Raw genomic sequence first — 72,089 nt, forward strand, 5'->3', positions numbered from 1 at the left:
CTGAAAGGAGACAGAAAGCAGAAACTATCTGGTCTAATAACACAGTAATAACAATCTGCTCCATTTGAACTATTGAACTGGGCTATTATTCGGCCAGTCTCCACTGTCTGCACAGCGCGTTATCATCCCAGAACATATCGTTTTTTTCTGCCGGAATCACTGAATCACTGGACCTTGAACAGCGGATTCATCGCTACCAGCTAGCTGCAACCAAATGGACGTTGTGGTTGGCTAATCAGCCTGAGCTAGCTTTGAGCCAGGCCCATCTCCCGGCTAACTACCTCTCTGTCAACCGGACGGGACCTCCTAGTGTTGACACGGAGCCCCGCCGATCCAACACGACTGGTCTGCCGACGAAATCGTCTGATGTGGTTACAACAGGCTTCCCGTTATGACGTCGACCACGAAGATCCATCTGCTAGCCCCGGCCCGCTAGCACACGCTAGCCGTGGCCTCTTGCTCGCTAATGCTATAGCAGCCCCCAAACTACCTCCGAACTATCTTATTGCTGTTCACCGGACCTTATGATAACTCAGCTATACAGCTGATGTCTGCTGGACTGTTCCTTTTTACGGTACCGCATCCTGTTTATGTTTAGCCTCAGCCCAAACTGTGTTGCCATTACCAGCTGTTGTCTTAGCTCTCTGGAATTACACCTGTGATTGCCTTTTGCCTCTCTCCCATGTCAATATGCCTTGCTTATTGCTGTTTTGGTTATTTCTTATTGTACTATTTCACTGTAGATCCCCCAGCCCAGCTAAACCTGCCTTAGATAGCTCCTTTGTCCCACCCCCCCATACACGCGGAGACCGACTCAATCGGTGCCTCCAGTGATGCTATCTCTTTCATTGTTACCCAACGCTTAGGTTTACCTCCACTGTACTCATATCCTTCCATATCTTTGTCTGTACATAATGCCCTGAATCTATTCTAAAACGCCCGGAAATATGCCCCCTTTATTCTCTGTACCCAACGCACTAGAAGACCAGTTCTTATAGCCTTTAGCCGTATCCTTATTCTAGTCCTCCTCTGTTCCTCTGGTGATGTAGAGGCTAACCCAGGCCCTGCAGCCCCCAGTATCACTCCTACTCCCCAGGAGCTATCATTTGTTGACTTCTGTAACCGTAAAAGCCTTGGTTTTCTGCATGTTAACATCAGAAGCCTCCTTCCTAAGTTTGAGTTATTCACTGAGTTAGCACACTCCGCCAACCCTCTAGCAGTGTCTGAATCCTGGCTTAGGAAGGCCACCAAAAATTCGGACATTTCCATCCCCAACTACAACATTTTCCGTCTAGATAGAACTGCCAAAGGGGGTGGAGTTGCAATCTACTGTAGAGGTAGCCTGCAGAGCTCTATCATACTATCCAGGTCTGTGCCCAAACAGTTTGAGCTTCTACTTCTAAAAATCCACCTTTCCAGAAATAAGTCTCTCACTGTTGCCGCTTGCTACAGACCCCCCTCAGCCCCCAGCTGTGCCCTGGACACCATATGTGAATTGATTGCCCCCCATTTATCCTCAGAGTTCGTACTGCTTGGTGACCTAAATTGGGATATGCTTAACACCCCGGCCATCCTACAATCCAAACTAGATGCCCTCAATCTCACACAAATTATCAACGAACCTACCAGGTACAACCCTAAATCCGTAAACATGAGCACCCTCATAGATATAATCCTGACTAACTTACCCTCTAAATACACCTCCGCTGTCTTCAACCAGGATCTCAGCGATCACTACCTTATTGCCTGCATCCGTAATGGGTCCGCGGTCAAACGACCACCCCTCATCACTATCAAACGCTCCCTAAAACACTTTAGCGAGCAGGCCTTCCTAATTGACCTGGCCCAGGTATCCTGGATGGAAATCGATCTCATTCCGTCAGTAGAGGATGCCTGGTTGTTCTTTAAAAGTAATTTCCTCTCAATCTTAAATAAGCATGCCCCTTTCAAAAAATACAGAACTAGGAACAGATATAGCCCGTGGTTCTCCTCAGACTTGACTGCCCTTGACCAGCACAAAAACATCCTGTGGCGTACTGCATTAGCATGGAATAGCCCCCGCGATATGCAACTTTTCAGGGAAGTTAGGAACCAATATACACAAGCAGTTAGGAAAGCAAAGGCTAGCTTTTTCAAACAGAAATTTGCATCCTGTAGCACTAACTCCAAAATGTTTTGGGACACTATAAAGTCCATGGAGAATAAGAGCACCTCCTCCCAGCTGCCCACTGCACTGAGGCTAGGAAACACTATCACCACCGATAAATCTACAATAATTGAGAATTTCAACAATTATTTTGCTACGACTGGCCATGCTTTCCACCTGGCTACAACTACCCCGGCCTCCAGCTCTGCACCGTCCGCTGCAACTTGCCCCCCCCCCCCCCTTCACACAAATTCAGACAGATGATGTTCTGAAAGAGCTGCAAAATCTGGACCCCTACAAATCATCTGGGCTAGACAATCTGGACCCTTTCTTTCTCAAATTAGCCGCCGAAATTGTCGCAACCCCTATTACTAGCCTGTTCAACCTCTCTTTCGAAACGTCTGAGATCCCCAGAGATTGGAAAGCTGCCGCGGTCATCCCCCTCTTCAAAGGGGGTGACACTCTAGATCCAAACTGTTACAGACCTATATCCATCCTGCCCTGCCTTTCCAACGTTTTTGAAAGCCAAGTTAACAAACAGATCACCGACCATTTCGAATCCCACCGTACCTTCTCCGCTATGCAATCCGGTTTCCGAGCTGGTCATGGGTGCACCTCAGCCATGCTCAAGGTCCTAAACGATATTATAACCGCGATCGATAATAGACAGTACTGTGCAGCCGTCTTCATCGACCTGGCCAAGGCTTTCGACTCTGTCAATCACCGCATTCTTATTGGCAGACTAAATAGCCTGGTTCACCAACTACTTCTCAGATAGAGTTCAATGTGTCAAATCTGAGGGCCTGTTGTCTGGACCTATGGCAGTCTCTATGGGGGTGCCACAGGGTTCAATTCTTGGGCCGACTCTTTTCTCTGTGTATATCAATGATGTCGCTCTTGCTGCTGGTGACTCTCAGATCCACCTCTACGCAGACGACACCATTTTGTATACATCTGGCCCTTCATTGGACACTGTGTTAACAAACCTCCAAACGAGCTTCAATGCACTCCTTCAGTAGCCTCCAACTGCTCTTAAACACTAGTAAAACTAAATGCATGCTCTTCAATCGAACGCTGCTGGCACCCGCCCACCCGACTAGAATCACTACTCTCGACGGGTCTGACCTAGAGTATGTGGACAACTACAAATACCTAGGTGTCTGGTTAGACTGTAAACTCTCTTTCCAGACTCACATTAAGCATCTCCAAAGTTAAATCTAGAATCGGCTTCCTATTTCGCAACAAAGCCTCCTTCACTCATGCTGCCAAACATGCCCTCGCAAAACGGACTATCCTACCGATCCTTGACTTCGGCGATGTCATTTACAAAATAGCCTCCAACACTCTACTCAGCAAATTGGATGTAGTCTATCACAGTGCCATCCATTTTGTCACCAAAGCCCCATATACTACCCACCACTGTGACCTGTACGCTCTTGTTGGCTGGTCCTCACTACATATTCGTCGCCAAACCCACTGGCTCCAGGCCATCTATAAATCACTGCTAGGCAAATCCCCGCCTTATCTTAGCTCATTGGTCACCATAGCAACACCCATCCGTAGTATGCGCTCCAGCAGGTATATCTCACTGGTCATCCCCAAAGCCAACACCTCCTTTGGCCGCCATTCCTTCCAGTTCTCTGCTGCCAATGACTGGAACGAATTGCAAAAATCTCTGAAGCTGGAGACTCTTATCTCCCTCACTAACTTTAAGCATCAGTTGTCAGAGCACCTTACCGATCACTGCACCTGTACAAAGCCCATCTGAAATTAGCCCACCCAACTACCTCATCCCCATATTGTTATTTATTTTGCTCATTTGCACCCCAGTATCTCTATTTGCACATCATCTCTTGCACATCTATCATTCCAGTGTTAATACTAATTGTATTTATTTTGCACTATGGCCTATTTATTGCCTTACCTCCATAACTTGCAACAGTTGCACAGTGTATATATATTTTCTGTTGTATTTTTGACTTTATGTTTTGTTTTATATAATATAATATATAATATAATATAATAATAATATAATAATATAATATGCCATTTAGCAGACGCTTTTATCCAAAGCGACTTACAGTCATGCGTGCATAATTTTTATTTTTTTTGTGTATGGGTGGTCCCGGGGATGGAAACCACTACCTTAGCGTTACAAGCGCCGTGCTCTACCAGCTGAGCTACAGAGGACAGTTTTACCCCATATGTAACTCTGTGTTGTTGTTTTTCATTGCACTGCTTTGCTTTATCTTGGTCAGGTCGCAGTTGTAAATGAGAACTTGTTCTCAACTGGCTTATCTGGTTAAATAAAGGTGACATATAAAAAACAAACAAAACAAAAACAAAATTGTAGATGTCTATAATCAATATATTAGTCCCCTTTCAGCACCTATATCAGAAACCATGTCAGTGATTACATGGATATCATGTTTCTACATCACATTTATTAATAAACTCTGACTGTCCAGGAAGACTATTTACATATAGGACACTTTGCATTGTCAGCACATGCTTCGGTGGTCTGGGAGTGTTCACATCCCTGTGAGTTTAACACTTCATGACTGAGAGCTGTCCTTCATGACAACAGAACTTCAACAATTAATTTTGTCATGAGCTTTGTGTGGATATTGATGTTCTTAATTCAAGGTAAGATTTTCTAATATCAAGCTCTTCAATTTTATTTTTTATCTAAATATTATATTGAAATATTGCCTCTTCCTTGAGAGAATGAGATTAGTTAAAATTCAGACAAAACAAACAGAGTTTAAAAAAAGTCTTAAATGTCTCTGTTTCAGAATCCAGAGGACAGGTCACTGTGACTCAGAATCCTACAATGAAAACTGTTCTCCCAGGACAGACAGTTATTATAAACTGTAAAACCAGTGTGACTGTATCAAATGCTTATTCTGTATTCTGGTTCACCTGTGTGGCCTTGTTCCAACAGAAACCTGGAGGAGCTCCTAAACTCCTAAAATACTGGGTTAAAACCCTTCAGTCTGGGACTCCATCTAGATTCAGTGGCAGTGGATCTAGGAGTGACTTCACTCTGACCATCAGTGGAGTCCAGGTTGAAGATGCAGGAGATTACTACTGTCAGAGTGACAACAGTGGTCCAGTGTTCACACAGTGATACAGAGCTTTACAAAAACCTCCCTCAGTCAGACTACACAGTGACTGTACTGCTACAGCTGGGACCTACTGCAGGTGCTGAGGGGGAAGCGATAGTGACATGGAACACTGATCAGCAAGGAAATCTTGAATAAGGATAGAAAGCATAATTCATATCACATGTTCTCCATCATCATCATCATCATCATCATGGTTGTGACTCGTTATATTTGTCATGACCTTAAAGATCATCTAAAAGTTATTTGTGGGTTTTGAAAACACAATACCTGTCCATATGCAAAGTAAGAAGTAAAACACAAGGTGTTATGACCTCAACATTACTTCAACGTTACTTCCCGTTACAATCACTTCAGCCCCCCAGACCAAGTCCCCAAATGGACCTCACAACCAAATGTGTGATTTAAATGGATTTGATCTTATAGTATTATATTAACTATTTTCATGAGCAGGTTACTGACTGATAGATCTGTGAATGAGACATGATGCTGGGTTCAAACATGAGAGACATGTACACTACATACATGTAAAGTATAATATCCATTTTATCTGTCATTAATTACATGGTGGCATATCTGTTAATGTCTCCCTCCCTGAATCCACCATAGAGGTTAAAACCAGTCCACTCCCTCACATCTGGCTGAGTCCATGTCACGACTTCCTCCGAAGCTGCCTCTTCTCCTTGTTCGGGCAGGATTCGGCATTCGTCGTCATCGGCCTTCTAGCCACTGCCGCTCCTCATCTCATCATTCCATTCATTTTGTCTTGTTTATTACACACACCTGGTTCATGTCCCCTCATCAGTACCTGTATAAGTGTTCCCTCTGCCCCCTTGTCTTTGTGTGTGATTGTTTATTGTAGAGGATATTATAGCTTGGTGGAGCTAGATTATATTGTGTATCGCCGGGATATTCAACCTTGTGCCTTGTTTTCCCCAGTGCGCCGTTTTACCGCACTGGTTTGTATTACGCATTGCTGCGTACCACTGTTTATCGAATAAACCATATATTCCGTGATTTACTCTCCTGCGCCTGACCCGTCCTAAATCAACCGCTACAGAATCACAAACCCAAACATGGAGTCAGCAAGAGAAGGGAACATGCCTGGAGTCGTGGCGCGGGTCCGGGAGCATTCTACTATGCGTGCCAGCTTAGGAGAAGCGATGGATCGAGTTCTCCAGGTCGTCCAATGCCGGGATTCACCTATCCTGACCGAGGGAGTATGACGGGACAGCTGCCCGCTGCCAGGGATTCCTCCTGCATCTGGACCTCTACTTCTCTACCATCAGCCCGGCTCCATCGGAGCAGGAGAAGGTGTCCGCCCTCATCTCCTGCCTCTCGGGGAAAGCCCTGGATTGGGCCAATGTGGTCTGGAATGAAGGAGGAGATGCGATGGACCACTACGGGGAGTTCGCGCGCCTCTTCCCGGGCAGTCTTCGATCACCTGCCCGAAGGAGGAGAGGCGGGCGAGTGGCTGGTCCAACTGAGGCAGGGGACGAGGACCGCGCAAGACTTTGCCCTGGAGTTTCGAACTCTAGCGGCTGGGTCCGGGTGGAACGAGCGGTCCCTCATCGACCGCTTTTGATGCAACCTGCGAGAGGACGTCCGAAGGGAGCTAGCCTGCCGGGATGACACGTTGACTTTCAATCAGCTGGTGGACATGGCCATCCGGTTGGACAACTTGCTGGCTTCAGGAGGACGTCCTGGAGGGGGCCTGCCCGTTTCACCCCACTTCAACCCGGATGACGTTCCGATGGAGCTGGGTGGGGCAGCGATCCGGGAGAGCGGAGGACGACAGCTCCAGTGTCACTCTTGTGGCACGAGAGGACATTCGACTGCACGCTGTCGTCAGCGTTCTTTTGGGTCTGGAGGCGGCAGGCAGGGCACTCTCGCGTCACCCCATGTAGCGAAAACCTACACTCGTTCAGAGCCCTCTGCTGCACACTTTACCATACACGTCCACTTCCCTGATTACACGGTAGTTCCCCAGCGTAAGGCGCTGGTCGATTCAGGTGCAGCTGGGAACTTTATGGACAGGTCGTTAGCTCATAGTCTAGGTATTACATTGGTTCCCCTATCCATTCCACTGCCCATCAAAGCACTTGACAGTCGACCATTAGGGTCAGGGTTCGCTAGGGAAGTTACAGCACCAGTCACGATGGTTACGCAAGAGACCCATAGAGAGCAAGTCACTTTTTTTTATTATTGAGTCTCCCGATTTCCCTGTTGTGTTGGGTCTTCCCTGGTTAGCACTACACAACCCCACCTTTTCATGGCCGCAGAGGGTTCTCACGGGTGGTCGCGAGAGTGTCAGGGTAGGTGTCTAGCTGTTTCCATTGGTGCAACAACGATGGAAAGTCCAGACACTACCTCCACCGTGGGCATTACCCCCGAATACCTCGATTTGGCACACGCGTTTTCCAAAACGCAGGCGACCAAATTACCACCTCATCGGGTGGGGGATTGCGGGATAAACCTCTGGGTAGACGGTGTGCCTCCCAGGAGTCATGTATATCCCCTGTCACAGGCTGAAATGGAGGCAATGGAGACATACCTCTCCGAGTCCCTGCGCCAGGGGTTCATACGTCCCTCCACTTTGCCCGCCTCCTCGAGTTTCTTTTTTGTGAAGAAGAAAGACAGAGGTCTGCGCCCTTGCATTGATTACCGAGCACTTAACAAGGGGACAATTCATTATAGTTACCGCTACCCCTCATTCCATCTGTAATCGGGTCAATGCATGGGGTGCGCTTCTTCACAAAATTAGATCTCCGGAGTGCGTACAACCTGGTGCGTGTCCGAGAAGGGGACGAGTGGAAGACAGCATTCAGCACAACCACGGGGCATTACGAATACCTGCTGATGCCGTACGGTTTGATGAATGCTCCATCAGTCTTCCAGTGTTTCGGGACATGCTTGGTGTGGTGGTCTACATCGATGACATGGCCAACCAGGGCTTCCTGAGGATAGCCGAACAGTGCCAGTCTAGAGTGAAGCGGCTAAAGGCCAACTTCCTCCAGTTCTGCGAGAGCAAACAGTAAGTCATGGGGGATAAGATATGGATATGAAATTGATAACCACTATTTATAATTGCAAATTGATTATGAAGATGCCATACTGATGGAACAGTTTTGTATTTATGGTCAGAGGTTTGCCATGCTCATGTTAGTAAAGCAAAGCTCATAAACTAACCAGATATGAGGAATAAGAAATGTTCTATTTTCCCAGGAGTGGAGGAGAAAATGTGGAGTGCGAATTCTACGATCAGTTTGTGCAAATATTCGGGAACAAGCATCTATCCTGTGACTCTCTGGCTGAGGAATCGAATGGCGCCACAGACATGGGAGAGGTCCCAGGTGGCCAAGTCCACGGAACAGGTAACTGAAACAATCTCCTAATCTCTGTACAGTAAATGCTGTTTTTACATTATACTATCAACGTTGGGCCTTTGTTTACGTGTTGTTGTTTTTTGGCTGTCCATCACCATGAGAACTAGATCTCCCCTGGAGCATTGAGGAGACTGAAGCCCTCCTCGACATATGGGTCAGTGACAGAATCCAAGAGGACCTGAGGGGAAACACTGAACTGGAACACATTTATACAGAGATTTCCCAAATGATGGCTGACCAGGGCTTCATGAAAACAGCAGAGCAGTGCCAGACAAGGGCGATGCAACTGAACCTGAGTATTATTCCAATCTGACGATGAGGAAGCATTAGGGATCATCTGAAGACAGTTTTGTAGCGCCACAGGACAGCTATAATGACTCAACAATGACTTCTGGAAAAGAGGTGTATGAACAGTTGCAATGACCTGTGTCTCTCCTGTCTCCTGCGTTGTTTTCAGAGAGGTTCTGTATTCTATCAAAGAGGCGCTGTTGCTTTGTTGGATATTGTTGAAGAGACTCAACATCCATCCCACTCTTTCTGTTGGAAATCAGACACATTTATTTAACCTTTGTATAGGTGCTTAAATCTAAGTCTAATGGACTATCTGAACATTTTTTAATCATGTATTTCACTGTAAGTGCACATGTGTTGTGACAAAGGGACCTATTCAATGAATTGGCTTGAGTGAATCCTCTAACAAGAATTGGTAAAAACCACATGACATTCTGAACATCTTGATTTTGCATTATGATTTGCCAAACAAAAGGCTTGCTATTATGTACATATCTGTGTATTTTATGTACATTTGTGTTTTAGCAAACTCACTGTGTATTTTCAAGTGAACTAATTTAGATAAAATTAATTTGAGTGGAGTTTGATTGCCTGACTGTTTGGGTACTTAAGTGTCAATACTGAATCATCTCTGTTACTGTCTATCTAGGTTCACCGAAACACTGAGGTTTCTGTTGTTATCATCTCTAAACACTGGGGAGAGCATGAAACCAAATCCTATTTTTATCCTCAACAGATTGTCTGGAGCAGAGCCCCACTGTAGGTAGCCACTAGAATTCTGGAAGCACAGGCACCTACTTTTTGTTTAGTCATACGTTATTTTTAGATAACACGGTGAGATAGCCGTTGCATCAAATCCTTTTCTCAGCATTGATGGTGTTGGTTGTTCCTCGGAAGACCATTTGCATAGAGAGGATACTTTGCATTGGCAGTGCATGCTTCAGTGGTCTGGGAGTGTTTATAGCCATGTGAGTTTAACACTTCATGACTAAGAGCTGTCCTTCATGACAACAGAACCCACAACAACCATGACTTTTATCACCATCTTCATCTGGACACTTGCTTTCTGCTTTCAAGGTTACCATCTTCAGAATTTGTTGTTGAACAATGATTTAATCTACACAAAAGTATAATGTATATTAATGTAAATATTTTATTCAGAACAATTGCTTAATATATGTGATATTCATTTCATATAAATGTTTTATTCTATGTTTCAGAATCCAGAGGACAGATCAATGTGACTCAGACTCCTGCAGTGAAAACTGTTCTCCCAGAACAGACAGTCTCTCTGAACTGTAAAACGTGCAGTAATGTGTATCAAGCAGGTTACTCTGATGCCCGTCTTGCCTGGTATCAACAGAAACCTGGAGGAACTCATGAACTCCTTATTTACCATACTAAAACACTCCATCTAGATGCAGTGGTAGTGGAACTCATAGTGACTTCACTCTGACCATCAGTGGAGTCCAGGCTGAAGATGCAGGAGATTACTACTGTCAGAGTTTCCACTATCCCAACAGTGTCTGGGTGTTCACAGATACATAAACCTCCCTCAGTCAGACTGTACTGCTACAGCTCGGACCTACTGCAGGTGCTGAGGGGGATGACACTGACATGGAACACTGATCAGTAGAGGAAGTCAACTTTGAAAATGGTTAGAAAGTGTCATCATCATCATCATCATGGTTGTAACTTGTTATATTGTCATGAACTGAAAGTGTATATAAAAATGTATTAGAAGTTTTGGAACACATTACCTGTCCATATGCAGAGTAAGATCTACTGAAGTAAAAATAAAAGTAATGTTAATTCAGCATAGACAGGGCTGGGTGGTTCTGCTTGTCCCAGAATAGAGCAGCACTGTCACCAGATATTCACTCTGTTCCCAGGGGGTTGGAGGTAGAGAAGACCAGGGGAAATATAATGGAGAAGTGTAGACCACACATTGTTGAAAACCATTGCAAAAATATCTAATTTAATAAAATCATATTAGGAATTAAACATAATAAATATACATGTCATGGAAAGTAACTGTTTAGTAGTGTGAGTTCTGAGAGCAGATCTTAGAGGTTTATTATCAAATATCACTAATTATTATAACTGGTATTGGTGCTACAGTATAACAGGATCATTCAGTTGTAGAAATGATTGCAGAGTATTTGTTGGATCAGATGCCCTTTAATTCTGTTTGAAAACATGAGAGTAGCTATATGCTACAATGCTGAAATTATAAAAGAAGCTGATTGATCTAAATTAGTATGAAGTGTTCTGCCTATTCATGTGATAGTGATCACTGGAATGATGATTAAATCAATTATTGGATTATTTTCTAATCAAAGCAAGCTTTATTTGAACTCAGAGGCAAGAAGACATGTACAACATAATCTCAAAATACTTCATTTAGCACACAGCACTACTGATATTATTCACTATTATACTGTAACATTCAGCTCTAAAACACTAATGTTTCCAGAACTAGCATCATGTGGGGATTCTCTAGAACCCTACAATTGCTTCTCCGGTCTCTAGACACTATATTGACTTTTCCTGAAGGCGGCTGAATCACTGGTGTCGTCGTCGTGCAGGTGTACACCTCTCCATCTTCCCAGCGTGCCTTGCTCAGGGTCAGGGTGCTACTGCGGCTGAAGTGGCCGCCCTTCTCTTCTTCTGTGGTGGTCAGGACCCCATCCTTGACCTCCGCCCCGTCCACCTCCCAGCTCACCATCGCCCCCTGGGGGGAGTACACTCTCAGCAGGCATGCCAGTTTGGCCGAGCCCCCGGAGAGTTACTCAGAGGACAGGAGGGAGCAGAGACACTGTGTGCCTGACAGAGGGAAGAGCTGGAGAAGAGGAGAGATGATAGAGGAGAGTCAGCTACTACTACTATTGTATAACAGAATATATTAGGAGAGGAGAGGAGAGGAGAGGAGAGGAGAGGAGAGGAGAGGAGAGAATACACACAGGATAAACAACTAGCTACAGTACTGAGAACAACCGACAACAACAAAACACTTAATCTATAAAGATAAAGGCAAAAATAAACTCTGAAAACATTTCTAGACAAAACAATTCATCAGATAAATGTATGTTACATTCATGCTCTACAGTTTAGCACACCAAGAGCAACAAAACACTAGGAGGGGGTTTCCTGGACACAGATGAAGCATTGTCCTAGACTAAAAGCTCTTTCAATGAAGATTATCCAATTGAGTTTGCTTTTCAGTCCAGGACTAAGCTTAATGTGTCTGGCAAACTGCCCCTAAGTCTACAAAGACATGCAGTAAACAGATACACTACATTACCTCATCAGGTATATGCTTAAACATTTACATTACATTTACATTTACATTTCTTAAACATTACAAAGCACAACTGATCATGACCTGGGGTTGTATATCCACAGCCTATTAAGGCTGAACGCATGTCATGTATGCAGTTGATCTATCGGATCTGATTGAACAATAACCAGGAATAATAAAATCAAGATGTGCTCTAAGCCACATCAGGTTTAATCTCTAAATCAATTATATATTTCTTAAACGCCTGATCGTTAGTACAACACCTCGTTCCTGCCACGCCCTGCTATCTTCCAGCACCTTCACAGTCTTTAATTGATTCCAGCTGAGGCTCATTTACCAATCAAGGCCATGATTGGCTGGACAATCAGCTCTCAACCTTTTTAAAGGTCAGCTGCTCACACATCTCTTCAACGAGGGGAGAGATGGTGGAAGAAGAAGTAGTGTCGTTTGAAGCTGAAAGCGCGTTGAGTACAGTTAGTGAGAAAGATGAGTGGACAATAGTGAAGTCCAAGAATGGAACAGAAAGGGCTAAAATTGTTGTGGAAAATGAGTCTGATGAATCGTTCCTGTCACGTTCGTTTAAGGACGGGTCAGACCAAGGCGCAGCGTGAAAGGCATATATGTTTATTTCACCGATAAACACACGAACAAACCAACGAAACGTGAAGTCCTAAGGCTAAACACAATACAAGCCTCTAACACAGAACAAGATCCCACAACTAATGATTGTAAACAGGCTGCCTAAGTATGATCCTCAATCAGAGACAACGAGCGACAGCTGTCTCTGATTGGGAATCACACCCGGCCAAACATAGAAATACAACACCTAGACTGAGAACATAGAAAATACAACATAGAACTCCACACCCTGACTCAACATACTAGAGTTTCATACGTCAGGGTGTGACAGTTCCTTGTTGGAGTACATTTTTTGGATAAAGATGTTTATTTGGGAAACCCTTTTGAAGTCAGAGGATGGTGAAGAAGGCATTGGGAAATGTGGATGCAGTCAAAGTAACCAGGAGTGGTATGGTGTTGATATCATAGTAACCAGGAGTGGTATGGTGTTGATATCATAGTAACCAGGAGTGGTATGGTGTTGATATCATAGTAACCAGGAGTGGTATGGTGTTGATATGGTGTGTATCTAAAGAGCAAAAGGAATGTGCATTGTGGCTCGCGAAAATATCGACGCATGAAGTGAACAGCTTTGGTTTTCGGAGCAGGAAACCAGTAAAAGGTGTTATTTCTGGCGTCCCGTTGGACATTGATAATCAATATCTTAGGCTAAAAATTCCAGGAGTAGTTAATGCATGTCACTTGACCCGTATGGAGAATGGGAAAAAGGAGCAAAGTTTATCTGTATTATTGATGTTTGATGAGTATTTACCACCCTATGTAAAGTTGGGATATAAGATACGCTGTAAGAGCATTCGTGCCAATCCCGAAGCAATGCAAAAAGTGTAAAAAGTTTGGCCATGTGTCAAGTGTTTGCAGATGGAAGGAATATGTTATTGAAGAGTCTGTGAATGTAAAATGTTTCAACTGTGGCGGGGATCATAATTCCGAATACCCTGAGTGTTCTGTTAGGGTGAAAGAGGTTGAGGTGTCAAGGATCAGGGCTGTACAGCAAATCTCCTATGTGGAGGCGGTGAAGAGCATTGAAGTTCTTCAGAAGATATGGTGGTGGATGCAACACAACCAGTTGCAAATGTTATACTTCAATCAAGTAATCTGGAAACACTTATTGTGAAAAAGGTGTATTTTGTAGCATTTATAGCCACAGTTATTAATTGTACTGCACAAGTGTCTAAGAAGCTGGACATCATTATATCTGCAGCCGAGTGGTTATCCCACTGGCTATGTGGTTATCCCACTGGCTATAAGGTGAATGCACCAATTTGTAAGTCGCTCTGGATAAGAGCGTCTGCTAAATGACGTAAATGTAAATGTAAATGAGAAGACTTAACAGCAGAAGCACTGCAAGGACTACTGTCGCCAGGAAATGTCCCGCCATCACAGGATCCTTCTGAGCCTGTGTAGGGACCTGATTAATTTAGTTTAATTAACATTTCGTTACTAAAAGTTTGTATGGATTTTTTAAAATATATGTATTTATTTATTTTTTACCCCACATTTTTTTCCTTTTTGGATCCTTATTATCCACATGTACAGTAGGTGGCGGAATACACATAATTGTTGCGAACACTATTATACCAAAGAAGAAGATCTCTTCAACTACAGTTTCTCTGTGGGACCATGAAAGTCTGTTTGGTTAGAGAGAACACTTTGCATTGCCAGCACATGTTTCAGAGGTCTGGGAGTGTTTATATCCCTGTGAGTTGAACACTTCATGACTGAGAGCTGTCCTTCATGACAACAGAACCCACAACAACCATGACTTTTATCACCATCCTCATCTGGACACTTGCCCTCTGCTTTCAGGAAAAAGATTTTGAGCTCAGACATTACACACATATCTGTAACCATAGAATTAGGAATTAGAATGTGATGTCAGTAACTATCAATGCCTATATTTAGTAATACCCATATTTTATGTCATCTATTAAATGGTGGTTTATTCATTGTAAGAAAGTCCCCCTCCCTGAATCCACTATAGAGGTTAAAGTAAAACCAGTCCACTCCCTCACATCTGGCCCAGTCCAGGGTATTTCAGGCAGTGAAACTGTTCAACTGCTAGACTGGTATCTGTGGGAGTGAAACTGAAATTTACATAGACAAGGCTGGGTGGTTCTGCTTGTCCCAGAATAGAGCAGCACTGTCACCAGATGTTCACTCTGTCCCCAGGGGGTTGGAGGTAGAGAAGACTGTCACTACACTATATAACAGCGTTTCCCAAACTCGGTCCTCGGGACCCCAAATGTTGCACGTTTTGGTTTTTGCTCTAGCACTACACACCTGATTCAAATAATCAACTAATCATCAAGTTATGATAATTTGAATCAGCTGTGTAGTGTTAGGACAAAAAACTAAATGTACACCCCTTGAGGACTGAGTATGGGAAACGCTGCTATATCTTGAAGTAGTGCCACTTGTAATATTTGTAAAAATACAATTTTTTTTTAGCTTCAAATCAAAGCCTATAACACACGTGAGAGTCCAAGATATCGGTTGACTGTTTGATAGTTCTTATTTTATTACTATAAAGTCTGTCAAGTCAAACACATCTGACACAGACTCAGTATCCTGATGAATGAAGACAGTCAACTACTACCATGGCAGAACCTCTTCTATTATATCATAATATATTGTGATAGTATTAAATACTGGTCCATTATGATGTTAGAGTGAGTTTTAGACTTGACAGTTTTTAAAGACAGCATTAATCAGCCTTACTGAATACATATTTTTCCAGAATATTACAAATATACAGTATCTAAGATACTGTTTATTAATAGAAACAACAAAAATATGCATTTCAAAAAGAAATATTTATTTTAATCCATTATCACACAATCGAAGCATCAAAACAAACATGATAGTGAATAAAAGCAGATCACATCAAATCTAAAACTAACACAATCTCAATCTACAGAATGGATTGACACATGAATTCAAGCCAAGCCCCCTGTTAGTCTACACCAGGGTGATCTCTAAATCAGAGAATTACTGATTTTAGAACAAAGCTAGTCAAAGCAGAGGAACCAGCATCCTCTCTCCACAGGGGTGTGTGACTGAGGGGTCCTACCCAGAACAGTCAGCCCTCCTCAGGGTCTTTGTGACTGGAGTCTGGGATTTCTGCTGGAATTCACAGGTCACCTCTCCTGCCTTCGTCCACTCCTGGGCAGTGAGAGTCAGGGTGCTGCTCCAGCTGTACAGGCCGTCCTTCTCCAGGAACCCGGGACTGGCCTCCTGCTTCTTGCTGGTCCCGTCCACTTTCCAGCTCATGGTCCAGTCTGAGGGGAAGCCCTTGTTGGCTAGACACATCAGCGTGGCTATTGACTTACTGGACAGCTCCTCACTAGAGGCTGGCTGGACGGGTTTGGGAACTGTTACCTTGAAGAAACACAACACATCAACTACATCAAAACAAAGTACTTTGGAAATGACTTCTAAAACTTAGATTAGATTGCTAAAAGACGTGAAGAAAACACAAACATTAGTATGATAGGAAAGCAGATTACAAGTATAAAGTATACAAGCAGAAAGCATACAAGTATGACGTGTGTAACTTTAGCATTACTTTGTCATACTTAAAAAAAAATTAGGATAGTTTCTCATCAGAATACTCATATTTGTAGTATTTTGCAGAATCCAAGAGGTTGGATACAAATAACAGAGACCCTTTCTGGCTATCATGAACACAATGCACTGATGACTACAATAACAAATATTATAGTTATCATACCAGAATAAGAGTTATATAGTCTGCAATCACACAAATAAAACGTACAAAAAAATGCCCGCAATTTAACATTTTGATTAAATAAACTGTTAAAGAAGGCTCTTTCAAAATCAATATATAACAATATTTTTGGAAAGTAAAGTATCTCAAATCTAAATGTTTTAATAGATATTAAAGAGTTTAAGAATAAAATGGAATCAGACAAACATCAAGAAACTTACTTCCAACATCTAGTCTGGTGCCGCTACCAAAAGTGTACCACAGTGATACAACCCCTATAACTGCTGGTACAAAAACCTCCTGACCATTGGGCAAGCTGAATAATAAAATGTTTTAGACTGTGGTATAAACCATGAGCACATATGAATACTGGCCAAATATAATGTTATATTCTTCATTTGAAATAGTTTTTTGATTAAATGAAAAACATTATAGTTTTATTATAAAATAGAAAGGTAAAAAACAAACCCAAACATTTTAGAGAAATGTTCAGTAACTGATTTGAGAAGCTTTCATAAGAGTCCAAGCATGAGTGAAGTGACAGTTAGGGCTGTATTCAATCTGTATCGCTGAAGCCTTTAAATTTCAATTGGGCTTTAGCGCTGAACTTCAGCAATACGGATTGAATAGAGCCCTTCATCTGAAATAAAAGGTGTATCGTTGAAGTGTTACAGATTGCCGGATAGAAATGTCAAGATAATTTTTGATTGAGCTGACATATTACATTTACTTCACTTAGCAGATGCTCTTATCCAGAGGGACTTACAGGAGCAATAAGGGCCTTACTAAAGGGCACATCGACAGATTTTTGACCTAGTCGGCTCAGGGATTCGAACTAGCGACCTCTTAACCGCTAGGCTACCTGCCACCCCATATGCATCGTTTACTGTGAATGCAGTCTCCGCTAACACAGGAACATTGCCTTTAAATTCCAATCACGCTGTAACGCTGAACTTCAGCAATACGGATTGAATAGACCCCTTCATCTTGATGCTTGTCATTTGCTTTCAAGTTAAAGTTGCTGTTGAATTCTAAAGCATATTATGTTCTAGAAAACTGATCTTAAATGGAATCTGATCTTGACAATGTGTTATTCATTTCTCAGTATCCCGAGGGCAGATCACTGTGACTCAGATCCTGCAGTGAAAGCTGTCCTTTCAGGTCACATACTGCAGTTACTCTCCACTGCTGTAAAACCAGCAGTGATCCATTAAAGGCTCTGTGCAGTCAAAATTCAGTATTTCTTGTGTTTTATATAATATTGTACAACAGCTGATGAAACTAACACTGTAAAAGTGTGAAAAAAATGGATCAGTTGTCACGGTTTCGGCCGAGGCTGCTCCTTCTCCTTGTTCGGGAAGGCTTCGGCGGTCGTCGTCTCCGGAGTACTAGCTGCCACCGTTCTATGTTTCGATGTTTGATTGGTTTTGTCTGTTTTGTTACACCTGTTCCTTGTTAGTGTTTATTATGCGTCCTATAAGTTCTCCTGAGTTTTGTCATGTGTTGTGTGTAATTGTTCGTTGTCACTGTGGGATGCTAGTTCGTTTTCTTCTCTCTGTTTGGTTTAGTAGAGAGCTCTGCACTTTTGTGCCTTTGTATGTACTTTACCGGTGTGCGTAAAGTTTGCTTGCCTGCCAGGTTGTATCTAGCCGTGTTTTGCTTGTTCTTTTTTGTCTTCACTAAAGACGTCAGTACCAAGCCTCTGTGTGTCCTGCGCTTGATTCCACACCACTTCTACACTCAACTGTGACAGAATTACACACCAATATGATGGAATCAGCAGGAGCAGCCGCACCTACCGAGATTATTGAGGAGCGCCTTCGTGGACAGGAGGACAGGATCAACCAGATCGGGCACGCTCTGGATAGGGTGATGAACACCCTCCATCATCGATGGGAGGCCAGCGGGGTACCCACGCCCCCACCTACCACACCATCACCATCGGTCAGTCCACCTGTCCAACTTCCGGAACCCAGTGGGATTCGGCTCTCGCTCCCGAGGGCGTACGACGGCACCGCGGCCGGGTGTCAGGGTTTCCTGTTGCAAATCGAACTCTACCTCGCCACCGTACACCCGGTGCCCTCAGGACACGAGAGCGTTTCCGCCCTCATCTCCTGTCTCACCGGCAAGGCGTTGGAGTGGGCCAATGCCGAATGGAGGAGGATAGACGCCGCAACGATCACCTATGCGGAGTTCTCCCGCCGCTTCCGGGCAGTGTTCGACCATCCACCTGAGGGGAAGGCGGCGGGGGAGCGTCTATTCTACCTCCGGCAGGGGATGAGGAGCGCTCAAGAGTTTGCACTGGAGTTCCGGACGCTAGCGGCAGATGCAGGGTGGAATGAGCGGGCCCTCATAGATCACTTCCGCTGCAGCCTCAGGGAGGACGTCCGTAGAGAGTTGGCGTGCAGGGACACCACTCTTTCGTTTGACCAATTGGTTGACATGGCCATTCGGCTAGACACCCTGCTCACCACCCGCGGACGTCCTGGGTGGGGGTCGCCCATTCCACCCTCCAGCACCTCCGAGCCGAGTCCTATGGAGCTCGAGGGTGCTGGCGCTAGAGAACGGAGGAGAAGGAGCCCGAGGGGGGCCCTCCCCTGCACCAACTGTGGCCGTGGAGGGCACACCGCGGCTAGGTGCTGGGGAGGGTCTCCTGGAGGACGAGACAGCAGGCCACACATTGGGGAGTCCTCCCAGGTGAGTAGGCGCCCCACTTACCCAGAGCTTTCTGTCGTGCACATAACCATACCTGTTTGTTTTCCACAGGTTGCACCTCGTTCCCAGCATAAGGCGCTAGTAGATTCAGGCGCAGCTGGGAATTTTGTAGATCGTACATTTTGTATAGAGTTAGGGATCCCTCTCCTACCGGTTAATAATCCCTTCCCTGTACATGCCCTAGATAGCCGTCCGTTAGGATCCGGGTTGATCAGGGAGGTCACAGTGCCACTTAGGATGGAGACGCAGGGGGTTCATGAGTAGACGATCCAGCTATTCCTGATTGAATCTCCTGCGTATTCGGTGGTGCTGGGGCTTCCCTGGTTGATTACTCACGATCCTACCATTTCGTGGCGAGAGAAGGCTCTTAAGGGGTGGTCTGCCCAGTGTGTGGGGCTATGTCTGGGTGCTTCCGTAGGGGCGACCTCGGTGGGAGGTCGATACGGAGATCGAGCGGGCGTTACGCACTGACCCTAGCCCTCCACAGTGTCCGGTGGGTCGGACGTACGTCCCGTTCGAGGTCCGGGATCGACTCATTTATTGGGCTCACACGTCACCCTCCTCTGGACATCCAGGTATTGGCCGGACAGTGCACTGCCTTAGCACAAAGTACTGGTGGCCAACGTTAGCCAGGGATGTGAGGATTTATGTCTCCTCCTGCTCGGTGTGTGCCCAGTGTAAGGCGCCCAGACACTTGCCCAGGGGTAAGTTACAACCCCTGTCCGTTCCACAACGACCCTGGTCTCACCTCTCGGTGGATTTTGTTACAGACCTTCCCCCCTCACAGGGGAATACCACCATCCTGGTCGTTGTGAATCGGTTCTCGAAGGCCTGTCGTCTCCTTCCCATGCCGGGTCTTCCTACTGCCCTACAGACCGCTGAGGCTCTATTCACCCACGTCTTCCGGCATTACGGGGTACCCGAGGATATAGTGTCTGATCGAGGCCCCCAGTTTACCTCCAGAGTCTGGAGAGTGTTTATGGAGCGTTTGGGGGTTTCGGCGAGCCTTACCTCAGGTTACCACCCGGAGAGTAATGGGCAGGTCGAACGTGTCAACCAGGATGTGGGTAGGTTTCTGAGGTCGTATTGCCAGGGCCGGCCGGAGGAGTGGGCGAGGTATGTTCCCTGGGCCGAGATGGCACAGAACTCTCTCCGCCACTCCTCCACTAAACTAACTCCTTTCCAGTGTGTGTTAGGGTACCAGCCGGCTCTGGCACCTTGGCATCAGCGCCAGATCGAGGCCCCTGCGGTGGATGAGTGGGTGCGGCGCTCGGAGGAGACGTGGAACACTGCACATATCCATCTGCAGCGAGCCATCCGTCGACATAAGACGAGCGCCGATCTCCACCGCAGTGAGGGGCCAGTGTACGCACCTGGAGATCGAGTCTGGCTCTCGACCAGAAACCTGCCCCTCCGCCTGCCCTGCCGGAAGCTGGGTTGGCGGTTTGTGGGGCCTTTTAAAGTCCTGAGGAGATTGAACGAGGTGTGTTACAGGTTACAACTGCCAATTGATTACAAGAATATTAACCCCTCGTTCCATGTGTCTCTCCTCAGGCCGGTGGTAGCTGGTCCACTCCAGGACTATGAGATAGAAGAGACTCCTCCGCCCCCGCTGGACATCGAGGGGGCTCCAGCGTACACTGTTCGGTCCATCCTAGATTCGAGACGCCGGATGGGGGGTCTCCAATATCTCGTGGAGTGGGAGGGGTACGGCCCGGAGGAGCGGTGCTGGGTGCTGAGGAGGGACATCCTAGACCCGTCTCTTCTGACCGATTTCCATCGTGGTCATCCCACGCGCCCTGCTCCGCGTCTTTCTGGTCTTCCTCGAGGCTGGGGTCGGCGCACGGCTGGAGCCGCGCGTCAAGGGGGGGGTACTGTCACGGTTTCGGCCGAGGCTGCTCCTTCTCCTTGTTCGGGCAGGCTTCGGCGGTCGTCGTCTCCGGAGTACTAGCTGCCACCGTTCTATGTTTCGATGTTTGATTGGTTTTGTCTGTTTTGTTACACCTGTTCCTTGTTAGTGTTAATTATGCGTCCTATAAGTTCTCCTGAGTTTTGTCATGTGTTGTGTGTAATTGTTCGTTGTCACTGTGGGATGCTAGTTCGTTTTTTTCTCTCTGTTCGGTTTAGTAGAGAGCTCTGCACTTTTGTGCCTTTGTATGTACTTTACCGGTGTGCGTAAAGTTCGCTTGCCTGCCAGGTTGAATGTAGCCGTGTTTGGCTTGTTCTTTTTTTGTCTTCACTAAAGACGTCAGTACCAAGCCTCTGTGTGTCCTGCGCTTGATTCCACACCACTTCTACACTCAACTATGACATCAGTGTTATTTCATGATTGTTCCTAGTTGAAAATATGATGTACTGCACATAGGACCTTCTAATTAGCAGGTTTGCATTTGAGGGAGGATCGGCTTTCCATGGTGACATTAAAATGTTAATAGAAATTAGTTAATAGACCAATAACAAAGAGAGTTCCAAATCTCTCTGCCAATAACAGCTAGTTTTTCGTTTTCCCCTCCCCACTCAGACCACTCTCAGACAGTCTTAGATGCAGGTGCTGAGGGGGAGGACTAGACCGGTGATAGTGTTGAGGACTAGACCAGTGATAGTACTGAGGACTAGACCAGTGATAGTACTGAGGACTAGACCAGTGATAGTGTTGATGACTAGACCAGTGATAGTGTTCAGGACTAGACCAGTGATAGTACTGAGGACTAGACCAGTGATAGTGTTGAGGACTAGACCAGTGATAGTGTTCAGGACTAGACCAGTGATAGTGTTCAGGACTAGAACAGTGATAGTGTTCGGGACTAGACCAGTGATAGTGTTCAGGACTAGAACAGTGATAGTGTTCAGGAGTAGACCAGTGATAGTGTTAGGGACTAGTACAGTGATAGTGTTCAGGACTAGACAAGTGATAGTGTTAGGGACTAGACCAGTGATAGTGTTCAGGACTAGACCAGTGATAGTGTTGAGGAGTAGACCAGCGATAGTGTTAGGGACTAGACCAGTGATAGTGTTGAGGACTAGACCAGTGATAGTACTGAGGACTAGACCAGTGATAGTGTTCAGGACTAGACCAGTGATAGTGTTGAGGACTAGACCAGTGATAGTGTTGAGGACTAGACCAGTGATAGTGTTGAGGACTAGACCAGTGATAGTACTGAGGACTAGATCAGTGATAGTACTGAGGACTAGACCAGTGATAGTACTGAGGACTAGACCAGTGATAGTGTTAGGGACTAGACCAGTGATAGTGTTGAGGACTAGATCAGTGATAGTACTGAGGACTAGACCAGTGATAGTGTTGAGGACTAGACCAGTGATAGTGTTGAGGACTAGACCAGTGATAGTGTTCAGGATTAGACCAGTGATAGTACTGAGGACTAGACCAGTGATAGTGTTGAGGACTAGACCAGTGATAGTGTTCAGGACTAGAACAGTGATAGTGTTCAGGACTAGACCAGTGATAGTGTTCAGGACTAGACCAGTGATAGTGTTAAGGACTAGAACAGTGATAGTGTTCAGGACAAGAACAGTGATAGTGTTCAGGAGTAGACCAGTGATAGTGTTAGGGACTAGAACAGTGATAGTGTTCAGGACTAGACCAGTGATAGTGTTCAGGACTAGACCAGTGATAGTGTTAGGGACTAGAACAGTGATAGTGTTGAGGACTAGACCAGTGATAGTGTTGAGGACTAGACCAGTGTTGGTGTTGAGGACTACAGTCTAGAGTATCATAGGTTCCCTCTATTATTTGACCGACCAACACCTCAAAATGAAAACAGTCACACAATGGATGATATACACTGAGTGCACAAAACATTAGGAACATTCCATGACATACTGACAAGGTGAATCCAGGTGAAAGCTGTGATCGCTTATTGATGTCACTTGATAAATCCACTTCAATCAGTGTAGATGAAGGGGAGGAGACAGGTTATAGAATGATTTTTAAGCCTTGAGACAATTAAGACATGGATTGTGTATGTGTGCCATTCAGAGAGTGAATGGGCAAAACAAAATATTGAAGTGCCTTTTAACGGGGTATGGTAGTAGGTGCCAGGCGCACCGGTTTGTGTGTCAAGAACTGCAACGCTGCTGGGTTTTTCACAGTCAACAGTTTCCCATGTGTATCAAGAATGGTCCACCACCCAAAGGACATTCAGCCAACGGCAGGCCAGTGGTCGAAAACGGGTATTGATGAAAGAGGACAAAGGAGGCTGACATGAATTGTGCAGAGCAACAGACGGGCTACAGTTAGTCAACTGACAGACTAGTACAACATTTGTGACCAAAGACCCATAAAAGAATGCACAACTCATCGTACCTTGACACGAATGGGGTATGGCAGCCGACATCCTTACAAAGTTACACTTCTTTCAGCAAAAAACAAGAAACTGAGTTTGCAGTGGGCTATGGAATGGAAATACTGGACACTGGAGAATTGGAAAAATATTGCTTGATCTAATGAATCCCTGTTCCTGCTGTTTCACGCTGATGGGAGGACTAGGGTATGGAGAAAACCACATGAGTACATGCATCCAAAAAGCTGTGTGTCAACGTTGGTGGTGTGATGGTGTGGGGTGTGTTTTTCATAGCACACATTGGTCCCCTTGATAAAAGTGGAGCAACGTTTAAATTGCCAATCAGGTGCATCCCTTCATGGCAGAAGTGTATCTATCTGCAAATTGATTTTTTCATCAGTATAATGCCCCATGCCACAAGGCTAGGATTGTCCAGGAATAGTTCCACGAACATGACATTGAATTCAGCTTACCGCAGTGGCCTGCCCAGTCACCAGATCTCAATAAAATGAGCATCTGTGGGATGAGATGGAACGAGCAATTCAGAGTAGAGATCCACCACCAGCCAACTTGACACAACTGTGGGAAGCATTGGAGTCAACATGGGCCAGCATCCCTGTGGAAGGAACACTTTCGACACCTTATAGAGTCCATGACCCGACAAATTGAGTCTGCTCTGAGGGCAAAAGTGGGTGGAACTAAATATTTGGAATGCGTTCCTAATATCTTGGACACTCAGTGTATATCCCATACATTACCAAATGAGGCATACGTTATCTGCCTTGCTCCAGGAGGCCCATTTGCATAGAGAGGACACTTTGCATAGACAGCACATGCTTCAGAGGTCTGGGAGTGTTTATATCCCTATGAGTTTACACTTCATGACTGAGAGCTGTCCTTCATGAAAACAGAACCCACAACAACCATGACTTTTATCACCATCTTTATCTGGATATTTGCCCTCTGGATTCAAGGTAAAATATTTGACAGAAAATGACCCGGATCATAGCAATAAATATATAACCTCATTACAGTTTTAGTGAATATGCTATATGGACAAATTAATAAACAATTGAATGCTAATTCTACATGCAATCTCTGTTTCAGAATCCAGAGGCCAGGTCACTGTGACTCAGACTCCTGCAGTGAAAACTGTTTCAGTGGGTCACTCAGTCAGTCTGAGCTGTAAGACCAGCAGTGCTGTATTCAGTGACAGCAATGGACAGTCGTTGGCCTGGTACCAACAGAAACCTGGAGGAGCTCCTAAACTCCTAATATACTTGGCTAAAACCATTCAGTCTGGGACTCCATCTAGATTCAGTGGCAGTGGATCTGGGAGTGACTTCACTCTGACCATCAGTGGAGTCCAGGCTGAAGATGCAGGAGATTACTACTGTCAGAGTTTACACTATCCCAATAGTGTCTGGGTGTTCACACAGTGATACAGAGCTGTACAAAAACCTCCCTCAGTCAGACTGCACAGTGACTGTACTGCTACAGCTGGGACCTACTGCAGGTGCTGAGGGGAGGAGACAGTGACATGGAACACTAGATGAGGTCAACTGTGACATGTGACAATATGGTTAGAAAGCAATCGTTCAGTTCACATGACCATCATCATCATCATTAACATCATCATCATGGTTTTAACTTGTTATATTTGTCATGGCCTTTAAGTGTGTATAACATTTATTTGAAGTTTTGAAACACATTACCTGTCAATATGTAAAGCAAGATCTACAGATGTAAAACAAAAGGTATTCTGACCTCAACATTACTTCAAAGTTACAATCACTTCAGCCCCCCAAAACAAGTCCCAAAATGGACCTCAACCAAATGTCTGATTTAAATTGTGATCTTCTACCGTTATATTAACTGTTTTCATGAGCAGGTTACTGACTGTTAGATCTGTGAATGAGACATGATGCTGGATTCAAACATGAGACACATGTACACTACATACACTATCTATGTAAAGTATAATATCCATTTTATCTGTAATTAATTACATGGTGGCATATCTGTTATGAGTCCCTCCCTGAATCCACCATAGAGGTTAAGACCAGTCCACTCCCTCACATCTGGCCCAGTCCAGGATATTACAGGCAGTGAAACTGTTCAACTACTAGACTGGTATCTGTGGGAGTGAAACTGAGATTTGCATAGACAGGGCAAGATGTGAGGGAGTGTGGGTGGTTCTGCTTGTCCCAGAATAGAGCAGCACTGTCACCAGATGTTCACTCTGTTCCCAGGGGGTTGGAGGTAGAGAAGACTGTCACTACACTATATAGCAGCGTTTCCAAAACTCGGTCCTCTGGACCCCAAGGGGTGCACGTTTTGGTTTTTGCCCTAGGTTTACACAGCTGATAAAAAATTATAAGCTAATCATTCGAGCTTTGATAATTTGAATCAGCTGTGTAGTGTTAGGGTAAAAAACTAAATGTGCACCCCTTGGGGTCCCGAGGACCGAGTTTGGGAAACACTGCTACATCTTGAAGTAGTACCACTTGTAATATTTGTAATTTAAAAATATATATATATTTAGCGTCGAATCACAGCCTACAACACACGTGAGAGTCCAAGATATCGGTTGACTGTTTGATAGTTATTATTTTATTACTGTAAAGTCTGTCAAGTCAAACAGGTCTGACACAGACTCAGTATCCTGATGAATGAAGACAGTGAACTACTACCATGGCAGAACCTCTTCTATTATATCATAATATATTGTGATAGTATTAAATACTGGTCCATTATGATGTTAGAGTGAGTTTTAGACTTGACAGTTTTTAAAGACACCATTAATCAGCCTTACTGAATACATATTTTTCCAGAATATTACAAATATACAGTATCTATGATACTGTTTATTAATAGAAACAACAAAAATATGCATTTCAAAAAGAAATATTTATTTTAATCCATTATCACACAATCGAAGCATCAAAGCAAACATGATAGTGAATAAAAGCAGATCACATCAAATCTAAAACGAACACAATCTCAATCTACAGAATGGATTGACACATGAACTCAAGCCAAGCCCCCTGTTAGTCCACACCAGAGTGATCTCTAAATCAGAGAATTACTGATTTTAGAGCAAAGCTAGTCAAAGCAGAGGAACCAGCATCCTCTCTCCACAGGGGTGTGTGACTGAGGGGTCCTACCCAGAACAGTCAGCCCTCCTCAGGGTCTTGGTGACTGGAGTCTGGGATTTCTGCTGGGCTTCACAGGTCACCTCTCCTGCCTTGGTCCACTCCTGGGCAGTGAGAGTCAGTGTGCTGCTCCAGCTGTACAGGCCGTCCTTCTCCAGGACCCCGGGACTGACCTCCTGCTTCTTGCTGGTCCCGTCCACTTTCCAGCTCATGGTCCAGTCTGAGGGGAAGCCCTTGTTGGCCAGACACATCAGCGTGGCTGTTGACTTACTGGACAGCTCCTCACTAGAGGGGGGCAGGACGGGTTGGGGAACTGTTACCTGGAACAAACAGAATATATCAACTACATCAAAACAAAGTACTTTGGAAATTACTTCTAAAACTTAGATTAGATTGCTAAAAGACGTGAAGAAAACACAAACATTAGTGTGATATGAAAGCAGATTAAAGTATAAAGTATACAAGCAGAAAGCATACAAGTATGACGTGTTTAACTTTAGCATTACTTTGTCATACATATATTTTTTTAGGATCGTTTCTCATCAGAATACTCATATTTGTAGTATTTTGCAGAATCCAAGAGGTTGGATACAAACATAACAGAGACCCTTTGTGGCTATCATGAACACAATGCACTGATGACTACAATAACAAATATTATAGTTATCATACCAGAATAAGAGTTATATAGTCTGCAATCATACAAATAAAACATACAAAAAAATTCCCGCAATTTAACATTTTGATTAAATAAACTGTTGAAAGAAGGCTCTTTCAAAATCAATATATAACAATATTTTTGGAAAGTAAATTATCTCAAATCTAAATGTTTTAATAGAGATTAAAGAGTTTAAGAAAATTAATGGAATCAGACAAACATCAAGAAACTTACTTCCAACATCAAGTCTGGTGCCTCTGCCAAAAGTGTACCACAGTGATACAATCCCTATAACTGCTGGTACAAAAACCTCCTGACCATTGGGCAAGCTGAATACTTAATTTTTTTAGACTGTGGTTTAAATCATGAGCACATAGGAATACTGGCCAAATATAATGTTATATTCTTCATTTGAAATCGTTTTTTGATTAAATGAAAAACATTATAGTTTTATTATATAATAGAAAGGTATAAAACAAACCCAAAAATGTTAGAGAAATGTTCAGTAACTGATTTGAGAAACTTTCATAAGAGTCCAAGCATGCGTGAAGTGACAGTTAGGGCTGTATTCAATCTGTATCGCTGAAGCCTTTACATTTCAATTGGGCTTTAGCGCTGAACTTCAGCAATACGGATTGAATAGAGCCCTTCATCTGAAATAAAAGTTGTATCGTTGAAGTGTTCCAGATTGCCGGATAGAAATGTCAAGATAATTTTTGATTGAGCTGACATATTACATTTACTTCACTTAGCAGATGTTCTTATCCAGAGGGACTTACAGGAGCAATAAGGGCCTTACTAAAGGGCACATCGACAGACTTTTCACCTAGTAGGCTCAGGGATTCGAACTAGCGACCTCTTAACCGCTAGGCTACCTGCCACCCCATATGCAGCGTTTACCGTGAATGCAGTCTCCGCTAACACAGGAACATTGCCTTTAAATTCCAATCACGCTTAACGCTGAACTTCAGCAATACGGATTGAATAGACCCCTTCATCTTGATGCTTGTCATTTGCTTTCAAGTTGAAGTTGCTGTTGAATTCTAAAGCATATTATGTTAAAGAAAACTGATCTTAAATGGAATCTGATCTTGACAATGTGTTATTATTTTCTCAGTATCCCGAGGGCAGATCACTATGACTCAGATCCTGCAGTGAAAGCTGTCCTTTCAGGTCACATACTGCAGTTACTCTCCACTGCTGTAAAACCACCAGTAATCCATTAAAGGCTCTGTGCAGTCAAAATTCAGTTTTTCTTGTGTTTTATATAATATTGTACAACAGCTGATGAAACTAACACTGTAAAAGTATGAAAAAAATGGATCAGTGTTATTTCATGATTGTTCCTAGTTGAAAATATGATGTACTGTACATAGGACCTTCTAATTAGCACGTTTGCATTTGAGGGAGGTTCGGCTTTCCATGGTGACATTACCATGTAGCAAATTAGTTAATAGACCAATAACAAAGAGAGTTCCAAATCTCTCTGCCAATAACAGCTATTTTTCCTTTTTCCCCTCTCCCACTCAGACCACTCTCAGACAGTCTTAGCTGCAGGTGCTGTGGAGGAGGACTAGACCAGTGATAGTGTTGAGGACTAGACCAGCGATAGTGTTAGGGACTAGACCAGTGATAGTGTTGAGGACTAGACCAGTGATAGTACTGAGGACTAGACCAGAGAGAGTGTTCAGGACTAGACCAGTGATAGTACTGAGGACTAGACCAGTGATAGTGTTCAGGACTAGACCAGTGATAGTGTTGAGGACTAGACCAGTGATAGTGTTGAGGACTAGACCAGTGATAGTGTTGAGGACTAGATCAGTGATATAACTGAGGACTAGACCAGTGATAGTACTGAGGACTAGACCAGTGATAGTACTGAAGAGTAGACCAGTGATAGTGTTAGGGACTAGACCAGTGATAGTGTTGAGGACTAGATCAGTGATAGTACTGAGGACTAGACCAGTGATAGTGTTGAGGACTAGACCAGTGATAGTGTTCAGGACTAGACCAGTGATAGTACCGAGGATTAGACCAGTGATAGTGTTGAGGACTAGACCAGTGATAGTGTTCAGGACTAGACAAGTGATAGTACTGAGGACTAGACCAGTGATAGTGTTGAGGACTAGACCAGTGATAGTGTTCAGGACTAGACCAGTGATAGTGTTCAGGACTAGACCAGGGATAGTGTTCAGGACTAGACCAGTGATAGTGTTGAGGACTAGACCAGTGATAGTACTGAGGACTAGACCTGTGATAGTGTTCAGGACTAGACCAGTGAAAGTGTTAGGGACTAGAACAGTGATAGTGTTGAGGACTAGACCAGTGATAGTGTTCATGACTAGACCAGTGATAGTGTTAGGGACTAGAACAGTGATAGTGTTCAGGACTAGACCAGTGATAGTGTTGAGGACTAGACCAGTGATAGTGTTGAGGACTAGACCAGTGATAGTGTTCAGGACTAGACCAGTGATAGTGTTGAGGACTAGACCAGTGCTAGTGTTAGGGACTAGACCAGTGATAGTGTTCGGGACTAGACCAATGATAGTGTTGAGGACTAGACCAGTGTTGGTGTCGAGGACTACAGTCTAGAGTTTTATAGGTTCCCTTTATTATTTGACCGACCAACACCTCAAAATGAAAACAGTCACACAATGGATGATATACACTGAGTGCACAAAACATTAGGAACATTCCATGACATACTGACAAGTTGAATCCAGGTGAAAGCTGTGATCGCTTATTGATGTCACTTGATAAATCCACTTCAATCAGTGTAGATGTTGAAGTGCCTTTTAACGGGGTATGGTACTAGGTGCCAGGCGCACCGGTTTGTGTGTCAAGAACTGCAACGCTGCTGGGTTTTTCACAGTCAACAGTTTCCCATGTGTATCAAGAATGGTCCACCACCCAAAGGACATTCAGCCAACGGCAGGCCAGTGGTCGAAAACGGGTAATTGATGGAAGAGGACAAAGGAGCCTGACATGAATTGTGCAGAGCAACAGACGGGCTACAGTTAGTCAACTGACAGACTAGTACAACATTTGTGACCAAAGACCCATAAAAGAATGCACAACTCATCGTACCTTGACACGAATGGGGTATGGCAGCCGACATCCTTACAAAGTTACACTTCTTTCAGCAAAAAAACAAGAAACTGAGTTTGCAGTGGGCTATGGAACGGAAATACTGGACACTGGAGAATTGGAAAAATATTGCTTGATCTGATGAATCCCTGTTCCTGCTGTTTCACGCTGATGGGAGGACTAGGGTATGGACAAAACCACATGAGTACATGCATCCAAAAAGCTGTGTGTCAACGTTGGTGGTGTGGTAGTGTGGGGCGTGTTTTCATGGCACACATTGGGCCCTTGATAAAAGTGGAGCAACGTTTAAATTGCCAATCAGGTGCATCCCTTCATGGCTGTGGGAAGCATAGGAGTCAACATGGGCCAGCATCCCTGTGGAAGGAACACTTTCGACACCTTATAGAGTCCATGACCCGACAAATTGAGTCTGCTCTGAGGGCAAAATTGGGGGTGGAACTCAATATTAGGAAGGCGTTCCTAATGTCTTGGACACTCAGTGTGTATCCCATATATTACCAAATGAGGCATACGTTATCTGCCTTGCTCCAGGAGTCCCATTTGCATAGAGAGGATACTTTGCATTGGCAGCACATGCTTCAGTGGTCTGGGAGTGTTGATATCCCTGTGAGTTTAACACTTCATGACTGAGAGCTGTCCTTCATGACAACAGACTCCACAACAACCATTACTTTTATCACCATCTTTATCTGGATATTTGCCCTCTGGATTCAAGGTAAAATATTTGACTGTGACAGCAATGGACAGTGGTTGGCCTGGTACCAACAGAAACCTGGAGGAGCTCCTAAACTCCTAATATACTTGGCTAAAACCATTCAGTCTGGGACTCCATCTAGATTCAGTGGCAGTGGATCTGGGAGTAACTTCACTCTGACCATCAGTGGAGTCCAAACTAAGTTAGTCTATTCCTAGAAAACATTGAACCGCTGTAGTTTACAACAATTATAGTTTCTGAGGTGGAAGTTGGGAGAGTTATATTTGGGTGTTTCAGTGAAACGTAAGTGAGGGAGGCCCCACTCTCTCGCTTTCCCAGATGTTTAGTTCATTTCATTCCGATCTCCTTTGCATTATTGTAGCCATTTTATGTAGCCTGTCAACTATGCGTCTGTTTATCCATGTTCTCTCCTCTCCGCACAGGCTATACAAACGCCTCACACCGCGTGGCTGCTACCACTCTAACCTGGTGGTCCCTGCACGCACAACCCACGTGGAGTTCCAGGTCTCCGGCAGCCTCTGGAACTGCCGTTCTGCGGCCAACAAGGCAGAGTTCATCTCAGCCTATGCTACCCTCCAGTCCCTCGACTTCTTGGCGCTGACGGAAACATGGATTACCACTGAAAACACTGCTACTCCTAATGCTCTCTCCTCGTCTGACCATGTGTTCTCGCATACCCGAGAGCATCTGGTCAGCGGGGTGGTGGCACAGGAATCCTCATCTCTCCCAAGTGGACATTCTCAATTTTTCCCCTAACCCATCTGTCTATCTCCTCATTTGAATTCCATGCTGTCACAGTCACTAGCCCATTCAAGCTTAACATCCTTATCATTTATCGCCCTCCAGGTTCCCTTGGAGAGTTCATCAATGAGCTTGACAAGTTCCTTTCCTGAGGATGGCTCACCCCTCACAGTTCTGGGTGACTTTAACCTCCCTACATCTACCTTTGACTCATTTCTCTCTGCCTCCTTCATTCCACTCCTCTCCTCTTTTGACCTCACCCTCTCACCGTCCCCCCTACTCACAAGGCAGGCAATACGCTTGACCTCATCTTTACTAGATGCTGTTCTTCTACTAATCTCACTGCAACTCCCCTCCATGTCTCCGACCACTACTTTGTATCCTTTTCTCTCTCGCTCTCCTCCAACACTACTCACTCTGCCCCTACTCAGATGGTAATGCGCCGTTGCAACCTTCGTTCTCTCTCTCCCGCTACTCTCTCCTCTTCCATCCTACCATCATTTTCTTCCCTCTGCTCAATCCTTCTCCCTCCAATCTCCTGATTCTGCCTCCTCAACCCTCCTCTCCTCCCTTTCTGCATCCTTTGACTCTCTATGTCCCCTATCCTCCCGGCTGGCTCGGTCCTCCCCTCCTGCTCCGTGACTTGACGACTCATTACGAGCTCACAGAACAGGGCTCCGGGCAGCCGAGCGGAAATTGAGGAAAACTAGACTCCCTGTGGACCTGGCGTCTTTTCACTCCCTCCTCTCTACATTTTCTTCCTCTGTTTCTGCTGCTAAAGCCACTTTCTACCACTCTAAATTCCAAGCATCTGCCTCTAACCCTAGGAAGCTCTTTGCCACCTTCTCCTCCCTGCTGAAACCTCCTCCCCATCCCCCCCCTCCTCCCTCTCTGTGGATGACTTCGTCAACCATTTTGAAAAGAAGGTTGACGACATCTGATCCTCGTTTGTTAAGTCAAATGACACTGCTGGTCCTGCTCACACTGCCCTACCCTATGCTTTGACTTATTTCTCCCCTCTCTCTCCAGATGAAATCTTGCGACTTGTGACGGCCGGCCGCCGAATTACCTGCCCGCTTGACCCTATCCCCTCCTCTCTTCTCCAGACCATTTCCGGAAACTTTCTCCCTTACCTCACCTCGCTCATCAACTCATCCTTGACCGCTGGCTATGTCCCTTCCGTCTTCAAGAGAGCGAGAGTTGCACCCCTTCTCAAAAAACCTACACTCGATCACTCCGATGTCAACAACTACAGACCAGTATCCCTTCTTTATTTTATCTCCAAAACTCTTGAGCGTGCCGTCTTTAGCCAACTCTCTTACTATCTCTCTCAGAATGACCTTCTTGATCCAAACCAGTCAGGTTTCAAGACTGGTCATTCAACTGAGACTGCTCTTCTCTGTGTCACGGAGGCTCTCCGCACTGCTAAAGCTAACTCTCTCTCCTCTGCTCTTGTCCTTCTAGACCTGTCTGCTGCCTTTGATACTGTGAATCATCAGATCCTCCTCTCCACCCTCTCCGAGTTGGGCATCTCCGGCGATGGCTCACTCTTGGATTGCGTCCTACCTGACAGGTCGCTCCTACCAAGTGGGGTGGCGAGAATCTGTCTCCGCACCACGTGCTCTCACCACTGGTGTCCCCCAGGGCTCAGTTCTAGGCCCTCTCCTATTCTCGCTAATCACCAAGTCACTTGGCTCTGTCATGTCCTCACATGGCCTCTCCTATCATTGCTACGCAGACGACACACAACTAATCTTCTCCTTTCCCCCTTCTGATAACCAGGTGGCGAATCGCATCTCTGCATGTCTGGCAGACATATCAGTGTGGATGACGGATCACCACCTCAAGCTGAACCTCGGCAAGACTGAGCTGCTCTTCCTCCCGGGGAAGGACTGCCCGTTCCATGATCTCACCATCACGGTTGACAACTCCGTTGTGTCCTCCTCCCAGAGTGCAAAGAGCCTTGGCAACACCCTGTCGTTCTCCACTAACATCAAGGCGGTGAGCCGATCCTGTAGGTTCATGCTCTACAACATTCGGAGAGTACGACCCTGCCTTACACAGGAAGCGGCACAGGTCCTAATCCAGGCACTTGTCATCTCCCGTCTGGATTACTGCAACTCGCTGTTGGCTGGGCTCCCTGCCTGTGCCATTAAACCCCTACAACTCATCCAGAATGCCGCAGCCCGTCTGGTGTTCAACCTTCCCAAGTTCTCTCACGTCACCCTGCTCCTCCGCGCACTCCACTGGCTTCCAGTTGAAGCTCGCATCTGTTACAAGACCATGGTGCTTGCCTATGGAGCTGTGAGGGGAACGGCACCTCCGTACCTTCAGGCTCTGATCAGTCCCTACACCCAAACGAGGGCATTGCGTTCATCCACCTCTGGCCTGCTGGCCCCCCTACCTCTGCGGAAGCACAGTTCCCGCTCAGCCCAGTCAAAACTGTTCGCTGCTCTGGCACCCCAATGGTGGAACAAGCTCCCTCACGACACCAGGACAGCGGAGTCACTCACCACCTTCCGGAGACACTTGAAACCCCACCTCTTTAAGGAATACCTGGGATAGGATAAAGTAATCCTTCTACCCCCCCTTACCCCACCCCAAAGAAATAAAAAAAAACATATTGTAAAGTGGTTATCCCACTGGCTATAAGGTGAATGCACCAATTTGTAAGTCACTCTGGATAAGAGCGTCTGCTAAATGATGTAAATGTAAATAAAAATGAGTCCAGGCTGAAGATGCAGGAGATTACTACTGTCAGAGTGAACACTACATTAATAGTAAATATGTGTTCACACAGTGATATAGAGCCATACAAAAACCTCCCTCAGTCAGACTGCACAGTGACTGTACTGCTACAGCTGGGACCTACTGCAGGTGCTGTGGGGGAAGAGACAGTGACATGGAACACTAGATGAGGTCAACTGTGACATGTGACAATATGGTTAGAAAGCAATCGTTCAGTTCACATGACCATCATCATCATCATTAACATCATCATCATGGTTTTAACTTGTTATATTTGTCATGGCCTTTAAGTGTGTATAACATTTATTTGAAGTTTTGAAACACATTACCTGTCAATATTTAAAGCAAGATCTACAGATGTAAAACAAAAGGTGTTCTGACCTCAACATTACTTCCAAGTTACAATCACTTCTGCCCCCCAAAACAAGTCCCAAAATGGACCTCAACCAAATGTCTGATTTAAATTGTGATCTTCTACCGTTATATTAACTGTTTTCATGAGCAGGTTACTGACTGTTAGATCTGTGAATGAGACATGATGCTGGATTCAAACATGAGACACATGTACACTACATACACTATCTATGTAAAGTATAATATCCATTTTATCTGTAATTAATTACATGGTAGCATATCTGTTATGAGTCCCTCCCTGAATCCACCATAGAGGTTAAGACCAGTCCACTCCCTCACATCTGGCCCAGTCCAGGGTATTACAGGCAGTGAAACTGTTCAACTACTAGACTGGTATCTGTGGGAGTGAAACTGAGATTTGCATAGACAGGGCTGGGTGGTTCTGCTTGTCCCAGAATAGAGCAGCACTGTCACCAGATGTTCACTCTGTTCCCAGGGGGTTGGAGGTAGAGAAGACTGTCACTACACTATATAGCAGCGTTTCCCAAACTCGGTCCTCTGGACCCCAAGGGGTGCACGTTTTGGTTTTTGCTCTAGGTTTACACAGCTGATAAAAAATTATAAGCTAATCATTCGAGCTTTGATAATTTGAAACAGCTGTGTAGTGTTAGGGTAAAAAACTAAATGTGCACCCCTTGGGGTCCCGAGGACCGAGTTTGGGAAACACTGCTACATCTTGAAGTAGTACCACTTGTAATATTTGTAATTTAAAAATATATATATTTAGCGTCGAATCACAGCCTATAACACACGTGAGAGTCCAAGATATCGGTTGACTGTTTGATAGTTCTTCTTTTATTACTGTAAAGTCTGTCAAGTCAAACATGTCTGACACAGACTCAGTATCCTTATGAATGAAGACAGTCAACTACTACCATGGCAGAAACTCTTGTATTATATCATAGTATATTGTGATAGTATAAAATACTGGTCAATTATGATGTTAGAGTGAGTTTTAGACTTGACAGTTTTTAAAGACACCATTAATCAGCCTTACTGAATACATATTTTTCCAGAATATTGCAAATATACAGTATCTATGATCCAGTTTATTAATAAAAACAACAAAAATATGCATTCCAAAAAGAAATCTTTATTTAAATCCATTATCACAAAATCGAAGCATCAAAGCAAACATGATAGTGAATAAAAGCAGATCACATTAAATCTAAAAAAAACAAAATCTCAATCTACAGAATGGATTGACACATGAACTCAAGCCTAGCCCCCTGTTAGTCCACACCAGAGTGATCACTAAATCAGAGAACGACTGATTTTAGAAAAAAGCAAGTCAAAGCAGAGGAACAAGCATCCTTGTTCCTCTGCTTTGTTCTCCACAGAGGTGTGACTGAGGGGTCCTACCCAGAACAGTCAGCCCTCCTCAGGGTCTTTGTGACTGGAGTCTGGGATTTCTGCTGGGCTTCACAGGTCACCTCTCCTGCCTTGGTCCACTCCTGGGCAGTGAGAGTCAGTGTGCTGCTCCAGCTGTACAGGCCGTCCTTCTCCTGGACCCCGGGACTGGCCTCCTGCTTCTTGCTGGTCCCGTCCACTTTCCAGCTCATGGTCCAGTCTGAGGGGAAGCCCTTGTTGGCCAGACACATCAGTGTGGCTGTTGTTGTACTGGACAGCTCCTCACTAGAGGGTGGCAGGACGGTGAGGGTGGGGGAACTGTTACCTGGAACAAACAGAACACATCAACTAAGTAACTACATCAAGTACAGTTACAGTAAGAGCTTATCTTCAGCAAAGGACAAATCAAAATAAAGTGATTTGGAAATGCCTTCTAAATATTAATGTAAAAGTTAGATTGGTAAAAGATGTGGATAAAACACAAACTGTAATATGATAAAGCAGAATAATGAACCGAACAAGTATTAAGTAAGTAGAGTTACAAGTCATACAGCGTCAGTTATACATGTCATACAGATATTATTTAGGAATTGATCTGATCAGAATAGCCTTCTCATATTCATAGTATTTGCAAAATCTGAGCAAAAATTAGTTTTAATCACATATCAACCATGTTAGTTCATGAAGTTGGTTACAAACATAACTGAGACTTTTTGTCTTCACACTAACAGTGAAGGCTACCATGAACTCAATACAACAATAATGACTACTATATCCAATGCTATTAAATAGTGATCCTACCAAAATTAAGAGTTGTAGTCTGCAATCATACAAATCAGACAAAAATAAACCTACAATTTAACATTTCGATTCAATAAAATTTTATTAGAACGAAGGGTCAGTCAAAAGCAATTAAAACATTTTGAAAATCTAAAATCGCAATATTTTCATAGACAGAGTGTAAGAATAACATACTTAATAAGTGTAATCAGAAAAAATATCAAGTGAGCTTGTTACTTACTTCCAACATCTAGTCTGGTGCCGCTACCAAAAGTGTACCACAGTGATACAATCCCTATTACTGATCGTACAAAAACCTCTCTGTGTTGTGATGCTGCAGCTGTTACAGTGAAGATCACTCATACAGAATCATAATCAACACAAATACACTTTAACATCTTCCAGGTAGAACAAACACTTTATATAAGCTGTTTCTAGATAATACAAATATGATTTGTATCTTAAAACCAGATATTAGTATTTTTTCCTTCCTCTGTGTATCAGATGTTCTCCTAGTCTGTAAGTACTGTCCAGTATTAGCTCCAGTGTTGCTAGTAGTCCTCCATATTGTCCAAATGAAAGACAACAGCAGCAGCAGTACTGATAGTGATCCATGTTTTATATTCCTTTATTAAAGATGTTGATCTCAGATTTAACAGTTGTGGTAAAGTCACAGACAGACAACACTACCAGAGGAATCCTACCAGCTTTAGTTTAGAGAAGTGTTCACTAACTGATTAGAGGAACTTACATAAGAGACCAAGCATGAGTGAACAGACAGTTAATTATGTCTGATCATCATCAGAATAAAAATAAATGGTGGTGTGACATAAAAGTTGCCATACATAAGTTATTTGAGTAAAAGTTGCTGTTTGATGTTAGAGCGTTGGCCTATTTACCAAAAGGCTGCTAGTTCAAATCCCCAGGACGACATGGCGAAACATCTGTCGATGTGCCCTTTAGCAAGGCACTTAACCCTAATTGCTCCAGGGTCGCCGTTTATAATGGCAGATGCTGGCCGTGACCCCACTCTCTGAGGATGTCTCAGGGGGAGTTGGGATATCCCCCCCAAAAAACATATCCAATCCCCGTATAATACACATGTGTGAAATAGGACAAATATAAGCACCCACCTAATTACTATTATTAGAAAAGCAAACTTATGCAAGATAATTATATTCTTATGATGGGAGCCTACTTGGAAACTGAAATAGATTTGAAACACTCATTTGCATAATGCATCTGCTCTAAGAGTGTTTATAGCGCTGTGAGTTTAACACTTGATGACTGAGAGCTGTCCTTCATGACAACAGAACCCACAACAACCATGACTTTTATCACCATCTGGACACTTGCTTTCAAGGTGGTACTACTCCTCCTCCTCCTCCTCCTCCTCCTCCTCCTCCTCCTCCTGACAGGGAGACTAGCTGGAGGAGAGAGGCGGGTCAGCTACCACAACTCTATAGTAGGAGAGGAGAGGGGAGAAGAGGAGTGGAGAGGGTCATCAACTACTACTATTACTACTACTACTACTACAACAACAAAAACAACAACAACTACTACTACTACTACTACTACTACTACTACTACTACTACTAGATATGTTTTAAGATCTCTTTTAAATATTTCCACATTTTCGGGCCCCTCGGGTTCTCTGGCAGGCTATACCTGAGGCTGGGGGCATAATAACTAAAGGCTGCCTCTCAATGTCTCTTCGTCCTAGGCTTTGGGATAGTTAAAAGGCCACTGCCAGAGGACCTGAGGGACCTACTGGGAACATAACTTAAAAGCATGTCTGACATGTATTGGGGTGCACAATCGTGGATTGATTTAAAAAACAATCTTAAAATTAATTCTAAAACTCACAGGCAGCCAGTGCAGAGATCTTTAAAGCGCTGTAATGTGTACTCTACGTCTGGTCTTGATCAGTACCCGTGCTGCAGCATTCTGTATGTTTTGCAGTTGACCAATGGCTTTCATGGGTAGACCAGACAGGAGAGCATCACAGCAGTCAAGCCTGCTTGTATTGAAAGCATTGATGAGTCTCTCTGTATCAGTCTGAGAGCGAAACGGCCGCATCTTGGCAATGTTCCTCAGGTGGTAAAAAGCTATTTTGGTCACATTCCTAATGTGTGAATCGAAATTTTATTCAGAATCTAAAATAACACCTAGGTTTTTTTACCTGGTGTTTTATCTTTATTGCCCGTTAATTAAAATGTGTGACTAGATTCTCTCTCTGTTATTTGGCTCCAACAATAAGTACCTCCGTGTCACGCCCTGACATAGAGTTCGCTAGTTGGTTTGGTCAGGGTGTGAGTATCTATGTAATGTGTAATTCTATGTGGAGATCTAGTATGTTTAGATCTATATTGGCCGGGTGTGGTTCCCAATCAGAGGCAGCTGTCGATCGTTGTCTCTGATTGGGGATCATACTTAGGTAGCCTGGTTGCCTACCTTAGTTGTGGGATCTTGACTCGTGTTTGGCTTGTTGTGTGTAGCCACTGTTGAGCTTCGCGTTACGTTGCTTTTGTTGTTTTGTCTAGTGTTTATTCGTTCTAATAAACATGTACGCATACCACGCTGCACCTTGGTCTGACCCGTCTCTCAATGAACGTAACAGAAGATCCCACCAAACAAGGACCAAGCAGCGTGCCCAGGAGAAGCATAAATCATGGACTTGGGAGGAGATATTAAATGGTAAGGTTTCATGGACATGGGAAGAGATCCATGCTGGGATGGATTGCCTTCCTTGGGAGCAGACAGAGGCAGCAAGGGAGGAGAAACGGCAACTTAAAAAGACTTGGTCACGAAGAAAGCCTGAGAAGCAGCCCCAATAAAAATTTTTGGGGGGCACACGGGGTGGACGACGAGGCAGCAGGAGGCCGTGAAAGTGCTGACTGTAGAGGAGGAGGCCGCTCTTTTAGTGGTCCTCCAAGACCTGCGGATCTGCAGTTTAAGAGAGGAGGCCACCACATTACGGGGGCTGATAGTGAGAATTGAGCAGGAGAGCTCCCTTCAAGAGGAGGCGCTGCAGGAGGCCCGTAGGGAGAAGGAAGTAGTGGATGCACGGAGAGAAGAGCTGGTCAGGCAAAAAAAGGAGTGTGTGTTCATTGAGGAACCAAGGTATGCGGAGATACGCACTGTGTCACCAGTGTGCATTCACAGCCCAATGTGTCCTGTGCCAGTGCCCCGCACGTGTCGTGCGAATGTGGGCATCCAGCCAGGACGGGTTGTGCCAGCTGTACACTCCAGACCTCCAGTACGCCTCCACGGTCCAGTATATCCTGCTCCGGTTCTACGCACTGTGTCACCAGTGCGCCTCCCCAGCCTGGTACGCCCCGTACCTGCTCCCCGCACCAAACCAGTGGTGCGCGTATCCAGTCCAGTACGACCCGTACCTGCTCCCTGCACCAAACCAGTGGTGCGTGTATCCAGTCCGGCACGGCCCGTTCCTGCTCCTCGCACCAGACCAGTGGTGCGTGTTCCCAGTCCGGCACAGCCCGTACCTGCTCCCTGCACCAAACCAATGGTGCGTGTATCCAGTCCGGCACAGCCCGTGCCTGCTCCTCGCATCAAACCAGTGGTGCGTGTCGCCAGCCCGGTACGCCCCGTGCCTGCTCCTCGCACCAGACCAGTGGTGCGTGTTCCCAGTCCGGCACAGCCTGTGCCTGCTCCTCGCACCAAACCAGTGGTGCGCGTCTCCAGTCCGGCACGGCCCGTGCCTGCTCCTCGCACCAGACCAGTGGTGCGTGTTCCCAGCCCGGTGCGGCCCATGCCTGTTCTTCGCACCAGACCAGTGGTGCGTGTCCGCAGCCCGGTAAGCTTCTCCACTCCAGTGCCAGAGCAGTCCGCTCCACCGGGGCCCAGTCCAGCTCTGATCAGCTGCTCCAGTCCAGTGCCAGAGCAGTCCGCTCCACCGGGGTACAGTTCAGCTCCGGTCAGCGGATCCACTCCGGAGCCGGAGTAGTCCGCTCCACCGGTGCCTAGTCCAGCTCCGGTCAGCGGCTCCACTCCGGAGCCAGAGTAGTCCGCTCCACCGGGGTCCAGTTCAGCTCCGGTCAGCGGCTCCACTCCAGGCCCAGACGTCAGCCCCTCTCCAGGTTCGGGGCCTCCCACACCAGGGTCCAGACAGGGCTTGGTGCATCGTGGGAGGAAGGAGAGGGGAAGGATCGCGCCGAGGTCCAGACCAGACCAGACCAGGGGTGCAACGGGGAGGCAAAGAGGGAGAGGTCATCACGCCCGGAGCCGGAGCCGCCTCAGAGGCTGAATGCCCACCCAGACCCTCCCCTAATGAGTCAGGTTGGTGCGGCCGGAGTATGCACCTTTGGGGGGGAGGTACTGTCAAGCCCTGACATAGAGATCGCTAGTTGGTTTGGTCAGGGTGTGAGTATCTATGTAATGTGTCATTCTATGTGGAGATCTAGTATCTTTAGATCTATATTGGCCGGGTGTGGTTCCCAATCAGAGGCAGCTGTCGATTGTTGTCTCTGATTGGGGATCATACTTAGGTAGCCTGGTTGCCTACCTTAGTTGTGGGATCTTGACTCGTGTTTGGCTTGTCGTGTGTAGCCACTGTTGAGCTTCACGTTACGTTGCTTTTGTTGTTTTGTCTAGTGTTTATTCATTCTAATAAACATGTACGCATACCACGTTGCACCTTGGTCTGACCCGTCTCTCAACGAACGTGACACTCCGTCTTGTCTTGATTTAGCTGGAGGAAGTTGTGAGCCATCCAAGTATTTAAATAACTAATACAGTCTAATAATTTATCCATGGAGTTGAAATCCTCTGGTGCCACAGAAATGTAAAGTTGTGCATCGCTGCGCAGCAGTGAAAATCAATGTGGTGCTTCCTGATAACGGTTCCATATGGTAACATATGTAAACTGAACAGTACTGAAACCAAAATCGAACCTTGTAGAATGCCACCTGTGATTTGTATTTTCTCTTAATTATGGTCACCAAGGGTGTCTAAAAACTCTCGACAGGTTAAATAGGTCCTCAACCAATTCAGAACTGGACCGGAGAGGCCAACCCACCTCTCCAGTCTGTCCAGAAGGACATCATTGTCACGCTCTGGCTCCGGGACTGTGTATTTTGAGCCAGGGTGTGTTCATTTGGTTGTGTTTGGTATTGGTTGTGTTGTATTTGGTTGTGTTTCCTTGTTTGGTCGTGTGACTCCCAATCAGTGGTAACGAGTGTCAGCTGTCGGCTCGTTATCTCTGATTGGGAGCCATATTTAAACTGTCAGTGTTCACCTTAGTGTTGTGGGTTTTTGTTCCTTGTCAGTCATTGTAACTGAGGACTTCACGATTCGTCGTTGTTTTTGTAGTGAGTACTTTAATTTAATAAAGTCATGTTCGCTCAACGCGCTGCGCTTTGGTCTCCCTCATTAGACGATCGTGACAGAAAAACCCACCTTAACCAGATCAAGCAGCATGAAGAAGAGAGAGGATGGACTTGGGAGCAGTTGAGTAGGAGTCTCGACTGGGCCAAGCCAAGAGAAGAGGAGAGAGGTTGGACTTTGGAGCAGTGGGGTGATAGTCTGGCGAGAACGATGGAGGCCTGGTCCACGAAGAGGAGAGAACCCCAGAAAATTTTTAGGGGGGGCTCACGACGTCGGACCAGCAGGAGGCCGCGATAGAGCGGTCCAGTGGGTTGCCGGAGGAGGCCGTCGGGTTACGGGGGCCACTGGTCGAAGAGGGGATGGAGGAAGTAGAGGCACGGCGAGAGGTACTGGCGTGTGTTGCCAGTCCGGTCCGGCCCGTTCCAGATCCCGGTGTAGGGCCAGTGGTGTGTGTCCCCAGTACAGTCCGGCCCATCCAAGCTCCCCGCACCAAGCCAGTGGTGTGCGTCGTCAGCCCTGTCCGGCCCGTTCCTGCTCTCCGCGCCAAGTCTGTGGTGCGCGTCGCCAGCCCTGTCAGACCCGTGCCTGCTCTCCGCACCAAGTCTATGGTGCGTTTCGTCAGCCCTGTCCGGCCCGTTCCTGCTCTCCGCACCAAGTCTATGGTGCGCGTCGCCAGCCCAGTCCGGCCCATCCAAGCTCCCCGCACCAGGTCAGTGGTGCGCGTCGCCAGCCCTGTCCGGCCCGTGCCTGCTCTCCGCACCAAGTCTATGGTGCGTTTCGTCAGCCCTGTCCGGCCTGTTCCTGCCACTCGCACCAAACCAGGGGTGCGAGTCGCCAGCCTGGTCCAGCCCGTTCCTGCTACTCGCACCAAGCCAAGGGTGCGAGTCGTCAGCCGGATTCTGCCTGTTCCTGCCACTCGCACCAAGTCAAGGGTGCGAGTCGTCAGCCGGATTCAGCCCATTCCTGCTACTCGCACCAAGCCAAGGGTGCGAGTCGTCAGCCGGATTCAGCCCATTCCTGCTACTCGCACCAAGCCAGGGATGCGAGTCTTCAGCCTGGTGAGGCCTGTTCCGGCTCCACGCACCATGCAAAGGGTGCGTATCGTCTGCCAGGTCCGGTCCATTCCTGCCTCACGCGCCAAGCCAGGGGTGCGCGTCGGCAGTCCTGATCCAGCTAACTGGGTCAGATCGGACTGGGGGCACTACGGGGGGATTGTAGTAGGGTGGTGGTCAAGCCCGGAGCCGGAGCCGCCTCCGAGGAGCAATACCCACCCAGCCCTTCCCTATTTGGGGTGTAGGCGCGGTCGGAGTCCGCGCCTTTAGGGGGGGGTACTGTCACGCTCTGGCTCCGGGACTGTGTATTTTGAGCCAGGGTGTGTTCATTTGGTTGTGTTTGGTATTGGTTGTGTTGTATTTGGTTGTGTGTCCTTGTTTGGTCGTGTGACTCCCAATCAGTGGTAACGAGTGTCAGCTGTCGGCTCGTTATCTCTGATTGGGAGCCATATTTAAACTGTCAGTATTCACCTTAGTGTTGTGGGTTTTTGTTCCTTGTCAGTCATTGTAACTGAGGACTTCACGATTCGTCGTTGTTTTTGTAGTGAGTACTTTAATTTAATGAAGTCATGTTCGCTCAACGCGCTGCGCTTTGGTCTCCCTCATTAGACGATCGTGACAATCATGGTCAACAGTACAATAGGGACTGATAGTACTGAAGTACTAGTGTAATACAATAGGGACTGATAGTACTGAAGTACTAGTATAATACAATAGGGACTGATAGTATTGAAGTACTAGTAAAATACAATAGGGACTGATGGTAATAAAGCACTAGTATTATACAATAGAGTATAATACTAGTAAACGCCTTATTTACTATGCTAAAACACTTCAGTCTGGGACAATTGCAACATTAGGCTATATAACCTCATTACAGCTTAATTTCATATGCTACATGGAAAAATGTATTAACAATTGAATGCTATTTCTACATGACATCTCTTTTTCAGAATTGAGAGGCCAGGTCACTGTAACTCAGACCCCTGCAGTGAAAGCTGTTCTCCCAGGACAGACAGTATCTCTGAACTGTAAAACCAGCAGTGATGTCTATAGCAAAAACTATCTAGCCTGGTATCAACAGAAACCTGGAGGAGCTCCTAAACTCCTTATTTACTATGCTACAACACTTCAGTCTGGGACTCCATCTAGATTCAGTGGTAGTGGATCTCATAGTGACTTCACTCTGACCATCAGTGGAGTCCAGGCTGAAGATGCAGGAGATTACTACTGTCAGAGTTTCCACTATCCAAATAGTACATTTGTGTTCACACAGTGATACAGAGCTGTACAAAAACTCCCTCAGTCAGACTGCACAGTGACTGTACTGCTACAGAAAGCAGATACTATCTGGTCTAAAAGCAGTAATAACGTTATGCTCCACTTGTAGATGTCTATAGTCATTATATCAGTCCCCATTCAGCACTTATATCAGAAACCATTTCAGTGATTACATAGATATCATGTTTCTACATCACATCAGTCTCTGTCCAGGAAGACTACTTACATGTAGGACACTTTACTGAATAATGGTGGATGGGGAGAAGACCAGAAGATTATTTGCATAGTGATGATGCTCTGCATAGACAGAACATGCTTCAGTGGTCTGGGAGTGTTTATAGCCCTGTGAGTTTAACACTTCATGACTGAGAGCTGTCCTTCATGACAACAGAACCCACAACAACCATGACTTTTATCACCATCTTCATCTGGATATTTGCCCTCTGTCTCCAAGGTAATATATTTTACAGAAAACTACCCGGACAATTGCAATATCAGGCTATATAACCTCATTACAGTTTAATTTCATATGCTATATGGAAAAACGTATTAACAATTGAATGCTATTTCTACATGCCATCTCTGTTTCAGAATCCAGAGCCCAGGTCACTGTATCTCAGACCCCTGCAATGAAAGCAGTTATCCCAGGACAGACAGTCTCTCTGAACTGTAAAACCAGCAGTGATGTGGTTGGTGCAGGAGGCTCTAATCCCCACCTAGCCTGGTACCAACAGAAACCTGGAGGAGCTCCTAAACTCCTTATTTACTATGCTAAAACACTTCAGTCTGGGAACTCATCGTGACTTCACTCTGACCATCAGTGGAGTCCAGGCTGAAGATGCAGGAGATTACTACTGTCAGAGTTTCCACTATCCCAATAGTAAATATGTGTTCACACAGTGATACAGAGCTGTACAAAAACCTCCCTCAGTCAGACTGCACAGTGACTGTACTGCTACAGCTGGGACCTACTGCAGGTGCTGAGGGGAGGAGATGATCCAGTACAATGACACAGTGTGTAGTAGAGCTGAACAACAATAGAGTCAAACTCGAGCTATGTCTAGAAGACCTTAGATCATAACTGATCACGAAATGTTTCTCCTGACCATTAACTACATGTTGATTCTGTTGAGTAACTTAAGGAAAACCATCATCCAATCTGAATAGAGATGATGTGCAATCATTAAAACACCTAAAGATGACCTGTGTCTTGAATAGCTAGAATTTAATTAACATGATTCAAACACATACAATATAGACCACAAACATTACCCATACATCCTCCCTCACACCACTGTGGTAGTTCCAGAGAGCAGCAGGTGAAGCAAGAGACTGGAGACGTCAGAGATCTGGAGATCTCCCCTTTAGAGCTGTCATTCAGTGGCATCACACGGTCCACACACAGACTGCAGTTACTGACCCTGACCACTGGAGGGAGACAGAAAACAGAGACTGCCTGGTCTAATAACACATTAATAACAATATGCTCCATTTGTAGATGCCTATAATCATTATATCAGTCCCCATTCATCACTTACATCAGAAACGATATCAGTGATTACATAGCTATCGTGAATCTACATCACTTCACACAAGATTTATTAATACGTCTGATTTCCAGGAAGACTATTCAAGCAAAAGGCCTGATTGGAACTTTCCAGAACCTTCCCAGCATTTGATTGATCCCAGATGAGGCTCGTTAACCAATCAAGGCCATGATTGGCTGGACAATCAGCCTCAACCTTTAAAATGCTTCTGTTCACACAGATCCCTTCAACTCCCAGTTTTTTTGAACGAGTGTGGAGGAGGACGAGGGGTTGACATTCTGTCGGATGGGAAGATGGAGGACAAGAGAAAAAGGAAGAAAGGGAAACATATTCTGAATAAATATATAGTGAGGGATTATAATAATATAATAATAATATAATATGCCATTTAGCAGACGCTTTTATCCAAAGCGACTTACAGTCATGTGTGCATAAATTTTTACGTATCGAACCCACTACCCTGGCGTTACAAGCGCACGGCGTTACAAGCTCTACCAATTGAGCTATCTTCTGGAAGATCTGGTGAAGTTGAAGATGTCGTATCGGGTGAATGCTGGCAATTATTGCTGATAAACAAAGGAGTCCGCTCATACTGAACTTTGATCATAAGGTTTATTCATATCACAAGCTTTCAGCATGAGCTTACAGGTGTCAAGATCACCCGGAGAACGGCATCCCCCGAATTGCAATGGCCGCTCTGCCCTCTCCTTCGTTTTTCCCCCAGTATATATAATCTCCCCAAGATGTGGGTGGCTCCCTCTACTGTCCAATCCCCTGTCTACAACACACTTCCTGTCTGTTGTATGTGGCGTTACACTAAAACACTCCCTCTTGATACTAAAATCAACATTCTTTCAGTTCCACTTAAAAACCATTAACAAAGACATAATCCTAATACACTACATTTCCCCCCTTCGAGACGAACTAAAAGTCTCGAAAACAAACAGAATAGGATTATGACAAGTAACAATTTATCTTATTGAGTATCTTTAACATTAAACCAAAAACATTTCCCTCTGGAGTGTAAATACCTTTCTATGAAATATGAATAAATGTTTATGAAGTGTGAATACATTACTATGAAACATGAACAAATCTTTATGGAGTGTGAGAGCGAAAAACTGTCCGGCAGCCATCTTTCCAAATCCATCCATCAATCAAGACAGTAAAATTCTCTCACGGTCCCTCTGCCCCAGGCAACCACCTAGATACTCCAGATAAACTCATAAATCCCTATCAATGCATTTGAAACTATGATGCAATTAAATACACATGTAAGCCCCTGCAAACAAATTCCTATCCAAAAAATGTCCACTCTAAGGCTGGTCAACCCATTGGACCCTACAGTGGACCTCTCCCTGCCTAGACTCCCTGTCCCTAAGCATTCACGAAATAAACAAAAACATCTAAGTTCCCCACATGTATTCAATAACATCAAATATCATTCTACAAAAATCAATACCTAAGAATATGACACAAATTATGTATTACACATGTAAATATGTCTATATTTCATTGCAGACACTGGAATGTAGTCCACTACACTTCATCTCCTCCGTAGTCTCCTCTTCCAATGTATTGTTGATGATGGAATCGGAATCTTTCCACACCTTCTTTGTTCCATCTCCTCCAGTCATTGTCCTTTCATATTGTCCCTTCATATTGTCCTTGTTTGAGTATTTCAATCTCCACATATTCCCCCAAATGCTTCTGGAAGAAAAGAAAAGACCAAACAGTATCTTTTGCAAAACAACCCTTTCAACTTAAACATCAATATCAACTAAGAATATAAAAATTATATATAAATGATGTATGAATCAATATAAATGATAGAATAATGAAATAGGATAATTATTAATTCATACACTTCCCCCCTTTGATTCATAAAATCATACTAAAATCACACTAATATTGAATTTTTTTTTTTGAAAAATGATCAAATCATCAAAAAGGATATTTATCCATCCAGTTCCACTTGTCCATCTTCATCCAGATCAGGAACAGTCAACAACGGCATCTGAGTGTTGTCTCCAGGCATCACTACTCCAACCTATCTCAATATCATAGCTTTCGCAAAGGTCAGTAACAAAGTACAAAAGCAAAACATCACACACAACGCTATCAGAGCTGCAACTAAAATCTGAACCATCACTGCTCCTATTGGGCCTAACTGATCTTGCTACCAAGACTTCGCTGACCATCCAGCTCCTTCAGATCTACCAAATGCATCCCTTATATTCTTCAATGCATCTATAACACTCGTGATATTATCGGAACTATCTGGGATCAAAGTATAACAATCATCCCCCGTCAGATTCATAGCCAAACATAAGCCACCTTGTTTTGCCAAAATATAGTCAAGAGCCATGTCATGTTTCAACAGCGTCAGTCTGTGACTTCTTTGAGTATTTGACAGAAGGTTAAACCCTCTTATTGTTTCATTCGCAAACCCCTGCAAAGTATATGTAATATTATCAATATGATCTGCTAAAAATGTTACACCATACCATGGAAAAAGTCCCCCCTTCTCCCTTAGATTTATCCTTCAATGATAGGCTTGAAGACTATGACATGTCGCCATGTCTCTCTTCACCCTATTTTCAACCCTAGATTTATCTGTGTCCGGTGCTACCCCTCTTATAATGGTAAAAACCTCATATGGAAGCTTCAACGTTGACATGTAACAACATCCTGTCCATCAATAGAGTAAGAATATATATATTTCATCACCACAAACCCTCCAAATATCTCTAAAATTCCCCATAGTCACATTGTCAGGCAAAAGCTAATCTTTTAACCATCAAAGTCCTGCTCTTCTTACTAACTGGAACATAAAAAGTAACATATTTCTCATTACTACCCTTAAGGTCATGCTTACCCAAAGTTATCATATAATCATCACAATCTGATATTCCCATAAACATACCCCTTACATCATATGTTTTATTAGAACAAAACAACTTTTAGCCCTCAATGGTTTCACCTCCAATGCTTCAGGGTTCGCTGTTACCTGATTTTACTTTCCATCTAACAAATTCACATAAGTTAATTTACTTAACCCAGAACACCTAAACCTAGGCTTAAACAAATGTTTTGACAACGACATTATTTTATCGGTTACTGATTGTTGCTGGTACAACAGTCATGACAAAGCATAAGATTGACACATACTTGATAGAGGTCGAGCGACCGTCTCTAAAATGTTTGTCTGGAATTCTCAACAGACATGGACCCTCAAGATTCCTCACTGATCTTACAGAATGAGCTGCTGGAACCAAAGATTCCTACCTGCCCATCCATTTTTAATTTTCACAACAGAAGAATCAAACCCAATACATTTAGTTTCTCTCTTCCCTAACGAGCGGTACTGATCAGATACCTCTCCTTGTCTGTCATTAAAATCAAAGACCTCATCCTGTACCTCCATGATAGTATCCTTCACTATTTCAGATGAATCTATATTGACAGCACTCTCTATCCGTATCATAAACCCCTGAGTCTCTCTTGCTACCTCCTTTAATTTCAGAAAAGTTGTTGTCTGTGTCGGTGTCATACTTCCTACATTTGCTATTGCCATCGTATCATTAATCCCTTTCCAAAGTTACCATTAAAGTAGTTGATTTAGTTGATGTATTAACCTTAATTATTTCTAGTGGGAAAGCTACCGATATCCTATGTGCATTATTTACTGTTGGAGTGACTACTGTAACATATTCTTCCTGAACTCCTTTGGTGACTGTGGAAACTTCAACAGACTTCAAATCTTCCATTATAAGCGTCACTTTACGAACTACATAGCCTTTTAACCAATAATTCTTAACCGGAACAAATTTTAATGCTTGCACTAGATAAGTACACATATATTCTCCCTGATCTTTCTCTGTAACATTACGCAAAAATAAATGAACAATCACTCATAACCCTCTTCCACTTCATATTGTTGTACAAACTATACCTCCTTTGACTAGGTGCAACAGCTTCTACTTCTGGTCCTGATAACAAAACTTCTTCTCCCTAATTATCTCTCCATGTGGGAGGAACGTCCCCATCCTAACCCTAATAACAGTCTTTTCCCCCTAAAATTGGTGCTGGAGCTATTGGTTCCTTTATAATCAAATGCGATATATTTATGGCTTTAATAACTATCAATGTTGAAATAGTTAAATTGCTTCTCACTGTTGTTATAATAGACTGAAGTGTTGATGTCATTGTTGTTACTTCATCCATTTTCCCCAAAGCTTTGAACTCTTTGCTTGTACTTCCATCTATCACCACTAGTGTCACTTTTTCAACTCTCAGTCCTACCTCTAATCCCTGACTTTCAAACTTTTGATTATAAAAAATACACCCACAATTACCTTGATCTTCCTGCTGGGAACTGTAATATAGATACTCAATCACCCTCAATCTTTTCTTATCATTCAGCAACGCATACTTTCTCAATGCATCTGCTCCTAACAGATCTAAACTCCTACCATATCTATCTTTCCACTAAACTCTAAAAATGTCCTTCACCATTGTTCTCTCTCTCTTACTACTAACTAACATTGAAACTTAGCTTACTGTCTTAGAGTTCCTTCAACCCTAGTTCTCCTAACTTTTTTAATGTAATATTTTCTCCTAACCTTTAAAAACCTTTTCCACTGATTTATTCACAAAATCCTTTACCACCAATTTTTAGAATATGTGATGACTTCTTTACACACAGACTTGGCAAACGACTAAACACCTTTTAGCCTAGCCTGAAATCTCTTGGTGTAAGAATGTAACCCAGAATAACAGTCACCCCTTTTAACTTTATTTTTCAGACAGATTGTCTAATAGGCAGTCTAATAGATTATCATCCTTCCTATGATATTATCTTTTTAAGCAAATATGATTCCCAAAAACCCTACTTTTTAAAATCTTCTACCAGACAGCCGTTTAGTGTACATCATCTTATTGTACAATTCAATTTAAACAATGCATCTCTTCCCAACAATGCAATAGGTATATGTCCTAATATTATTATGTCTATTTTAATTTCTCTTTGAGTTCTACAGCAGAGCTCAATTGGTTCCTTAAGAGTAATTAACTGTTTTACTACCTCAAATCCCTATCCTAATTAGTTAATTTTACATAGTGAGATGTTTAACCTCTTTAGGCTGAACACAGATAAGTTTTTCCACTATTAACCATTATTTCTCATAGTCCTCTGTTTTTACTTCAATTGTTAGATATTTTCTTCCTAATTGGTGCTATCAGCTGACACCCCCCTTCGTATCTTCTAGGCACTCTAGAATCCTTAGGGTTCACCTGGAGAACAGGTGATCTTGACTGGCCCCTGTATCTTCCTTAAAAATGTTCTCTGTTGTTTCCTCCTGGCCCATTGCACTCACAGGTAAAGTAACCAACCTGTCCATAATTATAACAGTCTTCTGAAAGTTGCTGGAAGTGTAGCTGAAATCTTCCTCCTCCTTCTAAGTCTTCTCGTCCTCTTCCTCTCCAATTCTGTGTCTGTCCAGAAACTGGCTGTGGATATGAAACACCTGGTACCGCCCTTGGTGGCTGGTACATTGCATTTGATATTGTTCAGTTGAAGCTGTAACAGTGATTGTTGATTTGGTTCACTCTGATTCTTCATAACCAAAGCTTCTCTTCTCCACCAGTTGTATGATTGAGTTTTCTGAGAGTTTCTTGATCCCGTTCTTTCCTGCCGTCGACACATCAGGACTCTTCAAAAGCTTATATTCTAAGTTCTGTCCTCGAAATATCATCTTCCATCATCTTCTTACTATTGGCCTTTCCTTGACCTCAATGTATTCTTCTCCTCCAATTCTTGGGATTCCTTTCCTCAGCAGTCTTTCTTATCTTCTGTATCTTCATCCTCATCTTTCCGAACCTCATTCTTCTCTTAGTTTCCAGACATCTCGGTTTTTTCTTACTTCTGGAGTTTTGGATTCATCTTTCTGGTCGTTTCTGCTTGTCCTCTATCTATTATTCGTTCATCTTCATCTCTGATGCAATAATCACCCTCCTGGTTGATCCCTGGAAGCTGAGGATAAACATCCCTAAGCTCTACTTCCTTCTCATAAGGTGGGGGTGTTTTTGCTGAATCCATATGTGAGAAAGGTGTACTAACTTCTGCCATTAGTTTTTCTGTCACCTTCTCTATACCTTTGTTTATCTTATCGCTGGAATCTTTTATCAGTTTTTGTTTGAGAATGAAGGGCAACTTTTGTTTCATTTGCCGGATAACCTAACACTACTTTAGTTAAAGGATTACTATTTTGTACTATATCAACCGGTGTAATGACTTTCATAGCCTTGATGTCGTTTTTCCCCATTGTAACAACCCTTTTATATTCCTTTATCGTGAATTGTTTTATTTTAGACTATATAGCCTATGGCTTCCCCCCTTTAATTATTAATATAAACCAAACAACCCAAAAATCAATCAATAAAAATATGAATATGAAAAAATTAAATTAATTTTTTTATTCAAAAACCATTTCTAATTAAAATAAAAAATCAATTAAAAAATCAATTAAAAATTATGAATAATTAAAACCTATTTTTATTTCTATATCCTATCTTACCCATTTATCAATTAGTGGCTATCTTACCACAACCCATCAGGAAAGAAAATGCAAGTAGTCAACTTCAGACTACAATCCTAAAAACAAAGCCTCTAACCTTACCATCACTACAATTCCCATAAACCCCCTTGCTCTATAAGTACCTAATTATCTTAATTTTACAGAATAATGTCAGTCCTTGATTCCCAACACAATTCCAATCAAACCCAAGTGATGCCAGAGACTCTAAAATGCAATTTTTTAATGAATCAGTATTTGCCAAGCCTATGTGAAATTGTCATAACATCAAATATCCTGTAGGGGAAGATTTTGTAACCAGACCAGTACCAAAACCTTTTTGACTTGATCCTCTGTCGCGTCACGTGACGTGTACGTCAGCACCCCCTGTCTTTCTCTCTCTCTCTCCTGTCGTATCGTCCTATTGCTCCTCTCATATGACAAAAGAACAGACACAGAAAAAGATTTTAGTAGTTAATGCAATACTGAGTTTTCAACCCTATTCAATATTCCCCCACTCACATTCGCTTTAAGACTTAACTCAGGACTAAATAGATCGCTCAAAAACATTTTTATTTTATTTTAATCCGTCATTTAATTTAATTCATTATAATCCGTCAACATATATCTAATTCATAAATTCACTACATCTCAACAAATAGTTTCATTTTCAAACAGCAGCCGCTTTAAAACTATAAGATTCGTGTTAAAATCTCTCCTCTTTGTTCCCTCGTCTGTGTCTCTGTCTCCCCCTGCAGCCCAGTCTAGTAAAATCCCACGCATGCGCGATACATTCAAAAATACTTTTTCACCGTGGAAGGGAGATTGTTAGCTCTCTCCCCAACCCAAATAGACAGTTACCAGTCCTGCTGTACCTCCGTTTTCCCCTCATAGTCAACAACATTTAACAGCGCTCACAAAACATAGAACCGAAATTCCACATACAAACATAATTTAAGAGGCTTTATTCCATCGCAGTGGACCTCCAAGGTCACATGTTAGCATGCAGCATATTAGCATTTAGCATTAGCATTTAGCCTTAGCCTGTATGCACCATGTAGCATGAAAACAATGCACCTGACATTGCGTCTTTAATTACTTTTTCCTTTTTTCTAACTTTAGGCTGCCGTGAGTATGAATATTTTATGAGCGGTCACCCCCAAACAGATACCCCGTCGGATAGAAGATGAGCAGCAACTTACAATAAATCTATAACCCAACCCCAGTCCAAGACTGACCTGACAACACCTAGCGCGTTACCAGGATTAATGGCCCACCCTATGGTCGCCTCGTTTGTTCCGAGGGCTTATCAAATCCTGCAATGTCCTAACTTGTATACATATCCTGGCTCCGATTGTTCTTGACTTACTATTCAAGCAACACATCTCTATAGCAAATTTATAGGCTCTCTCCCGTTTTGCGCTGTTTTAAAAAATGTCATAATGATTAGCCAGACCCCCCGTTCTCAGCAATAATGCCACACGAGGCACATTTCGGTCCTAATGGTACATCCCTCCAGTGTACAATCACATAGCATCCAAACTAACAACTTCCAAAGCTGTGAGGAAAACTCACCCTTGTCTGGCCATGACTTCAGAACGAGTTAGCTTGGCGGCAACGAATGCAACAAAGAAGATTTGCAGACCAGCCCCACGTTGGGCGCCATTTGTCGTATCGGGTGAATGCTGGCAATTATTGCTGATAAACAAAGGAGTCCGCTCATACTGAACTTTGATCATAAGGTTTATTCATATCACAAGCTTTCAGCATGAGCTTACAGGTGTCAAGATCACCCGGAGAACGGCATCCCCCGAATTGCAATGGCCGCTCTGCCCTCTCCTTCGTTTTTCCCCCAGTATATATAATCTCCCCAAGATGTGGGTGGCTCCCTCTACTGTCCAATCCCCTGTCTACAACACACTTCCTGTCTGTTGTATGTGGCGTTACACTAAAACATTCCCTCTTGATACTAAAATCAGCATTCTTTCAGTTCCACTTAAAAACCATTAACAAAGACATAATCCTAATACACTACAAAGATGATGGACTAGAAAAAAAGGATGGACATGGAATATGTTTAGAGTAAATATGCAATGGAGGATCGCACAGAACTTTTGGAAGAGCTTGAAGAAGCAATATATCAGTCCCCATTCAGCACTTATATCAGAAATGATATCAGTGATTACATAGCTATCATGTTTCTACATCACATCACACAACATTTACTAATAAAGTCTGACTGTCCTAGAAGAATATTTACATATAAGACACTTTGTATTGGCAGCACATGCTTCAGTACTCTGGGAGTGTTTATATGCCTGTGAGTTAAACACTTCATGACTGAGAGCTGTCCTTCATGACAACAGAACCCACAACAACCATCACTTTTATCACCAGCTTCATCTGGACACTTGCTTTCTGCTTTCAAGGTTAACAGTTTCAGAATTTGTTGTTGAACAATTATTTAATCTACACAAAAGTATAATGTATATTAATGTAAATATTTTATTCATAACAATTGCTTAATATACGTGATATTCGTTTCATATAAATGTTTTATTTTATGTTTCAGAATCCAGAGGCCAGGTCACTGTGACTCAGATTCCTGCAGTGGAATCTGTTCTCCCAAGACAGACAGTCTCTCAGAACTGTAAAACCAGCAGAAATGTGTATTAAGCAGGTTACTGCTTATGTTGTGTATATGTCAGGCACATATGTTATGCCCTTCTTGCCTGGTATCAACAAACACCTGGAGGAACTTATGAACTCCTTATTTACCATACTATAACACTCCATCTAGATTCAGTGGCAGTGGAACTCATAGTGTCTTCACTCTGACAATCAGTGGAGTCCAGGCTGAAGATGCGGGAGATTACTACTGTCAGAGTTTCCACTACCCCAACAGTGTCTGGGTGTTCACATATACAAAAACCTCCCTCAGTCAGACTGTACTGCTACAGCTGGGACCTACTGCAAGTGCTGAGGGGGATGACACTGACATGGAACACTGATCAGTAGAGGAGGTCAACTTTGAAAATGGTTAGAAAGTGTCATTCAGATCACATGTTCTCCACATGTTCTCCAACGTCCTCATCATCATCATCATCATGGTTGTAACTTGTTATATTGTCATGAACTGAAAGTGTATATAAAAATGTATTAGAAGTTTTTGGAACACATTACCAGTCCATTTGCAGAGTAAGATCTACTGAAGTAAAAAGAAAAGTAATGTTAATTCAGCACAGACAGGGCTGGGTGGTTCTGCTTGTCCCAGAATAGAGCAGCACTGTCACCAGATATTCACTCTGTTCCCAGGGGGTTGGAGGTAGAGAAGACCAGGGGAAATATAATGGAGAAGTGTAGACCACACATTGTTGAAAACCATTGTAAAAATATCTAATTTAATAAAATCATATTAGGAATTAAACATCATAAATATATATGTTATGGAAAGTAACTGTTTAGTAGTGTGAGTTCTGAGAGCAGATCATAGAGGTTTATTATCAAATATCACTAATTATTATCACTGGTATTGGTGCTACAGTATAACAGGATCATTCAATTGTAGAAATGATTGCAGAGTATTTGTTGTATCAGATGCCCTTTTAAGTATGTTTGAAAACATGAGAGTAGCTATATGCTACAATGCTGAAATTATAAAAGAAGCTGATTGATATAAATTAGTATGAAGTGTTCTGCCTATTCATGCGATAGTGATCACTGGAATCATGATTAAATCAATTATTGGGTTATTTTCTAATCAAAACAAGCTTTATTTGAACTCAGAGGCAAGAAGACATGTACAACATAATCTCAAAATACTTCATTTAGCACACAGCACTACTGATATTATTCACTATTATACTGTAACATTCAGCTCTAAAACACTAATGTTTCCAGAACTAGCACCATGTGGGGATTCTCTAGAACCCTACAATTGCTTCTCCGGTCTCTAGACACTATATTGACTTTTCCTGAAGGTCGCTGAATCACTGGTGTCGTCGTCGTGCAGGTGTACACCTCTCCATCTTCCCAGCGTGACTTGCTCAGGGTCAGGGTGCTACTGCGGCTGAAGTGGCCACCCTTCTCTTCTTCTGTGGTGGTCAGGACCCCATCCTTGACCTCCGCCCCGTCCACCTCCCAGCTCACCATCTCTCCCTGGAGGGAGTAGACACTCAGCAGGCAGGCCAGTTTGGCCGAGCCCCCGGAGAGTTACTCAGAGGACAGGAGGGAGCATAGACACTGTGTGCCTGACAGAGGGAAGAGCTGGAGAAAAGGAGAGATTATAGAGGAGAGTCAGCTACTACTACTATTGTATAATGGAATATATTAGGAGAGGAGAGGAGAGGAGAGGAGAGGAGAGGAGAGGAGAGGAGAGGAGAGGAGAGGAGAGGAGAGGAGAGGAGAGGAGAGGAGAGGAGAGGAGAGGAGAGGAGAGGAGAGGAGAGGAGAGGAGAGGAGAGGAGAGGTAATACACACAGGATAAACAACTAGCTACAGTACTGAGAACAACCGACAACAACAAAACACTTAATCTATAAAGATAAAGGCAAAAATAAACTCTGAAAACATTTCTAGACAAAACAATTCATCAGATATATGTATGTTACATTCATGCTCTACAGTTTAGCACACCAAGAGCAACAAAACACTAGGAGGGGGTTTCCTGGACACAGATGAAGCATTGTCCTAGACTAAAAGCTCTTTCAATGAAGATTATCCAATTGAGTTTGCTTTTCAGTCCAGGACTAAGCTTAATGTGTCTGGCAAACTGCCCCTAAGTCTACAAAGACATGCAGTAAACAGATACACTACATTACCTCATCAGGTATATGCTTAAACATTACAAAGCATGACTGATCATGACCTGGGGTTGTATATCCACAGCCTATTAAGGCTGAACGCATGTCATGTATGGTAAAATCAGCATCCAAAGAAGAGTCAACAGTATCCCTTTTCTTATTCACATTAATATGAGCATTTCAAATCTCACACCTACGTTGCTTTTATACTTCATCCAAAGTAACCCCACTATGTACACTAGTAACTGTCTTCCCCAACAAGTCAGCTTTTTCTTTATCATTTATTGACCCACAACCAAAACTGGAATTCGAGTGGACTTGCTTCTTCCGGTCATCTTCTTCAACATAGACCATACATCCCCCAGCTCAGTACCCCTGCCTATTGTAGAGCAGAACTGCCTCCATGCATTTCTCTTGACAGACTTAATGACCCTACGTACTAAAGCTCTCTTCCTTTGGAAATCAATTAGATTCTCAGGAGTCATAGAACCTACGCAACACTCTGTAAGCCCTATTTCTTTCTCTAATAGCCGCAGTGCACTCTTCAGTCCACCATGGAAACACCTTCCTTTTCTCACCCACTTCACTCTCTGGTACATACACATTTGTAGCACTCAAAATCAGTGATGTCACAGAGAAAGCACATACATCAACCAGCCTCTCTAAAGACAACTGTCCAACATTTAAGTAATGATCACCAAATTTTCCCAGTCTGCATTATGAAAGCACCATCATCTGAACGGTACCCTATCTGGAGTAGTAACATCAAAGTTCATGGTACACGAAATTGGGAAATTACCACTTCCAACAGTAGAATCATCCATTCCATTCACACATAGAAGCAATAGAGTTAGAAGCCAGCGAGGTCCAGGCAGGATGTAACCCCTCTAAAAACATAAACTCTTGTACCACATCCATCGTTAAGACATACAGTGGGGAAAAAAAGTATTTAGTCAGCCACCAATTGTGCAAGTTCTCCCACTTAAAAAGATGAGAGAGGCCTGTAATTTTCATCATAGGTACACGTCAACTATGACAGACAAATTGAGAATTTTTTTCCTAGAAAATCACATTGTAGGATTTTTAATGAATTTATTTGCAAATTATGGTGGAAAATAAGTATTTGGTCACCTACAAACAAGCAAGATTTCTGGCTCTCACAGACCTGTAACTTCTTCTTTAAGAGCCTCCTCTGTCCTCCACTCGTTACCTGTATTAATGGCACCTGTTTGAACTTGTTATCAGTATAAAAGACACCTGTCCACAACCTCAAACAGTCACACTCCAAACTCCACTATGGCCAAGACCAAAGAGCTGTCAAAGGACACCAGAAACAAAATTGTAGACCTGCACCAGGCTGGGAAGACTGAATCTGCAATAGGTAAGCAGCTTGGTTTGAAGAAATCAACTGTGGGAGCAATTATTAGGAAATGGAAGACATACAAGACCACTGATAATCTCCCTCGATCTGGGGCTCCACGCAAGATCTCACCCCGTGGGGTCAAAATGATCACAAGAACGGTGAGCAAAAATCCCAGAACCACACGGGGGGACCTAGTGAATGACCTGCAGAGAGCTGGGACCAAAGTAACAACGCCTACCATCAGTAACACACTACGCCGCCAGGGACTGAAATCCTGCAGTGCCAGACGTGTCCCCCTGCTTAAGCCAGTACATGTCCAGGCCCGTCTGAAGTTTGCTAGAGTGCATTTGGATGATCCAGAAGAGGATTGGGAGAATGTCATATGGTCAGATGAAACCAAAATATAACTTTTTGGTAAAAACTCAACTCGTCGTGTTTGGAGGACAAAGAATGCTGAGTTGCATCCAAAGAACACCATACCTACTGTGAAGCATGGGGGTGGAAACATCATGCTTTGGGGCTGTTTTTCTGCAAAGGGACCAGGACGACTGATCCGTGTAAAGGAAAGAATGAATGGGGCCATGTATCGTAAGATTTTGAACGAAAACCTCCTTCCATCAGCAAGGGCATTGAAGATGAAACGTGGCTGGGTCTTTCAGCATGACAATGATCCCAAACACACCGCCCGGGCAACGAAGGAGTGGCTTCGTAAGAAGCATTTCAAGGTCCTGGAGTGGCCTAGCCAGTCTCCAGATCTCAACCCCATAGAAAATCTTTGGAGGGAGTTGAAAGTCTGTGTTGCCCAGCGACAGCCCCAAAACATCACTGCTCTAGAGGAGATCTGCATGGAGGAATGGGCCAAAATACCAGCAACAGTGTGTGAAAACCTTGTGAAGACTTACAGAAAACGTTTGACCTGTGTCATTGCCAACAAAGGGTATATAACAAAGTATTGAGAAACTTTTGTTATTGACCAAATACTTATTTTCCACCATAATTTGCAAATAAATTCATTAAAAATCCTACAATGTGATTTTCAGGATTTTTTTTTCTCATTTTGTCTGTCATAGTTGACGTGTACCTATGATGAAAAGTACAGGCCTCTCTCATCTTTTTAAGTGGGAGAACTTGCACAATTGGTGGCTGACTAAATACTTTTTCCCCCACTGTATGCTCTTGTTTCCATCATATCTTCCACAATAGTACCATCAGCATCAGTATGTGTGCTTCCCCATAAACTATTATGTGCATTAAAGTTGCCGCACCATATCTCTCTAGAGCCCATTTCTCCTGATATTTCATCAAACATCGCTACAGACAGTTGTAAAAATTGTGCAACTTAATATTACTACCTGCAATGTATATTTCCACCATCACACATTCATATTCAGATGGGACAGGTATATTACGATATACAAGACCTTCTCTTATGAACATAGTACAAATACCACCCTGTCCAGTTGATCTATCGGATCTGATTGAACAATAACCAGGAATAATCAAATCAAGATGTGGTCTAAGCCACATCAGGTTTAATCTCTAAATCAATGATATATTTCTTAAACGCCTGACCGTTAGTACAACACCTCGTTCATGGAACGCCCTGCTATCTTCCAGCACCTTCCCAGTCTTTAATTGATTCCAGCTGAGGCTCATTTACCAATCAAGGCCATGATTGGCTGGACAATCAGCTCTCAAACTTTTTAAAGGTCAGCTGCTCATACATCGAGATGGTGGAAGAAGAAGTGTCGTTTGAAGCTGAAAATGCGTTGAGTACAGTTAGTGAGAAAAATTAGTGGACAATAGTGAAGTCCAAGAATGGAACAGAAAGGGCTACAATTGTTGTGGAAAATGAGTCTGATGAATCGTTCCTTGTTGGAGTATGTTTTTTGGATAAAGATGTTTATTTAGGAAACCCTTTTGAAGTCACGAGGATGGTGAAGTAGGTGTTGGGAAACGTGGATGCAGTCAAAGTAACCAGGAGTGGTATGGTGTTGATATTATAGTAACCAGGAGTGGTATGGTGTTGATGTCATAGTAACCAGGAGTGGTATGGTGTTGATATCATAGTAACCAGGAGTGGTATGGTGTTGATGTCATAGTAACCAGGAGTGGTATGGTGTTGATATCATAGTAACCAGGAGTGGTATGGTGTTGATATCATAGTAACCAGGAGTGGTATGGTGATGATATCATAGTAACCAGGAGTGGTATGGTGTTGATATGGTGTGTATCTAAAGAGCAAAAGGAATGTGCATTGTGGCTCGTGAAAATATCGACGCATGAAGTGAACAGCTTTGGTTTTCGGAGCAGGAAATGGGTAAATGGTGTTATTTCTGGCGTCCCGTTGGACATTGATAATCAATATCTTTGGCAAAAAAATCCAGGTGTAGTTAATGCACGTCACTTGAACCGTATGGAGAATGGGAAAAAGGAGCAAAGTTTATCTGTATTATTGATGTTTGATGAGTATTTACCACCCTATGTAAAGTTGGGATATAAGATACGCTGTAAGAGCATTCGTGCAAAACCCGAAGCAATGCAAAATGTGTAAAACGTTTAGCCATGTGTCAAGTGTTTGCAGATGGAAGGAATATGTTATTGAAGAGTCTGAATGTAAAATGTTTCAACTGTGGCGGGGATCATATTTCCAAATACCCTGAGTGTTCTGTTAGGGTGAAAGAGGTTGAGGTGTCAAGGATCAGGGCTGTACAGCAAATCTCCTATGTGGAGGCGGTGAAGAGCGTTGAAGTTCTGAAGAAGATATGGTGGTGGATCAAATCAAATCAAATCAAATCAAATTTTATTGGTCACATGCGCCGAATACAACAGGTGCAGACATTGCAGTGAAATGCTTACTTACAGCCCTTAACCAACAGTGCATTTATTTTAAACAAAAAAAGTAAGAATAAAACAACAACAAAAAAAGTGTTGAGAAAAAAAGAGCAGAAGTAAAATAAAGTGACAGTAGGGAGGCTATATATACAGTAAAATAAAGTGACAGTAGGGAGGCTATATATACAGGGGGGTACCGTTGCAGAGTCAATGTGCGGGGGCACCGGCTAGTTGAGGTAGTTGAGGTAGTATGTACATGTGGGTAGAGTTAAAGTGACTATGCATAAATACTTAACAGAGTAGCAGCAGCGTAAAAAGGATGGGGTGGGGGGGCAGTGCAAATAGTCCGGGTAGCCATGATTAGCTGTTCAGGAGTCTTATGGCTTGGGGGTAGAAGCTGTTGAGAAGTCTTTTGGACCTAGACTTGGCACTCCGGTACCACCACCTCTGGATGCACCACAACCAGTTGCAAATGTTATACTTCAATCAAGTAATCTGGATACACTTATTGTGAAAAAGGTGTATTTTGTAGCATTTATAGCCACAGTTATTAATTGTACTGCACAAGTGTCTAAGAAGCTGGACATCATTATATCTGCAGCCGAGAAGACTTAACAGCAGAAGCACTGCAAGGACTACTGTCGCCAGGAAATGTCCCGCCATCACAGGATCCTTCTGAGCCTGTGTAGGGACCTGATTAAAACACATTTCGTTTTGATTTAGTTGAATTAACATTTCGTTACTGATAGTTTGTATGGATTAAAAAATATATATTTATTTATTTTTTACCCCACATTTTTTTCCTTTTTGGATCCTTATTATCCACATGTACAGTAGGTGGCGGAATACACAAAATTGTTGCGAACACCATTATACCAAAGAAGAAGATCTCTTCAACTACAGTTTCTCTGTGGGACCATGAAAGTCTGTTTGCGTAGAGAGAACACTTTGCATTGCCAGCACATGCTTCAGAGGTCTGGGAGTGTTAATATCCCTGTGAGTTTAACACTTCATGACTGAGAGCTGTCCTTCATGACAACAGAACCCACAAAAACATGACTTTTATCACCATCCTCATCTGGACACTTGCCCTCTGCTTTGAGGAAAAAGATTTTGAGCTCAGACATTACACACATTTCCGTAACCATAGAATTAGGAATTAGAATGTGATGTCAGTAACTGTCAATGCCTATATTTAGTAATACCCATATTTTATGTCATCTATTAAATGGTGGTTTATTCATTGTCAGAAAGTCCCCCTCCCTGAATCCACTATAGAGGTTACAGTAAAACTAGTCCACTCCCTCACATCTGGCCCAGTCCAGGGTATTACAGGCAGTGAAACTGTTCAACTACTAGACTGATATCTGTGGGAGGGAAACTGAGATTTACATAGACAAGGCTGAGTGGTTCTGCTTGTCCCAGAATAGAGCAGCACTGTCACCAGATGTTCACTCTGTCCCCAGGGGGTTGGAGGTAGAGAAGACTGTCACTACACTATATAGCAGCGTTTCCCAAACTCGGTCCTCGGGACCCCAAGAGGTGCACGTTTTGGTTTTTGCTCTAGCACTACACACCTGATTCAAATAATCAACTAATCATCAAGTTATGATAATTTGAATCAGCTGTGTACTGTTGTAACACTCTGGCTCCGGGACTTTTGTATTTGAGCCAGGGTGTATTGTGTTTTGTTGGGTTTTGGGTGTTTTTCTATGTTTGCATTTCTGTCACGTTTATTTCTAGGTTTGGTCATTGACTCCCAATCGGAGGTAACGAGTGTCAGCTGTCGGCTCGTTATCTCTGATTGGGAGCCATATTTATACTGCATGTTTTCCTGTGGGCATTGTGGGTTATTGTTCCTGTTTAGTCTTTGTCACTATTGGACTTCACATTCGTCGCTTTGATTTGTTGTTTTGTCGTGCTTTAACTTAATAAAGTACCATGTTCGTTTCACACGCTGCGCCTTGGTCTCCTTCACTCCTCGACGATCGTGACAGAATAACCCACCTTAGAAAGACCAAGCAGCGTGTCCAGGAGCAGGGAGACTGGACATGGGAGGAGGCACCGGGCAAGGAGATAGAGAGGCTGGCGATGGCCCAGGTGGGCACATCGTGGTCCTGGGAGGACATGCTCGGAGGCAAGGGACCTTGGGGAAGGATCAAGGCCCTGGCGAGAGAGGAGCAACGGCGGCAGCAGGGCCATCGTCGGAGGGTCGTGTGTCAACCCCAGAAAATTTTTAGGGGGGGGCACACGGCATGGACGACGGGGCTGACGGAGGAGAAAAGGGGGAGTATCCAGGAGGCCACCAGGCCAGGGGTACACCGCCCTGTACGTCCTGTGCTGATGCCTCACACAGAGTGTGTGAGGGTAGGCATTCAGCCAGGACGGGTGGTGTCCGCTGTTCGCTCCAGGCCTCCTATCCGTCTCCACAGCCCGGTCCGGCCTGTTCCTGCCACCCGCACCAGGTCTACGGTGTGCGTCGCCAGCCCGGTCCGGCCTGTTCCTGCCACCCGCACCAAGACTACGGTGCGCGTCGCCAGCCCGACCCGGCCTGTTCCTGCCACCCGCACCAAGACTACGGTGCGCGTCGCCAGCCCGACCCGGCCTGTTCCTGCCACCCGCACCAAGACTACGGTGCGCGTCGCCAGCCCGACCCGGCCTGTTCCTGCCACCCGCACCAAGTCTACGGTGCGCGTCGCCAGCCCGACCCGGCCTGTTCCTGCCACCCGCACCAAGACTACGGTGCGCGTCGCCAGCCCGGTCCGGCCTGTTCCGACCACCCGCACTAAGTCTACGGTGCGCCTCAGACGGCCAGAGTCTGCCGTCTGCCCAACGGGGCCTGAACTGCCCGTCTGCCTAAAGCCTGCAAAGCCGCCCGTCTGCCATGAGCCATCAGAGCCGTCCGCCAGACCAGAGCCGCTAGAGCCTTCCGCCAGACAGGATCAGCCAGAGCCTTCTGCCAGACAGGATCAGCCAGAGCCTTCTGCCAGACAGGATCAGCCAGAGCCTTCTGCCAGACAGGATCAGCCAGAGCCTTCCGCCAGACAGGATCAGCCAGAGCCTTCCGCCAGCCATGAGCTGCCAGATCCGTCGGCCAGCCATGAGCAGCCAGATCCGTCGGCCAGCCATGAGCAGCCAGATCCGTCGGCCAGCCATGAGCAGCCCGATCCGTCAGCCAGCCATGAGCAGCCAGATCCGTCAGCCAGCCATGAGCAGCCAGATCCTTCAGCCTGCCATGAGCCGTCCAGCCAGGATCCGCCAGAGCCAGCCAGCCAGGATCCGCCCCTTAGTCAGGTACTGTCCCTTAGTCCGGTGCTGCCCCTTAGTCCGGTGCTGCCCCTTAGTCCGGTGCCGCCCCTTAATCCAGTGGGGTTTAATTGGGGGGTGGTCATGTGGAGGAGGCTAGGGAAGCGGGTGGTGACTAAGGTGGGGTGGGGACCACGACCAGGGCCAGAACCGCCACCGTGGACAGACGCCCACCCAGACCCTCCCCGAGACTGTATGCTGGTGCGCCCGGAGTGCGCACCTTTAGGGGGGGGTACTGTAACACTCTGGCTCCGGGACTTTTGTATTTGAGCCAGGGTGTATTGTGTTTTGTTGGGTTTTGGGTGTTTTTCTATGTTTGCATTTCTGTCACGTTTATTTCTAGGTTTGGTCATTGACTCCCAATCGGAGGTAACGAGTGTCAGCTGTCGGCTCGTTATCTCTGATTGGGAGCCATATTTATACTGCATGTTTTCCTGTGGGCATTGTGGGTTATTGTTCCTGTTTAGTCTTTGTCACTATTGGACTTCACATTCGTCGCTTTGATTTGTTGTTTTGTCGTGCTTTAACTTAATAAAGTACCATGTTCGTTTCACACGCTGCGCCTTGGTCTCCTTCACTCCTCGACGATCGTGACAACTGTTAGGACAAAAAACTAAATATGCACCCCTTGAGGACCGAGTATGGGAAACGCTGCTACATCTTGAAGTAGTGCCACTTGTAATATTTGTATTAGTATTATTATTTTGTTGCTTCAAATCAAAGCCTATAACACACGTGAGAGTCCAAGATATCGGTTGACTGTTTGATAGTTCTTCTTTTATTACAGTGAAGTCTGTCAAGTCAAACAGGTCTGACACAGACTCAGTATCCTGATGAATGAAGACAGTCAACTACTACCATGGCAGAACCTCTTCTATTATATCATAATATATTGTGATAGTATTAAATACTGGTCCATTATGATGTTAGAGTGAGTTTTAGACTTGACAGTTTTTAAAGACACCATTAATCAGCCTTACTGAATACATATTTTTCCAGAATATTACAAATATACAGTATCTATGATACTGTTTATTAATAAAAACAACAAAAATATGCATTTCAAAAAGAAATATTTATTTTAATCCATTATCACACAATCGAAGCATCAAAGCAAACATGATAGTGAATAAAAGCAGATCACATCAAATCTAAAACTAACAAAATCTCAATCTACAGAATGGATTGACACATGAACTCAAGCCAAGCCCCCTGTTAGTCTACACCAGGGTGATCACTAAATCAGAGAACAACTGATTTTAGAACAAAGCAAGTCAAAGCAGAGGAACCAGCATCCTCTCTCCACAGGGGTGTGTGACTGAGGGGTCCTACCCAGAACAGTCAGCCCTCCTCAGGGTCTTGGTGACTGGAGTCTGGGATTTCTGCTGGGCTTCACAGGTCACCTCTCCTGCCTTGGTCCACTCCTGGGCAGTGAGAGTCAGGATGCTGCTCCAGCTGTACAGGCCGTCCTTCTCCTGGACCCCGGGACTGGCCTCCTGCTTCTTGCTGGTCCCGTCCACTTTCCAGCTCATGGTCCAGTCTGAGGGGAAGCCCTTGTTGGCCAGACACGTCAGTGTGGCTGTTGACTTACTGGACAGCTCCTCACTAGAGGGTGGCTGGACGGGTTTGGGAACTGTTACCTGGAAGAAACACAACACATCAACTACATCAAAACAAAGTACTTTGGAATTGACTTCTAAAACATTATATGAATATATATTAGATTGCCAAAAGACATGAAAAAAAAAAAAAAAAAAAGCAGATTACAAGTATAAAGTATACAAGCAGAAAGCATACAAGTATGACGTGTTTAACTTTAGCATTACTTTGTCATACATATATTTTTTTAGGATCGTTTCTCATCACAATTTGCAGAATCCAAGAGGTTGGATACAAATAACAGAGACCCTTTCTGGCTATCATGAACACAATGCACTGATGACTACAATAACAAATATTATAGTTATCATACCAGAATAAGAGTTATATAGTCTGCAATCATACAAATAAAACATACAAAAAAATGCCCGCAATTTAACATTTTGATTAAATAAACTGTTGAAAGAAGGCTCTTTCAAAATCAATATACAACAATATTTTTGGAAAGTAAATTATCTCAAATCTAAATGTTTTAATAGAGATTAAAGAGTTTAAGAAAAAAAATGGAATCAGACAAACATCAAGAAACTTACTTCCAACATCTAGTCTGGTGCCTCTGCCAAAAGTGTACCACAGTGATATAACCCCTATAACTGCTGGTACAAAAACCTCCTGACCATTGGGCAAGCTGAATAATAAAATGTTTTAGACTGTGGTATAAATCATGAGCACATATGAATACTGGCCAAATATAATGTTATATTCTTCATTTGAAATAGTTTTTTGATTGAATGAAAAACATTATAGTTTAATTATAAAATAGAAAGGTATAAAACAAACCCAAATATTTTAGAGAAATGTTCAGTAACTGATTTGAGAAACTTTCATAAGAGTCCAAGCATGAGTGAAGTGACAGTTAGAGCTGTATTCAATCTGTATCGCTGAAGCCTTTAAATTTCAATTGGGCTTTAGCGCTGAACTTCAGCAATACGGATTGAATAGAGCCCTTCATCTGAAATAAAAGTTGTATCGTTGAAGTGTTACAGATTGCCGGATAGAAACGTCAAGATAATTTTTGATTGAGCTGACATATTACATTTACTTCACTTAGCAGATGCTCTTATCCAGAGGGACTTACAGGAGCAATAAGGGCCTTACTCAAGGGCACATCGACAGATTTTTGACCTAGTCGGCTCAGGGATTCGAACTAGCGACCTCTTAACCGCTAGGCTACCTGCCACCCCATATGCAGCGTTTACCGTGAATGCAGTCTCCGCTAACACAGGAACATTGCCTTTAAATTCCAATCACGCTGTAACGCTGAACTTCAGCAATACGGATTGAATAGACCCCTTCATCTTGATGCTTGTCATTTGCTTTCAAGTTAAAGTTGCTGTTGAATTCTAAAGCATATTATGTTCTAGAAAACTGATCTTAAATGGAATCTGATCTTGACAATGTGTTATTATTTTCTCAGTATCCCGAGGGCAGATCACTGTGACTCAGATCCTGCAGTGAAAGCTGTCCTTTCAGGTCACATACTGCAGTTACTCTCCACTGCTGTAAAACCAGCAGTGATCCATTAAAGGCTCTGTGCAGTCAAAATTCAGTTTTTCTTGTGTTTTATATAATATTGTACAACAGCTGATGAAACTAACACTGTAAAAGTGTGAAAAAAATGGATCAGTGTTATTTCATGATTGTTCCTAGTTGAAAATATGATGTACTGTACTTAGGACCTTCTAATTAGCAGGTTTTCATTTGAGGGAGGTTCGGCTTTCCATGGTGACATTACCATGTAGCAAATTAGTTAATAGACCAATAACAAAGAGAGTTCCAAATCTCTCTGCCAATAACAGCTAGTTTTCCGTTTTCCCCTCCCCACTCAGACCACTCTCAGACAGTCTTAGCTGCAGGTGCTGAGGGGGAGGACTAGACCGGTGATAGTGTTGAGGACTAGACCAGCGATAGTGTTAGGGACTAGACCAGTGATAGTGTTGAGGACTAGACCAGTGACAGTGTTAGGGACTAGACCAGTGATAGTGTTGTGGACTAGATCAGTGATAGTACTGAGGACTAGACCAGTGATAGTGTTGAGTACTAGACCAGTGATAGTGTTGAGGACTAGACCAGTGATAGTGTTCAGGAGTAGACCAGTGATAGTACTGAGGACTAGACCAGTGATAGTGTTGAGGACTAGACCAGTGATAGTGTTCAGGACTAGACAAGTGATAGTACTGAGGACTAGACCAGTGATAGTGTTGAGGACTAGACCAGTGATAGTGTTCAGGACTAGACAAGTGATAGTACTGAGGACTAGACCAGTGAGAGTTTTGAGGACTAGACCAGTGATAGTGTTCAGGACTAGACCAGTGATAGTGTTAGTGACTAGACCAACGCCAGGGTTGTGGGTTCGATTCCCACGGGGGCCAGTATGAAAAAATAATAATGTATGCACTCACTAACTGTAAGTCGCTCTGGATAAGAGCGTCTGCTAAATTACTAAAAATGTACATGTAAAATGTAGACCAGTGATAGTGTTAGGGACTAGAACAGTGATAGTGTTCAGGACTAGACCAGTGATAGTGTTAGTGACTAGACCAGTGATAGTGTTCAGGACTAGACCAGTGATAGTGTTGAGGAGTAGACCAGTGATAGTGTTCAGGACTAGACCAGTGATAGTGTTGAGGACTAGACCAGTTATAGTGTTCAGGACTAGACCAGTGATAGTGTTAGGGACTAGAACAGTGATAGTGTTCAGGACTAAACCAGTGATAGTGTTAGGGACTAGAACAGTGATTGTGTTCAGGACTAGACCAGTGATAGTGTTCAGGACTAGACCAGTGATAGTGTTAGGGACTAGAACAGTGATAGTGTTGAGGACTACAGTCTAGAGTATCATAGGCTCCCTTTATTATTTGACCGACCAACACCTCAAAATGAAAACAGTCACACAATGGATGATATACACTGAGTGCACAAAACATTAGGAACATTCCATGACAGACTGACAAGGTGAATCCAGGTGAAAGCTGTGATCGCTTATTGATGTCACTTGATAAATCCACTTCAATCAGTGTAGATGAAGGGGAGGAGACAGGTTATAGAATGGTTTTTAAGCCTTGAGACAATTAAGACATGGATTGTGTATGTGTGCCATTCAAAGAGTGAATGGGCAAGACAAAATATTGAAGTGCCTTTTAACGGGGTATGGTAGTAGGTGCCAGGCGCACCGGTTTGTGTGTCAAGAACTGCAACGCTGCTGGGTTTTTCACAGTCAACAGTTTCCCATGTGTATCAAGAATGGTCTGACATGAATTGTGCAGAGCAACAGATGGGCTACAGTTAGTCAACTGACAGACTAGTACAACATTTGTGACCAAAGTCCATAAAAGAATGCACAACTCATCGTACCTTGACACGAATGGGGTATGGCAGCCGACATCTTTACAAAGTTACACTTCTTTCAGCAAAAAAACAAGAGACTGAGTTTGCAGTGGGCTATGGAACGGAAATACTGGACACTGGAGAATTTGAAAAATATTGCTTGATCTGATGAATCCCTGTTCCTGCTGTTTTACGCTGATGGGAGGACTAGGGTATGGACAAAACCACATGAGTACATGCATCCAAAAAGCTGTGTGTCAACGTTGGTGTTGTGATGGTGTGGGGTGTGTTTTTCATAGCACACATTGGGCCCCTTGATAAAAGTGGAGCAATGTTTAAATTGCCAATCAGGTGCATCCCTTCATGGCAGAAGTGTATCTATCTGCAAATTGATTTTTTCATCAGTATAATGCCCCATGCCACAAGGCTAGGATTATCCAGGAATAGTTCCACGAACATGACAGTGAATTCAGATTACTGCAGTGGCCTTCCCAGTCACCAGATCTCAATAAAATTAGCATCTGTGGGATGAGATGGAACGAGCAATTCAGAGTAGAGATCCACTACCAGCCAACTTGACACAACTGTGGGAAGCATTGGAGTCAACATGGGCCAGCATCCCTGTGGAAGGAACACTTTCGACACCTTATAGAGTCCATGACCCGACAAATTGAGTCTGCTCTGAGGGCAAAAGTGGGTGGAACTCAATATTAGGAAGGCGTTCCTAATGTCTTGGACACTCAGTGTGTATCCCATATATTACCAAATGAGGAATACGCTATCTGCCTTGCTCCATGAGGCTAATTTGCATAGAGAGGACACTTTGCATTGGCAGCACATGCTTCAGTGGTCTGGGAGTGTTTATATCCCTGTGAGTTGAACACTTCATGACTGAGAGCTGTCCTTCATGACAACAGACTCCACAACAACCATGACTTTTATCTTTATCTGGATATTTGCCCTCTGTATTCAAGGTAAAATATTTGACTGTGACAGCAATGGACAGTGGTTGGCCTGGTACCAACAGAAACCTGGAGGAGCTCCTAAACTCCTAATTTACTTGGCTAAAACCATTCAGTCTGGTACTCCATCTAGATTCAATTGCAGTGGATCTGGGAGTGACTTCACTCTGACCATCAGTGGAGTTCAAACTAAGTTAGTCTATTCCTAGAAAACATTGAACCGCTGTAGTTTACAACAATTATAGTTTCTGAGGTCGAAGTTGGGAGAGTTATAATTGGGTGTTTCAGTGAAACGTAAGTGAGGGAGGCCCCGCTCTCTCGCTTTCCCAGATGTTTAGTTCATTTCATTCCCATCTCCTTTGCATTATTGTAGCAAATTTTCTGTAGCCTGTCAACTATGCGTCTGTCTATCCCTGTTCTCTCCTCTCCGCACAGGCTATACAAACGCCTCACACCGCGTGGCTGCTACCACTCTAACCTGGTGGTCCCTGCACGCACAACCCACGTGGAGTTCCAGGTCTCCGGCAACCTCTGGAACTGCCGTTCTGCGGCCAACAAGGCAGAGTTCATCTCAGCCTATGCTACCCTCCAGTCCCTCGACTTCTTGGCGCTGATGGAAACATGGATTACCACTGAAAACACTGCTACTCCTACTGCTCTCTCCTTGTCTGACCATGTGTTCTCGCATACCCCGAGAGCATCTGGTCAGCGGGGTGGTGGCACAGGAATCCTCA

At 44.0% G+C, this 72,089-nt stretch overlaps 1 long non-coding RNA gene and 2 gene segments (V, D, J or C); all 3 read right to left on the reverse strand.

The window, feature by feature from the left end:
- Positions 1–15,954: 15,954 nt before the first annotated feature.
- Positions 15,955–23,685, reverse strand: LOC311140055 (Ig kappa-b4 chain C region-like). The segment is given in 2 exons: positions 23,655–23,685; positions 15,955–16,259 (listed from the first exon to the last, which is right to left on the reverse strand).
- A 3,109-nt stretch (positions 23,686–26,794) lies between these two features.
- On the reverse strand, positions 26,795–27,687 carry LOC311140056 (Ig kappa-b4 chain C region-like). The segment is given in 2 exons: positions 27,679–27,687; positions 26,795–27,106 (listed from the first exon to the last, which is right to left on the reverse strand).
- An 8,556-nt stretch (positions 27,688–36,243) lies between these two features.
- LOC311140718 lies at positions 36,244–37,778 on the reverse strand. Its single transcript, XR_014614176.1, has 2 exons — positions 37,542–37,778; positions 36,244–36,845 (listed from the first exon to the last, which is right to left on the reverse strand). It is a non-coding gene; the product is annotated as an uncharacterized lncRNA (long non-coding RNA).
- Positions 37,779–72,089: the final 34,311 nt, after the last annotated feature.

Source organism: Coregonus lavaretus (genome assembly GCF_964263955.1).
Source record: "Coregonus lavaretus genome assembly, chromosome: 13".
Taxonomy (NCBI): domain Eukaryota; kingdom Metazoa; phylum Chordata; class Actinopteri; order Salmoniformes; family Salmonidae; genus Coregonus; species Coregonus lavaretus.